This window comes from Calidris pugnax, unplaced genomic scaffold (genome assembly GCF_001431845.1).
Source record: "Calidris pugnax isolate Ruff unplaced genomic scaffold, ASM143184v1 scaffold435, whole genome shotgun sequence".
Lineage (NCBI taxonomy): Eukaryota > Metazoa > Chordata > Aves > Charadriiformes > Scolopacidae > Calidris > Calidris pugnax.
The window spans coordinates 1,996,061-2,062,761 of NW_015091240.1; the positions used below are offsets into that span (position 1 = coordinate 1,996,061).

Consider the following 66,701-nt stretch of genomic DNA (forward strand, 5'->3'; position numbering starts at 1 on the left):
GAGGGATGTTGCATGAATGGGGAGGGGTCCCCAGGTTTCGGGGTGGGTCCTGGGGTTCCGGGGGGGTGTCCTAGGTTCTCAGGGGGGGTCCGAATATGGGGAACGCGATTTTCCGAGGGGGAGAGGGGAGGGAGGCGTGTGGGGAGCCCCAACGCTTCGGGGCGGAGGGGGGGGGGGGGGGGGGGGGGCGGAATTTAAATATTAGTAGAAAAAAAGTAGGAATTTTCTAAAAAATTTCACAGGAAATAGTATATGGAAAAGGAGAAAATTATGAAGTACTGGTCATCCCCTACTGTTTTTTCATCCAGCTGTGTTTATAGCCTTTGTCTCTGCTTTCCTCCCTACCTTCTCTCTCATCCAAAAAGTGCTCAGACCGTGCACCTCTTTCTGGCTATCTGCCTATTCTTTCCCCAGGCATGGACTTATTCCAGACACTTGCAGTTAAAGAATACTCTATGATGTTACGGCGATGCAAGCTGACCATAGCTAAGCTGACTGCAGCAATATGGCATGACTTCGACCACAAAGATTTGACCCAATTACTGTGACCTGACACACTTGCAATCTAGTACATCCTGACGTCCCAAAGCAATAGCCCCCGAAACCACTAGAGACTTATGTGAAAGCTGGAACCAAGCAGAACAAGACTGAACTAAACCCAGGAGAAAGGCACTCCAAAAAAATGCCATTATATTACATAGTTTGTTAATACTTGCTTACTTTGCTTGTTAGAAGACATTGGATGAGATATCCACATGCTTTTTAAGAACACAAGTCTTAACACTCCAGGAGGAAACAAGGGAGTTTACTATATCCTCTTCTGAAACATTCAAAAATTTGAATATATCTGAAATATTGAAACATTAGGGACACAATGCAGTCTGTGTGCCAAATGAACAGTATGTAGCGAAGCTCCACTGCAGAGCAAAGTGGTGGTCAGGCAATGTGCAGTACTTGAGCAGGTCCATGCAGTGTTCTGCAGTTGTGCCTGTAACAGCAAGGGGTTACGCTGCAGTAGCTGGGACAGCTATAGAGGAAGGTAAGGAAACATTTAATGTGCACAGCCTTTGTGCCTAAGAATCACATCTGCAAATCATATGCAGTAGGGTTTTCTCTGGTGATTTTGCAACATTCATAATATAATGAACTCTTGGTTTTGTGGTTTTTTTGTTTTTTTTTTTTTTTTTTTTTTCATTTTTACAGCATCTATAGAGCAGGCTTTAAAATCTTTTTCCTCCCTCCCTTAAAATACCAACGTGACATGTCCTTGCTCCATGAGCACCACTGGGTGGAACACTGCCCTGACATGGAACATTTGCACCTGTACATTACTGCAATCATACTGAAAGTCACAATATTGATTCCTTGGAAATCAAGCAACAGATAGAAGATAAAGCAAGAAAAACTGTCAAAGTATCAAATCTCAGTAAAAACAACCACAAAAACAGAAGTAAGGTACTTGGCATTGCTCATTGGCTTTGTCTCTGAAAGCTCCTGAAAACTGCATGCAGAAACTTAGGAAATCTAATCCCATAATAGTCCAGGATCTCATCCAGTATAGATTCTCAACTCCATATAGGGCTACACTATATTCTTGCATGGATACCATTCAGAATCCTGCATAAGTTTGGGGCTTGTTTTGCCCTTCTGTCAGTACCACTTTTCTGCTTTTGATGCTGGAAGACTTCCTGGCTTGGAATATGAACACAGGGACAGCTGTAAAAGGCCATAACAAATTCCATTTAGCTCTGTATCCCATCACAGACATTGGCCTGCAGGGATGCTGAAGAAGTGGTATAAGAATAGGATGGAAAGGTGAAGTAATACTTAAAATAAGCTGTCACTCTCTCATGTCACAGTTCAGAGACTACTTGACTTTAAAAAAAATTAAAAAAAAAAAAAAGGAAAAAGTAGTGCCGTGTGCTGCTGCCCTGTGCCGTGACAGTTACCAGCTGCCTTCCCCAGTTTCCAGTCTTATAAAAGTTTGTGAACAAAGCTTCTTGCTGCATCTTATCTATTTTTATCTCCTTCATTGTTGTTCACTACCATTGAGAACCAGAATTCCTAAACTGAAAATCAAATTATGTGCTATTCCTGGAAAAAAAGTAATTATCCAAATGCAAGAATATTCCTTACAAATCTCAGCAGCTCAGCATCTTTATTCCAAAAGAGAAGTCATGGATAACCACACAATCAAATTTGGCAAGCTAGAATCTAGAACTAGACTTAAAATTAACCACTCAGGGCTTATCTATGAGGCCAAATTAACCATCAGATTACTTTGAAAATTGCTATCTATTCCAAGTTCATTGCTTGTGTGTAGATATAAATAAATGTGTACTACCTAGAACAGTAATGACTGGTGACTAAACGTACCCTGGAAATTCAGCCCTGAATACTTTTTTCTCATCGAATCCTTTGTTCTGTCAGCACGTTCCAGGAAGTTATTTCTGTACTTCAGAATAGTAAAAATGTATTATGATTCTCTATTACGTTTTTTTTACTAGAATATTGACTTCTATGCATTTAGGAGACAAAGCTGCATCTCCAGTGGAAAAGTGGACTCCAACAAAAAGGTGTGCTTTGCTGTGACTACCATTATTGATAATCTAAAAGAAGTTCTTTTAGATAAGACTCTTAAGTCTATAAAGCAGCAATCTTGGGGGGTAGATGCAGATGTGGGGACTGGCTGTACGTGAAACAAATAATGAGAGGTTTCATAATCACTTTTCAGAGGCAGATCAGTGAAAAAGGCAATTCCAAACAACGTTTTGACAGGAAACATAAAAGAAGAGACGAAAATGCAGAGGCAGCAGTGGTGAAGCTGCCAGGATACAGACTCCCAAGAGACTTCCCAGCTCAAGGGAACAGCTGGAGCCTTGCTCCCTCTACTGGAGCATTCTAATAGACACACAGGAGACTTGCTCGTTCTCTTGACCTAGAAAATAAAGATTAATGCAGGGTTGATTACCATTGCTGGCTTACTATCACAAGGATTTTTTTTAAGGTGTGAATATGTCCTTGAATATGCAGAAGGTGGCAGAGGGGAGAGAGCTATTTCATTGCTTTTTGTTTTGAAAAGAAACAAAATAAGGCTCACAAGTTGAAAAGCGTATTTTTCAAATTAATCTATTTGTATCAGTTGGGTTGAACTGGAACACAGCAAAAGCAAGCAGACCTTTTCAGTGTCTCATGTAATGCAGAAGAACAACTCTTGTTATATGACCTTTGCTCTAGGACAGAGTACTCGCTGTCATTCCTGTAGCCACGTATAGAGAAAACCACCTGCCTTTTTGAACTGTATGTTCTTTTTGAGTACAGCCTGGCCTTAAATACTCTGCCTTATGAATAAATAGCCTTTTCCTACAGCAAACAGCAAGTAAACCTCCCCTAAAGTGTCTTCAGACGACTACAATGCCATCACTTAGTTATTTAGTGTTCATGCTGGATAATATAAGTCATAGTAGCATGATGCATAACAACATCAAGAAATCATGACTCAGTCACTGACACAGCTCTGTTGTTGCTTGCAATAGTGGCTGAGGCTCCTCTTTCTCTTTTGTAGAATTAGGGCCGCCTTTGGGCTCTGAGACACCCCACATGACTTCGCACAAATTGCAGGATCTTGCACCTTGCAACTCAGCTTTCTGTCTGCTAAATAAGAGTCAAGAGCACCTTACTCCTTCATGCCTTTTTACAATTTAAGTTACATAGCTTTGGTGTGGAATCCATCTCCTCCTGTATATAATGTCCACCATTTGGTACAAACACCTCCAATTTTACATTAACTTTATAGGCATAATAGTAAAATATTTGACTAAAAACTCAGCTAGATGCAAACTAATGGATTTTATGGCCTCTCCAGTTTAAATAGCTTCTGTCATCTTCAGTGAACACTTTGGTCCACTGGTGACCACCTTACAAATTCAATGGAGGAAATGGAAGCCAAGTTCTGCAGCAGTGACAAAGAGGAAGCTTTCAAAAGAGAACTACCATACTGCATAGGAGAAATAGACTTCACAGCTTCTGGGAAGAAACGTGGAAAGGTACAGCACTGAGTAGTTTTAACCCTTTAACACTGTTGCTCTTGTTTGGCTGTTACTTCTTAGTATTAGATACAGAGACTGTAACAGTGAGGGTCAATGTGCCAGAGTGTGAGGCACCACATTGTACTCAAAGTAGGGACTATACTTTCCTGAACATGAATGTGATTAAAATAAGGGCCATTAATATACAGAAATCAATCGCTTTACTTGCACTGACCTTCTACAAGATCACTTTTTCCTTTAAAAAAAAAATAGTCATATGCCCATCTTCCTTCATTTTGCATCATTTCCCTCTTTTAACCTCTTTCTGCCAAAAATTAATCACTATGGCAACATTTCAAACATACTTTTGAGCTGTTTCAAGACTCTTCTTAAAGGTCTCTCTCTCTGTTCTGCTGATACACAGAGAAGGATGTACAGGGACAGACCCACCTCCTCACTAGTCCCTTACATACATTAATGTTAAAGCAGAAGGAATTCCTAGGATCAGAAATCTGCCTTAAGATTTTGTTTGATTGTAAAGTCTTAAGCGCAAAACCAAAATATATACAGAAAAGGAAGAGGTGATAAATTCATGTAACGTCCTTGAAAAACAGACATGGAATCAGGCAAATATTTCAGCTAGTGCAGAAACAAGAAGTCTCCAAGAAATTTGTTGGCTTTGCTAGACTGCCATGGAACTGAAGGCAGTTCAAGGGGAATTGCAGCAAAGGAGAGAGAGAGATGTCAGTCTGCAACACAGAATTAACCCATGGAACTGACCCAATTAGCAAGAGTACAATTGTGCAGAAGCCAGCTAAATTAATCCTAATATTTAGTTTTCAGTAGGTCTTGCTCAAAATCTTTTTTCTTAAATAACCAAGCTGAGGATATATTTCCCTCTGCATTCACCATGAACAATATCTCTACTGTATTCTACTGTCCCATTAACTTCTTTTGTTTGTTTGTTTGTTGAAGTTTATTAAGGTCCCAAGTACCATTCACCCTGGAATTATATTTGAAGTTATGCTCAACAAATGGAAGCTACCTGCTCCCAATTTGGTTGTCTCTTTAGTAGGGGAAGAAGAAAATTTCCAGATGAAGCCTTGGCTACGGGACACCTTAAAAAAAGGACTTATAAAGGCAGCTCAAAGCACAGGTCAGTGCTTTATGCTTTAGAGGAGGAATTTATATTCCTAATGGATTCTCACACCTAGCATCCGGTGATCTTTTAATGTCAATGGGACTGCTCACATGGTTATTTTTGGAAGTTCAAGGCTTTGCTGAATGTAACCGACAACCTGTATTGGAAACAGCAAAAATAAGTAATTTCAAAACAAATTACTCTAGGCAACTGTTCCTGAAATGTAAAATTATCTGACACAATTCCCTCAGAGATGGCATCAGAAAGATAGAATGAGATGGGACCAAATACATTGTCGCTCTTCGGTGCTATAGCAAAATAATTCTTAAGACAGCATAGCAATTTGACTTCAACAGGAGTGAATTTCGGTCAAAAATAAGAATTCTTGTTTTCTCTCCCTTTTTAGCTACCATTCAAAATAATGTTATAATAGTTTTTATTTTTTTAAGATTGTTTTCTTCAAATCCTAGAGTTGAACAGATTTTGTAGGTAAAAGATCCTATGATTAGACTCAAGTTTAAACAAAAATACCTTGGCAATACACAACAACAAAATATGTCAGCTCAGTTTCTCCCTGCCAGTTCACATGAATGACAAGAGTAGTGAAAAGCATTTAAAAACAAACCCAAACAAATGCAAACAAATGCATGGAAGTGGCTTTCATTTAAGAGGACATTTTCCCCCATAACTTTATGAAAATACCTGCAAAATGAAGTAAAAATATGTGTAAACGTAAACATTTCACAGCAAGCTATTGGCTTAGCTCCACTGCTCCGGACAAGATTGTAACAGTTTTGCTTTTTGTAATGAAACAGTCTGGTACCAAAGCTCTTCTAGAAACTTCCGTACCACACAGATATTCTCTCTCTCCAGCCACCTTCCATACTTAAGACTGGACAGTGTATGTTATCTATTTGAAAAAAGGTTGGTTAGGTGTTTACCTAGGGTTCTTCAAATTCCTTGTCATCATAACAATGCTGCTGTAAATCCTACTGTCCCGAAGATTTCACTCTCCAACCAAGAACAAGAGAAAGAGCCCCAGATTAAGCAGGTTGTGCCCAAACCCTTCTGCTACCAGGTGATTGCATGGGGCTGTTTAGCCCTCAGTTCAAGCCAACCACTTCCTCCACCCCATTCCTTTGCTCTTCCTCGTGCAACAGTCAGACCTGCTTGGTATAGTGATGTTTCTGCTCATATTTAGGCAGTAAGGGACTCTAGACTGGACACAGCACTCTCGATGGGCGTACTGACATCAGAGTAAGGACGGCAACATTGCATCATGTGATATGTGAAGCACCTTTGCTTGGGCATAGAATTTCTTCTTGTTTTCCTTATTGAAGTCTTACATACTTTATATGTATTTCAATTCTAAAAGTTACAGTCCATCAAGACCTGTCTACAGTTTATCTATCTAAAAACCCCCTTAAATCCAGTACTGCAAGTAACGTTACTTGGCACACAAACATGTTCAATTAAAAAGAAATTATCTAACTATTTTTTAAAAATAATTTCAGGTGCCTGGATTTTTACCAGTGCTTTACGTGTAGGAATAACAAGACATCTAGTGCAAGCAGTCCGAGATCATGCACTGGCTAGCACTTCATCCAAAGTCAGAGTGATTGCCATAGGAATAACTTCACTCAGAAAAATTCAGCACAGAGAAATTCTGGATAACACAAAGGTATTTTTCGCTTATTCTACTTGTGGCACAGGATTGTTCAGAAGTAAGCTGCGCCTTTACTAAAAGCAGAAGTATATAAAAACAAAAGTGGAATTTAAAGTGGACTTTGGGGGAAAACAGAAATAAAGAGCAGGAAGAATTGTTAGACCGTAATGATTTTGTGCAGCAATCCTGTAAATGTCCAGCAGGTGACAGCATTAGACATCAGCTCAACGACCAGAGGTAAGGATGAACGTCGGGTGGGGAGAATTAAAAAAAAAAATAAAATAAAGAATCACACCTCATAAGTTACTTTTAATACTTTTCCCCTTGTCCACTTACTGCAGAAGCACTTACTCCACGCTATTTCATAAATACTGTTTTCTTGGCACATAAGGCATAAATATTTCAAAACCAGATTTTCCTAAGTGGTCACTGAATTGCTGTCTAATATGCAAAAACTTGCTTAACGCAGCACGCCAGAAACGCTGGCCATGCAGGATTACATCTAGTTATTGGGAGCTCTAGGGACTTCACAATTCAGGTCAAAGCAATCAAAGTTCTTGGGGAGAAAAAAACAACCAACAAACCAGAAAATCCCCACAAATTAAAAACCTCATCCAACAAAACTTGCTGAAAGCACCAAGACAAGTTGGGGCTGAACTGATCTGGAGAAAAAAAGAAAAATATGGCATGACCTTCTTGCCAGTGTACATACAGTCTGTCCTAAGGAAACTTTTATAACAATAAAGTAGGTGTGTAATGACAGTTCCTCTGTGCTATTTTCCTTCCCTGCAGAAGCTAAGAAACAAACGACAAACCCAGCCCTTTGAACTCACACCTGGTTCTTCTCTCAGGCAGGCTAGCAAGCACCAGCTAGCAAGTTATTGTCATTGGGCTTCCCCTTTTCCTGTCCTTAGCCAAGGACAGCTACCTGTGTGCTCTACCAGGTGGGACTCCTTAGCTGGAAGACTTTAACCTATTTGTGTAGCTGAACTGGCCCAAAAGGACCTCAGAGGAAAGAATTCGGTTTGTTGTGTTTATGAATTTTGTTCATAGAAGTTGCTTTGGCAAATGTAAAGTAAGTATTTCAACTCCCTCCCAGGCTACGTGGTCAAAATGCATCTGGATCTTTCCCAACCAGCAGCTACAAAACAAGTGCTCTGGCCTTTTTATTGCATTAGATTTTCTCCCCCTTATCTAAGGCCCAAATCCTTTGTCAAGGAATATTTTACATGGAGCGTTCCTGGCCCTGTGACTTTTGGCACCGCTTCCACCCAAAGACGTTCTGGATTTTAGTCAGTAACTTTAAGACAAAGGAACTATAGACAAGGATGTTGATCTAAACCTAGTTCTCTTTAGACTTGGCACTAACACAGGCAGCTTGTTGTATAAAATAGAGCTAACAATCCACACTGGCAAGGAGAAAAACAAGCCCTGAAATCAGTGGATCCCTCCCATCTCTCTTGTGTTAATTGCATGCTTTAAACATTCCACATTTTTAGAGAATAAATACGAAAATCCCTGAGGGACTTTTTCAATTGGTTGTTGTGCCTCCGGGTCCTAATCAAAGGCCAGATCTTTGGCAAGAAGGCTTAATGTTACATGGCAGCAAAATATAGGCACGCCCTCTGTCAAAACAAAATTTGAAGGCAAATTAGTTGTGTCAAGAAGCTTTCCCCAACAAATGAGAGACAGCGAGGAGGTGGTAAAACAAATTAGTGGCACCTGCTGTTGGAAAGTACATGCGAAATTACTGCTTTTTTTTCCTGGAACAGCCTCTGATGTTCCTACACTTCCTGGAGCTGCTGACAGGGAAAGAAGCCACGGCAACATGCCTGATTATAGTCTTTTTCACCTTGTTTTGAAGGATATTTCTCTTCTCCAGTTTGACTGTATGCAACTTCATTTCAGAAAGCCACTTAGGGGCATGCTATGCAGCGCACTCAACTCTTCTATCCACAGCATGAAGGAACTTCTCCTCTGGGTGATTGTCGTGATTTAACCCTAACTGGCAACCAGGACCACGCAGCTGTTCACTCGCTCCCCCCGCCTCCCTGCGGGACAGGGGAGGAGAATTAGAAAAAAAGGAAACCTCCTGGGTTGAGTTAAAGACAGTTTAATAGAACAGTAATGGAAGAGATAATAATAGCAACAATAATGATAAAAGAATATACAAAATAAGATATGCAATACAATTGCTCACCACCAGATGATCGATTGCCCAGCCCATCCCAAGCAGTGGTTGCAGATTCCTGCCTCCCTGGCCACCCCCATGTACACACTGAGCGTGACATCTATCATATGGAATATTGCTTTTGCCAGCTTGTCCTGTCTACGCTCCCTCTCAGTTCCTATAGGCAGCTGAAAGGGTCCTTGATTTAATATAAGCACCACTTAGCAACAACCAAACCAGTATGTGTTATCAACACCATTCTCGTACTAAATACAAAACACAGCAGCTACTAGGAAGAAAATTAACTCTATCTCAGCTGAAACCAGGACAGTTACTTAATTTTTTTATGCACTAGTACTATATTTGGTGCAATATTTTTCAGAGCCCAAGAAGGAAGCTTCAGAGATTTTCAAATAATATATTCAAGTTTCTCAAAGGTGGCGTGCTATATCAAGGAACAGACAACACAAAAATGGAGATGAAGCACATGAAAACATGGGCTGAGTTTTGTAGCAAACACTAACATCTCTCTTCCTGTCTCTAGAATGACTGTCTTGTACGCTACGAATCAGATGATAATATCCAAGGCCCACTGTATTCCCTGGATCACAACCATTCCCATTTTATTTTGGTGGATCACATAACACCAGATGAGCCAGATGGAACCACTAAGCTACGTCTCACCTTGGAAAAGCATATTTCAGAACAGCGTACTGGATATGGTGGTAAGTAGACTTTATATAGGCATGCTAACTTGAATTATACTGATATCAAAGTGATTCCTGTGGGCCCCGGCCTTATCAAAGGCCAGTCCAATTCTCAAATTGTACAATCATCTACAGAGGCAAGATCAAGTAAACACATTTGTCATTATGTAAGAGGCAGAACTAAGGTGACTTCTGAAGTTGAGAAAGCTGCTCTTTGAACAAAAAAATTCTGACTTTTATCACATCTCCTTAAACATAGCTCAAAGCTGATCTTCAAAGCATAGCTCAAATTGCATAAAAACACAACAAATGGAAAATAAATCCAGCTTTAAGTGCCTTAACCAGTGGCTCCAAGAGATGGACGTTCATTGTTGTGTACTTTTATCCTCTCTCACACACAGGGTCTTGAATTGCTCCCACAGTGGAAGAAAAGACTTGTTCCAAAGGCCTCTGAAATATTTGAAGTCATATTTATTTCAGGATAAAATTTTATCCTGGGTAAACAATGTAGCATCTAATGGCCATCTAAGTCTACGTGACCTTTGTTTATAATGAGACCTGAGTATTGGGCAGGCCTCCTATTGCTATTTGAGAAAATAATTCAGTTGTAGTGCTAATACAATTACTTCTACCTTCCCTTTGTTTCTGTAATACCTGCAGTGCTAGCACAGGGGAAACAGAAGGGAGGGCTCACTTATTCGCACTTGTATGCATCAATGGAATATTCAATTACATAGCCTATGGTGTGGTTGCACAGATGTACCTGAGAACATGAATACACCCAAAGAATGCTCATCTGGTGACTTGGATAGGAAAGACCACAGGTGGCCTGTAAGGGTAGTCTGAGGTTGCAGTGCTGAGAATTAGAAAGCAGCCTCTTTCTGCTCACAAACAGAATCTGATTGAACAAATCTCAGTGGAACAGTTTTCCAACAAAAAAAATGTTGATTCATGAAACAAATATTTCACTGGAACACGCTGAATTCAGTGATATCTTCTATAAACAAAGCCAATATCATTAATCTAAGCTCATTTATATTCAAAGCCAGCAAAGCTATGTGACTTTACTGAAGAAAAACACTTTAATAAGGTCATGCAGAATCTCCCTATTTTAAAAAATACCTATAAATTATCCAGAGGAAATTTTTTTATATGCTGAATATTCTTTCCAGTTAAGGACTTCCCACCTTCAAGTCAGAATCACACACACACTCTGCCCCTTCTCCAGCTAAATTTTATCTAAATCCATGGTAAATGAAGAATATTTGAAGCCATAAACATATGTTGTGGAACCTGCAATCACAGAGGTCATTCTTCAAACTAGAGCATCACCTCACAGGGCTATGCTATGTCATTTACTAAAACAAATGAAGTTACTTGCCAATTATGTCCTGGCTACAGCTCAGTTCTACCTTATCTCTGTAGTGATCCCACTACAGATCCAACACATAACAATTGAAGATCTGTACACTGCTCTGGGAGACCTACAAAGGGAAACATCAAAAAATTGTTTGAACCAAATGCCTTTTATCTTCCAACTGGAAGAGGTATTCATCTCATGATGCTAGTGTTTTGAGTGAGCTCCTTTAGGCCAATCTATAGTCACCTTCGGATTACAGAGTTCAGCATTTACAGTATAAACCGTCTACAAATAAGTGGGTGGATGGCTAAGACAGGGAAGCCTACATGATTTCTTCCCTTGCTCCCCATGGCATGTTAAATATTTCATTTAAATTTATTTATTTTAAATTTATAAGATTATGTTATTCATGTTATTAATAATCACCACATTAGACTGTGCTGAATGGAATTTTAAACTGTTTAAGCACAGTAACAAAGAGTATATGGTTTCTATCAATTCATGTCTGACTCATCTCACCTACCTGGTCTACATAGTTAGCCTCTTCCTTTTATCAGGCTTTTCTCTTGGATTCCACTACACTTTCCTGCACATGCTATAGACATGCATAACACCTGGGACAAACTGACAGCTTTTGACTTCTAATGTAGCTTAATATAAATAATGGTAGCTGCCTCTCTGAAAACCTAACAGTCTTGCACCATAGTGCAGCTACATTACTCCACTATCTGATCACTTTGCAGTAAATAAATAGCTTTAAAATTCAACAGTAGTATGACATACAGAAGTGCCAATGTCCTCATTTAGCAGTTGAGGTGTACCGAGGTGAGAACAGACTGGACTGCTTGCTGGGGATCACGCAAGACATCTGAGGCAAAGGTGCCTTTGTCCAGAATCTTAGACTAAGACCCTATCTGCCAGGTCACAGTGTCATTCTCTTCTTTCGCCACTTGCTTCTGCAATTGCCTGCTTTCCACAGGCTGGTAGGTACCAAACCAGCATATAAGAGGAGAAGTATTTTCAAGGCGTCAGTAAAAACACAATAGTTTTGTGAAAGCTGCTACCTTTTTAAAAATTAAACCATCTATTTCACAGGAACGGGTAGCATTGAGATCCCTGTACTTTGCTTACTGGTAAATGGAGGACCAGGCACACTTGAGGTAAGAAGCTGTTTGCAACTTTAGAAAAATTAATTAACTGGTGCTAAGTAATTAATGGAAAATTAATGGAAAATTAATTGCTGGATGGCAAACACAAGTACTGGCACTTTACATGAAGTCAAAATTAATATCTATACAGCATTAAGAACTGAATTCTGTTCATAGCAAATTTGCCAGTATTTGTTTGGGAGAAATATTTCCTTTTGGATAGGCACCAGCTGATCATTAAAGCTTCCATTGCCAGCTCATACAGTGAGAAGAAGGAATCCAAAACCAAAACAAATCCGCAGAAGCCAGCTCCAGTTCTAGCAAAGTAGAAATACTCTGCTATTACTCAAGATCACATACAAAAAAAAGATGAATCATTCAGCGCTGTCTAGAAACACTGAGACGACTGTCTCTGTCACAGAGCTCAGAGGAAGTACAAGATCAGGCTTGCTAGATATGCCATTTAAAACTACTGTGTCCCAGTTCCACTGAGCAAAAATACATTAGAGGATAGAAGGCTGGGTAGTTGTCTGCTAACAATCCCATACCTTCTTCAGCAAAGGATGTTTTGATTTTTTCCTGAGTAGTTCTACAACTTGAAGAACCTGTTAACTAGGAAATAGGTTTTGATTTCTGTTTTAGTTTTACTGGTATTTTATTTTGCTACTTTGTATGTCCACACAGCATTTTTTTAATAATACTCCCAGAAGAAGAGGAATACTCTACAGTATCTTTAGGAAGACATTTAACCATAATTTAAAGTTTCCAAGTGATGAGACTCTGTGACACAAGCTGGCAACCTCTTTCAGAACAATGACTCATTTCTAGTGATGTTTTCTAGTCTTGTCATATCTTTGTCAGCTGGTATAAAACACACACTACTATCAGAAATCTCACTGTTTAAACCAGGATTATGTCACCTCTTGAGCTTTCCTTCTAGAAGCTAAATATGGCAGTTTTCTCTATATCCTGGGTGCTGAAAAATCACATATCACAATGTATAAATCCTCTTTTCAAAGTTCTAGAGAACAAAGAGACTCGGAAAGCAAAGGTGACTGTTTGGAGCTGCCCTAAATTTACACATGCTGGGAATGAATAGCCAATTGTGCTTTTTTAGAATATAAATTTCTTAGATACAAATTGGATAACACATACCAAGGATTACAACAGTTGTTAAAAAAAAATAATGAAAAAACTAAACTAAAAAAACCCACCCTTATACAACAGAGAATCAATAGTTGGATTCTTAGAAACTCATTAGCTTCTTGCATACATCTAGAGTAAGAAGTAGATGGGCAGCAAATAGTCATTGTCGCAATTATGATGCTTTTGTCTCTCAACAACCTGCCTGACTCATTCTAATTGCATAAGTAACAGAAGTACCAGCCTTTAACTCTTGTAGTTGCCACACTTCAGTAGTTTTTTCCTGTGGTCCAAAGTTTATTCCCAGAGGCAAATTCCTGATTTACAGAATGTATCACCAGGTTTAGCAGCCAGAAGAGCCTGCTAGGAATTTCTGTATAGTGCTCCTCTTGTACTTGATTGTGCTGAAATACAAACTGCAGGGAGTTGGGTGGAAATGAGGGACAAAGAAACTTTATGCATTGTTTGTCAAAATCAGGTTCCTTAGCTACTCAGTCAGGAGCCTGTACATGGACAGCCCACCACAGAACCAGAAAAATTCTAATAGCTTACAAGAGTCTGGACTGACTCCACAGTGAATCTGGTTTAGGTACACATTTATTACTAGTCTGCCAGAAATCCTTCTTTTGAATAACACTTTCCTTCCATATATGAATTCTAAAATGTACTTTTTAAACTACAGAAAATTTGCAGCGGCTTGGAAAATTCTGCTCCCTGGCTTATCTTAGCAGGGTCTGGGGGCACAGCCGACATCTTGGCTGCATTCATGAATGACCCGCAGCTTATCACGCCAGAAGCTGTTGAAAAGCAACTTAAGGAGAAATTCCCAGCAGAAACCTTCTTGGGGAAGGACATTCTCCGATGGACAGCAACAGTGAGCTCACATGTTTGATAGTTACGTGCATGATATTCACAAGCTTTCTCCTACCATTTCTAGCTTCTGTGGTCCATTCAGTACAGGTTTGACAAGAAGCTGCCCAGAAGTTTTGGGTACTCCAGTGGTCTGGCACTAATGTCATAGAATACCTCTCTAACATTGAAATCAAGTGCTCAGTTGATCATACAAACTGCTTTGTCCTAGTGATTCAGCTGAACACTTAGAGCTCTGTCCTTCCTCCATTATTTCTTCAAGTAACAGCCAGCACCCGGGAACCCCACAGTCGTTCTGGAGGACACGAAGCATTATTTATACTCCACAGCTGTGGATCTTGTGCAGCTGTGAGAGAAGAGACCTAATTCATGATCTTACAGCTGTTAAATGGAAGCCTAGTTGTGGATAAGCATGAATAAATCAAAAAGAATAAAGGGTGTTCAGAAATTATCCTGTCTATTGTCAGTTATGTGCATTCTTAAAAAGGAAAGACAAAATAGATTAATAGATTTTCCTCACTCTTTGTCTTGAGGCATACTTACTAGATTTAAACTGCTATGCGTCAGTTTTAAAGAACAAAAAACCACTCTGACATTGTCTTTAGGTGAAGACTGAAGAGCGCTGCGTGCCTCTGAGATAAACCAAGTCCACTTGACCTGACCCATTACTTACTCTTTGCAGTCCCTGCCATAATCCTTAGCTTTAAAAGTTCCACTTATAATTCCATTCGGGAGAACTTTGCCAGATCACTAACACAAGGGGATGGAAGGGCATCTAGAAGCAATATTGCCAGATGCTCACAAAGTCTCGCTGCAGCTGCACTGCGGGAAAGAAAACTCAATAAATAGAGAAGCAGAAGGAAAGAGAAGAGTACTGTGTATATCAATATTTGATGACTTTTACTCAAAGAAGGTTTAAAGACTATGCTTTTAAATAAACAACTCCGAGAGCAAAACTTAAATGTCAAAAGAGGAAAAGGTAAAACAAAACTAGTGGTATGCTTCCAAAGCAGGACTATGAGTCAAATAAGAATGTGAGTTAAGGAAGGATCTTTTAATTAAAGCACTGCTCTGGTTCTCAGGATGTCCAAGTTCTGCTCCTCCTTGTCTGCTAGATGACTTTGGAGAATGCAGTAACTCCCTCCTTGCCTTAGGAGACTTATTTGTATATGGAAAACTAACAGTGTTTGTCTTCTTGCCAAACCTCAGCTTTTCAATTAGAACGTAAGTTTTGGGGAAATATTGTATGGGTGAATCTCACTGGGCTCGTAGGCATTAATATATAGCAGTAGAACAATGCATAAATGATTTTTGTTTCACCTCCCAATAGATTCGGAACATTATTTCACACCCACATCTTCTAACTCTGCACAACTTTGAGCAAGACAATTCAGAAGAACTAGACACAGTCATTTTGAAAGCTTTAGTAAAAGGTAAGAAATACAAGTGCAGCACAGTGTCATATCTGTCTTATTTGATGACTTCTATGTCATAAATGTATTTAATTCTTGTCCAGAGCAAGCTCAGTTGGCTGTTGGATCAGATTTCATTTCTGATGCTGAGTTTTTCTATTTGTTTATGGACAGACCAACTGTGGCAGTTACTATCTCTCTTGTAACCTTGCTTTAAAATAGTGTTTGGTTTTTAATCTTATGCTATTGTATAGCACTATTTTAATCACTCCTTTATTTCACTACTTGCTTTTCTTAGTAGTAGAGGTTGTAGAAAAACTGATATATACTGGAGCAGTAATTCCAATTATATGCCATTTAAGAAAAAAAATAAAATACAACAAACACAAGAAATGCAAGTAGACCTGAACTGCCTTAGTTCAGAAACAATCCATTTTCCCTATAAGAAATCTTCAGTGTATCTTCTGAAAGAAGAAATTACTTGCTCTGCCACCCATTTCAGTTTGTGTTAATTTTTTGTGCTAGCCAAAATTTAGCATAGAAAAAAAAAAAAAAGACCTTCTACTCCTAATGTGTTAATTGAAACAAGACAAAAACAATAGCCCCCCTCTGCTTTCTGAAGGCCAGGGTTCCTTTTTAAAATCCTACAGACATTTAAACTTGACATTTCAATAGAGAAGTCAGTTAGCAATAATTAAGATTGTTTAATATTAATATTTCTTAAGTTAGGAAAAAAAATGTTATGAAGGGTTCCTAGTTAAGCAACCCACAGACCTGTGATAGCTGAAGGAAAGTTTGTATTACTAATCTAATTACCAATACTATATTAAATTAAACATAACAAGCGTGAAGTACTGAATTTATTTGCATTTTCTATTTTTGCCAGCCTGTAAAAGTCTCAGTCAGGACGCCCAGGAATATCTGGATGAACTGAAGCTGGCAGTGGCCTGGAATCGAGTGGACATAGCTAAAAGTGAAATATTCAATGGTGACGTGGAGTGGAAGGTACCAAGTTTTATTGCCTTAGAGGACAATTGATGTATAATCCAATGTGTACAGGACACTGAAAGATCTGATAGAAGACTTCAGTTTTTAACACTACCTGCATTCTCCACTACTATTTTAGGCAGTGGCAGTATGCTTCCTTAGGCTGTCTGTCTCTCTGGTCCCCTATATGATAATGGCTAAAGATAGAGGAATAATTCAGTGATCAGTCTCTTCTTGAGCACTTTGGGGGTGAGAATCTTTCCCCCCTCGTCTGTACAGACCTTTAAAGCAAAGGTACCCGAGCTTACAAAGCAAAAGCAGCATGTGGATATTACTGTTAGAAGACAGTAGGAAGAATATTTCCAACTGTTGTATAAATACCCAGTGTGGTGGGTACCTAACATCACCACGACTCCTACAGCATGCTATTTGTGTTGATGTTTTTGCATTAATGCTTACATAGACATTCTGTCATAGATGAATGAAGAGAGTTCTACCTCTCTTTCTCGTACCCGCTGTTGACCTGGTAGAAAACAATACATGCATGTCCTTATGTTAAATCTTACTCCCTCCTCATCCATCCATTATTACCTCAAAAAAATTCTTTTTTTTTTCCTCCGTTCATCAATCTAGTCCTGTGACCTGGAAGAAGTGATGATGGATGCTTTGGTCAATGACAAGCCAGAATTCGTAAAATTATTTGTTGACAATGGAGCTAACATATCTGAATTCCTGACATATAGTCGTCTGCAAAGACTCTACTGTTCCATTTCTCAGAAGTGTCTCCTCTATGAACTTCTACTGAAGAAACATGAAGAAAGCAAGCTGACCTTGGCAGGGCAACAGCATAAGGGGCAGAAGACGACCTGCCCACTTTTCACTCTCAATGAGGTCTCTAGAGTTCTCAAGGATCTTCTCCATGACACATGCAAAGATTTCTATCAAGAACTCAGACATGGAGGCAAGAAGAAATATGTGAGTTACAACTTTCCATCATAGTCCTGCTCCCTTCCAATTTAGAATTTGAGAAATTTTAACTATGTCTAGCCTTTGGGGGTGGGGCAGGGAAGGAAAGATGAGAGAAACAGTCACTTCAGTTTCTCATTTGCTTTTCTCAGCTCATTATTACTACACCTAAAATGTTCTAATCTTTTTGATTTAAAAATTAAAAAGGAAAATAAATGAATTTCTGAGATAGGTTGTGTTTCCTCTTTCTTCCCCTCTGCACGTGGAGTTTTATGCAAGGTTTTACTGTACCTTGAACTAGTGCTAAGATATGGCATCTGTTTCAGGATCTGCAGAGGCCCCTGTATCTCTCTCTTTCTCCTAGCACAACTTCCACAGACCATTCCTCATTCTAGCACCTTTCACATGGACTATAGTTTGTTGATCTTCTTAGCCTCACACATGTAAGAGCAGATTCGATGAAAGATATATGGGGAATATGAAGAGATAGATTTACGTTTACTAAGGAGTAATTAGACATAAAAATAGCAGTCAGCATTTCTCATACAGAACTTCAAGCAGAAATACTTGAAAGACAATATTTGGTAGGACAAAGACAAGCAGGCGATGGCCATTTTCAATCCCAGGTCTGAAAATTATTATATTTTATACTGTGTAGCAGTAGACTGGATATTCAATAACGTGCAGTACATTGTATTTGACTTTAGATCATTATAGTCTTGTTAGTGAGTGACATAACACACAGCAAGAAATAAGAACGACTGTGTGAAGTGGCCCTGGCAAGCATCCTGGCCAACATGTGACAAGGAAAACATGTGATGGCTACCACCATGGAACATCTAGAGTGCACTGTTCACAATTATGCAATAGATAGATCATAATTTTTGCATTTTGACAGTATATTTAACATTGAAACTCATAGGTATGCCAAAGTTCTTGCAAGAGCATTGGAAATAAGTTTGGATGCATGATTTCAAGACAGAGGGGTACAGAGAAATTTCATTAAGATCATAAAGCCGAGTTAAATTAATTAGTAGTATGAAAAACTAAGTTTTAACCTAGTCAGGATTTTTCTGTTCACGAGGACAATCAATTTGGGGTAATATCTTTGAAGTCATGAAGCAGACTCCAGACTTAAAAATTTTACAGAAATAAGTGAGATTGCCCCTGAAACCTCACTTACCTTTGTGGGGTTTGGCAGTAAGTGAGCTAAAGCCTCGTGCTGTGAACAAGGCCCAATTCAGATACCAGATCACACTGTCTACTGGCTTTTTTCCTTTAAAAGTTTCTTCCCAGGGATGTCACCAGTGGCTCAATCCCATTATCATTGGCAACAGAAAGAGCATCACTGTACTGGGGAACCAGTGTCACTGCTGCTAAATTGTGAGTCTTATTTCAGGTTAGTGGTTACAAAGAGGATATTTTTGTCTCCTGCAGGGTTTTCAATGGAATTCAGTTGATTAAATAGCTCACTACAATCTGAAGAAAAAGACAAATACCAACACACCCAAAAAATGCCATTAAAATAACTTTGAACAGAATTGTATAGTTTAAGTGATTAAAAAATATATCCTCACAAAAAAACTTGTTTTATTTAAAAAAAAAATACATTGCTCTGGCTGCTTCTAATTAACACAACAGATATAAAGGCAGGTTTTGAATATACTTAAAACTCAGAACTTGACCTAAGTTGCCATACTTCCTCTGGGGAGATTTTTATCAAATGCCAGTGGAATAAGCAGTGTTCTACTTAAAATACTCCCTGCATGAGAGAGAGGTTTCTCAAAGGAAAGACTAGAAAGAGTGTATTGACGTACTCTATTCTTGTCCTGTACAGGGCCTTGGCGAGATTTTTTTCTGCTGAAATAAAATGCCTTTTGTTCCCTTCTATCTGAAACCATGTCCTCTGTGGCAGTTGAGCAGAATCCAATATAACTGAAGGCAAGCTCAGATTAGTTAATCACAGGTTTGCCTTGTATGATATTACACACCAATGGTGAAACCCTGGCCTTAATAAACTCAATGAGAGCTTTACCATTGACTTCAATGGAGTCACGGTTTCATCCAGAACGTTCTCACACATATTGAGTTATATCTGGGACACAAGGGTCCTTTGATTCAGTACAGGATGAACTAATTACTTCTTATTCCTACAGAAAAGAAAAAGAAGAATAAAAAGAATATGAAGTAGCTGGCAAGGCCAAGCGCAGTTTAGATCATGTCATTTGCATGGAATGAGACTGAAAAGCAGTTTTTAATTTATACAAACCATATTTCAGGATAAAATGAATACAAAGCAAGTACCTGGCCCCTTGGATATGAACCAGAAAACTGAAAATCCTTGGAGGGATTTGTTTGTATGGGCAGTACTTCAAAACCGGCACAAGATGGCAAACTACTTCTGGGCTATGGTAAGCTTTGAGCTGTAGATGCTTCCAGTGAAATACTGGCATATTTCAAGTATACAAGATGGTTTTTTTTAATCAGCCTTGCAGCTCAGATGACAGATAGGCTTGTTTCTAAAATACAAGATGTGGCATTTATTGGGCTTTTCATCTCCGCGTGGCTCATGCCAGCAGGGGCCAGAGAGCTTGACAAGAGAGGAAGGGCAGAGCAAGCAGCAGGTGTAAATAAACCAGCACAGCCTGGATCACTGCTGATTGAGTTCAGCTGCAGAACTGGCCCTCCTCTTCCTTGCTGCTGATGACTCACTGCTCTCAGTCTCAGGTTTTGTTCCTTCCACAATACCTCAATTGTTTGGGTTCTAGGGAAGTGGAGAGGGAAGAGGGTGCAATCGAGCATCCTTAGCTTACGTGCTGTACGCACAGGGAATCAGCATCACACTCTCAAAGGCTGAGCTTCAAGCTGGCATAATTGGCTCCTGTTTTATGATCCTCCACAACTGAGGCCCTGTCTCCTGCATCTGGAGCGCAATGCCGTAGCTTCCCTCCCCGCCACCCAGCCAGACACAGCTACCAGGCTCCATCCCAGAGCTTCCAGGATGCTGTATCCACAACAGGGATGGACACACCGCAGCACAGCTCTTCAGCCAGCGAGCAGGTGTGCCTGCAGACACATCTGCACCTTGCAGGGCCTTGTGTTTGTGGAGCCCTAATATCAGAAGGCACGTTTCTCTGCTCTTTGCCACTGTTGTGCCTCTGCCAGCTGGGCTCCCTCCTTTCCCATACGTCCTTACACATGGTCTCAGCACAGCTACGTTCGAGGTATCTTGGCACTGTGAGACCATTTTGCTCTATTTCCATAACACATTCTTATCCTTTCAGTCTTTGACTGCCACCCCAAATCAGGCCTCTCTAAGGTCAATCAAACACAGAAGTTTCCAGCCTCATAAGGCACAAGAATGACCACTATGTGGTTTTCAATTCTCAAATATCACCCAAACTGTCATTTCAATTGACATTTTGGACTTGAACGTCTGTATTTGAGGGAAGATCCTTTGAAGGGCAGACATGAATGAAATTTTTTTATATTTTTTTTTTGTTAGATGTGTTCCTTAGTGAAGTCTCCCCAGTTCAGAAATGCCCCTCAGTGTATGGTAACAGCAGCACCCCTTTCAATTCTACAGGGTCAGGAAGGTGTAGCTTCAGCTCTGGCTGCCTGCAAGATCCTTAAAGAGATGTCCCGCCTGGAGACGGAGACCGAAGTAGCACGTATAACAAAAGAGGCCAAGTATGAGCAGCTTGCTGTTGGTAAGTAATGGCACCTTTATAACAGCATCTAAAATTTAAGAAGTAACTGCCATTGGGAGGCAAGCAAATGAAAAAGATACCATTTCAGTTGTAAAAGGTCAACCGTCATGAATAATTTAACAGCCGTGCAGCACAGGCAGTCCCAAACATTCAAATACCACAGAAGAAGACTTAAAATCCAATCATTTTGGAAAAATCAATGTTCCAAGACTGGCCCCTGGGATGCATGGAATAAATTATTCTCCTGCTGCGCGCTAGTATTTTAAGTGTCTGATCTTAGTATAAGGTGTGTTATATTGATGGGCAAGATAGAATAACCCAAACACGTCCAAGCTCACAGCAGCCTGGTTTTCCTGCAATATCGAGCTTGCTCTGTAAGGGCCACTAGAGCAACAAGTTTTAAGTCTTCTCTTCGCTGCTAAAAATAATTTGAGATTACCTCACCCAGAAGAGGGCTAACTGCACTGCAAAACTGCGGCGCGGCTCCGACGGGTTTCACAGCACACAAACCCCCCTCCCTGCAGCGGCATCTGCAGTGCCGAACGCCAGGCTCTCTCCCCTCCGCCCGGGTTAAGAACAGATGCAGGCCAGCTTCTCTGCTGATCTGACTCCAGTTCAATCCATACCTGAAGGTACCACTGCTGTGAACAGAGGGCTTTAAAGTACACCACGCTTGGAGATGCGGAGGCTTTTTCTTTCCCCTTAGAGCTGGTACACCAAGCAGCTGAAGGCTCAAGCGTACATTGCTACGTTATTTATACACAGATCACATTTTCCCCTCTTCTCACGGGGCCGTTATTATTTACAAAAAATAAAAGTCAGGTTCCCATATAATCACTGGGCTCAAGTAATTTAGTCATGGAATTACAGGGCCTAATCCAATACACAGAAGTCTGTTCCTTGGCTTTGGTAAGTATTAGATCAGATCCTCAGTTTTAATTTCTGGCCTGGATAACACTGTCGATATTAAGTAGAGAAAACATTCTTCAAGAATGATAAATACCACATCAACTGCAAAATACGTCTGTATATCAGCTCATTTTAAGTGAACTTGATCCTTTCCCCAGCCCTCAGTGTAACAAGAAAGCGTAGGCTGGCCTAGGAAAGGAACTAAGATAATCAAGCAAATCAGCAAAATAAAACAGACGCAAGAAGTCTGATCTTGTCTAATGAGAAAAACTTGACTTTTTGGACCGTTTATCCTAGTCTCTGAGCTCCAGAACCAGCTTATCTGGAAACAGAACTGTACCACAACACTCTACCAAGTCTAATATTATTTTATGTCTAATAGCTATGTCTTAAACCCAAGGATTTGTTGGCTAGAAGCCAAAGCAGAGCAGCTCCCTTTGTTCAATCCCTCCAGGAGAGTGGGGACAACGTGGCAACTCATCCTTCAAAGTGTAAGAGGATCACCCAAGACATCAAGTTTTGCTTGATATTGCCTAAAGCTCCACATGAGGCAGTTAGAGATGAGGGACTATAACAAATACTGACATGTCGCCAAGAAGTTTCTTATGCTATCTGTAAAACCGAGAAAGAAAAATTTGTCCTCAGATCAAACAACAATAGGGAAAAGAAACTTCCCAAAACAGTCAGAGACCCCAGGCTGAGAACAGAACATGCAGATAGAAAGAGGCGAGAGGGCAGTACTGAGATATTTACTCCATAGCTTTCTTCAAATAGCGGGAATTTTAAAGTTACAGTGATTTTTATTTTTTTTTTACCAAGGCAAATCTATTTCGTTTGCCCTCTGCCCCAAGGAATATACACACATGCACAAAGTCACAGTGAGTTATTCTTGTGTCCAGTATCATTCTTCTCTCCCTCCTACCTTTCTCAGGCTCTTTTCAACTATTTCAGCCTTGCAGAAGTCTCTGGTACAGCAAGGAGTATCTGGCAGCGCTCAGGCTTTGCTGCCACCACGCTGCACCCTACACACATCACTCACTTGCCTTACATTCATATTTTTTATTATAAATTAGAAGAACCATTTATTTATGTTTCCTTCATTTGGCAGAACTGTTTAGTGAATGCTACCACAACAGCGAGGAGAGAGCGTTTGCTTTGTTGGTGAGGAAAAATCAGTACTGGAGCAAAACCACCTGCCTTCAGCTGGCTACAGAAGCGGATGCAAAGTCTTTCTTTGCACATGACGGTGTCCAGGTAAGTTTTACAGACCCTTCCTTCATCACCGCTACCCCCAGGGCCTTTAAGCATGGTGTTGAACATAGAAAAGGATAGCACAGCAACTGAACAACTACACAAAATGTATTCCTGTAAGAGATATTCATGAGAGAGGACTCTTCCCTTTCACGAGCACCATACATAGAGGACTTTGTACTGCAACACAGTTCCCCCTTTGCCCCTCCTTTCATCCATTTAGCACTGAGGAGAAGGTTTAGCCCTTATTCCATCTTGTGCTTTTTCTTCCTTCCTTGCCCACAGAGAAGTATCAGGAAAGCACTTTAAATCTGCCTGAGGCATAATGAAGCTGCTCCAAGGTGTGAGGTAACTCCTTGTTCAGATTCAGGGAAGGGCGCACTGATAAAAATTAAATCAAATTACTATTCAGCTTTGCCCTTACAACCTGAGTTCTCCCCACATACACAAAGCTAAATTAAGAGCGATGGTGCTTTTAGCTCCCAGTACCTGACTTGCACTTTCTTAGTACTACAGATGTTGCTTAATTCCACTTGACTTGCTGTTATTTCTACTGTCCTCTTGGTAACTCTTTGCATACTCAACAGTATCTGCAGAAGGACACGCAGAGTGCCCGTTTGCTCTGAAGTTGCACCTGTTCTTTCAGAAGAGCATTCACTGTCTTAGGAGCCATAGAATATAGGTACACTGCATTTGCACATATGTTTTTGAGATGTTAAAACTTTCTTTTCTTTTCCTGACTTTTAGGCCTTCCTGACAAAAATATGGTGGGGAGACATGTCTACAAGCACACAGATCCTGAAGTTAATCTGTGGATTCTGGTGTCCTTTCCTAATCTACACAAATTTAATAGCATTCAGGTACAAACATAACCATTTGAGTGCAAGAGACAAGTAAGGGATGAAAAATAAGCCATAAAAAAATACCTATTCTCAAAATTTCTCACCTGAGTTATAAAACCAGTAATATCACTTGAGAGTGTCAACAAGGCTGCACCACTATTAAACAAATCGGTTTTCTATGAGACAGAGTGATTTGTGTCTCCTGTGCTAGTGCCTGTTCTTAATACTTAAAAGATCAGTGCCACATTTTCACATAGACCACTTCTATTTTGCACAGTCCACAGAAAAGCCTGCTGGGATTCTGTCAGCTCCAGGTTCTACACAGTAATATGTAGATCTCCATCTGTTTCTAGATTTGGAGATGCCTGGTTCAAGGCTCCATATCTTATCTAGAAAAACAGCCATCATCAAGCAGTATTATCAGCCACAAGCCTTGTATCTTATCAAGGGAAACAGCCATCACAAAGCAGTATTATCAGCCACAAGCCTTGATAGCTGTAAATCAAGCTTAAAAACATAGAACTGATATGAAAACAATTAAGAACTTCAAATTCAACATCTTATGAGTTCTCTTTGTTAGTCTTCTCCAGACATAGCTTTGGAGTTCATTGTTTTCACCTTGAACTATGAAAACTGAAAAAACTTTGCAAAAACCTCCTAATATTTTGAGAATCATATACAAATCATCAGAATTAGCATTATGGAATGACACGCTGTTATGAAACACATGTTTCTTAGCTGTTAAACTACTTAAAAGGCAAGAATAAAATTTGTTTGGCACTACTGACTTAAGACTTTCTTTCTGCCAGTATCACTAAAGGTGATCTTGTTGTCGTAGTGGCTGCCAGATTCATAAATTCAAGTATTTTAATGTGAAATTTTGGCAAACTTTTAATGGAAAGGTTTAAATTATGATTCATAATTGAAGTAAGCCTTTCCAAATTTGTTCTGTTGAGGACATTTTTTGCCTCCTTTCCCTGAAAATGCAAGAGTTGGGACCATGTTCCCTGCTGCTTTTGTCATTTCCTCTCTTAATTGCTACTAAGAGTAACCAGGAATAGAACATTGGGGCATTGTCTTCTAGAACTGACTGAGGGGTTTATTTCTGCTCAAATCCTAAGTAATTTGAGGAAACTGAGCATCCTGTTCCATTTTTGTGAAACATACCAATTATCACTTCTTTGAATCGCGTGGGTGACTTCGGCCTTCTCCTTACAAATAAACAGAATTTGCAGACTTAAGGATTATGCATAATTTGATAACTTCTTAGTGGAGCAAGTCCAAGATAAGTAAATGCTGGAAGTTCTGTATAAATGCCAATTCAGTAGTGAAAAATTCTAACCATCATCTTTAAACTAATGAGTTGATTTCCTTACAGTGAGGAAAAACAACCAAAGAATGAGCCAGAGACATTTAGAGAGCTGGACAGTTTAGATACAGAGAAGACTCTGTTTTTTTCCAAGGAAGATGATAGGTAAGTTTAAAACCGTTACTTAATATAACTTCTATGACAACAATCAAAGAACAGGACACTTCTTGTATGCTAGTCATCAGCTAATGATCTAAGGAGCAGCTGAACTACCAAGAAAGTCTTTACTCCTCAGAAAGTGTTCTGCCTTCTGCTGCTGTTGTTGCTCTCTAAAAGGAATACAGAAAATAAACAGGGATATATCACTGGTTTAAGGAGATACAACTTTACTTGTTCTGAGCAGCTGATTTCTACAGAACAAGGAATCTGCTTAATACCTGGGGAATCAGAAAGCATTTTCTGAGATTCCATTCAGCTCACGATGACTAATATATACTGGATTTAGGAACTAAGCCCCTTTCAGATTACTGAGCTGAACAGAAAGAAGGTTCTCAGCAAAACCTTCCATTATTTGAGTGCATCACTACATGCTTTCCTACAAAGACAGTAACAGAAGTATGTACAAACACCAGTACCTGGGAATTTTATATTGAGTCAGCTTCCCACCATACTAATGCTCTTCGATTATATTCTAAAAGATGAGCCCTGAGGAACCTGAAGTATAACAATGAACTTAGGATTTAGAGGGAGCATTACACAAACGGGTAACTGAGCACAAAGATTTTGTCAGTTGCTCCTGGTCATTCATAGATCTGTGATTCAGAACTTTTGAATCCCACCCTATCCCTCTACCACACACTCATCACCAAAACCTGGGAGGCCACAATGACTTAAGTCAGGATAGCAAGATTTTGATTAGCACAAAGTCCCCTTAATGGCTGAATAGTGCTAAATAGCCACATGTATTAAGCATGTGCTTTCAGTGCTTTACAGAGAACTTTATGTGAACAACAGTAGCAAGGAAGCATCATCTGCAGTATGAAGTGCTGGACCAAGTCAGAATTATTACATTCTATTTTTACGTCCAGCATTTAACTGCTGCTACATTGGAGAAAATCATTAGTTGTTCTCTTTCCCTCCCTAACCTATAAAATAGGTGTAAAAGCATCTGACTCTTGGGAACTATTTGTAAGCAATGTCATAAAGCACTTCCATATCCTGAGTGAAGTATGGTTTGGTCATTACATTGTGCATTGCAATTACTATTATCTTAGCAATTTATTTTAACAAAGAGGCTCTCTCCCTCCCAGATCTATTTCAGCATCTTACAGTAAAGCTGCAATTATCTGTTTGTGATATTAGCCTGTCACAATGGGAATGTATCTTATGATGTCATAAATTGAGAGGTAGTACAGAATCAGGCTCATAGAAAAGACTGGCTGTGAGGAGAAACTTTCCCTTGTAACAAATGTATTTAATAATTGGAAAGAATGCCAGGGGAAATTAAAAACCAGTGAAAAGCTATTGTTTATTTTTTGTGAGGTGGAATTGAAAACATACCCTAGTGTGCACATCCTTTGGTAGAGATCACACCTCTCAGAGTCAGAATCACAAAATTAAATAACATCCCTAGCTTACACAGGAGAGCAATTTATGTGGAAACAAAACCTCACACTAAGATCAGATTGCTATCAAATACAGGGAACTTGCATCTTCTGCACAGGATAATTTCCACTGCCAATAGATAGCATTTCATGTTCCAAAACACAGCAAAAACAACTGTAGATGGTCAGGTCAATTTCCCTTCAGTTATCAAAATAATTGCATAATTCCACAATAGTCAAAGACTGCCTTAATAAATAATTTATAAGGTCAACCTTTTCTTTTTTTTTTTTTTTGCTAAAAGGCTTCTATATTACTTTTTCTGCATTTACCCTAATTTAATCATATAGGACAAGATGCCAGCACTTACAATTGTACAATTGTGTAAAGGACTAAAGTGTTCCTTCAGTAGCTCTCTCAGACAGGATAGCAAGGATAGTCAAGAAATATGTGTAGTATGATCTAGCACTTTTGAGACTGGGCCAGAAAGAGGAATTGTTTAAAGTCACAGCACAAGAACTGCATGCAAACACTGCAAGAGATTTTTAGAGCCAAAATAATTAAGAACTGACTTGCAAACTACATTGGCCATTTGCTTTTCTTTCCTATCATTTAGAATGATGAAGAGCAATTAGCCTACTTCACCCTCTCGCGGTTGTACTGTAAGCAGGAACACAATGAAGTTACAAATCAACACAACAAAACTGAAATGAAAAGAATACGCATTTAAGTCTGATGTAACTCGGTTTCTCAAAACCTCCTTTTTAACTTGAAATATTTCTGCTATGGTAATATGATTGTGAGTTCTGCAGCCTTTGTGCTTACCACCCCAGCCTCTGCCTGTTACTGTCTTACAAAAAACTTTACATAGAATAATACTGAGCCTGTTCCCATAAACTAAATTTAGGAAATTGTAACCAAGCTTATATTCTTTGTGTTTTGCAGGGGAAGTACTAAATTGGAGAAGCAGAACCCTTCTGAAAACATAGCGTGGGCGACATTCATGTTTACTCGGTGGAAAAAATTCTGGAGTGCCCCTGTAACTGTATTTATGGGGAATGTTATAATGTACTTTGCTTTTCTCTTTCTATTTACTTATGTCCTTTTACTGGACTTCAGACCACCTCCACCTGAGGGTCCATCTGCTACAGAAATTATACTTTACTTCTGGGTTTTTACCCTGGTCTTGGAAGAAATCCGACAGGTCAGTAACTTACACCACCTAACCACAGAATCACACAGTTTAGTAACACAGTAAAACTTAAATGATATTTTAAATAGATTTATAATCTGTATAACTGTACAAGCGTGAAGATTTCAAGCATCAGGCGCAGTTTTGCCCAGAAAAGCAATACAGAACTTACGTTATCCAAAACACTCCACTTCTATCTCCCAGAGCAAGCTCTTCCTCCAGCAGTAGCTCCATCTACTTCTCTATGCTGCTCCAGCTGTAGCCAAGTCAAGTGTGCTGCTGAGATTCAGGTGTCCTTTACTTTGCAAAGTATCTCTCTGATTTCAATCCCCACAACTAGGTCCTCTCACCACAAATAATGGAAACTGGGAGTTATATTCTACACCTGGAAACACAGCAAGCAACAAGAGATTCTTCCCCTCTGGGGACTGTTTAAAAAGTCAAGTAAATGAATTCAGATTGCTTGTGCTTTTCCTAAGAAAATTCTCAACTCAAAATATTAGCAAATCTTTTTTTGGTTTGCTTTTCTTAGAAAGAAAAAAAAACAACACAAAAAACCACAAAACCACACCAAACCCAAAAACCAACCCCAAACTTCTCCATTACCCTCCCAAGTTATTGGTTTTGGAATGTCCCCAGCTCAACACCTCAAATAATTTGTGAACAATAGTGCTAGTGTGTTGCCAACTGTGGGTGCGTAAAGCTGTCCTCTTTAGACATGAAAAAGCAGTCATAAATATTGACCCTGGAAGAAGAAATAGGTGTTCATTATTTAAGCAATAGGGACAGTGAAGCGGATCCCAGTGTGTTACAGTTTATTTGAAATTTTGCAGCAAGGACATAACCAGAGAAGAACATGGAAAATAGTTGGGTCAAAGAACGTTTCATTATAAACCTGTAAAACATGAAGAGTGCCAGGCTAAAACCCAATTAAGAAACACAACTCTTTGCCTAGGTAATCAAATGTGTACTCACAGACAATCCCAGTACACAAACGCCGTATCTGTTCACGCTGTTTAGATAGTAATGTCTAGAAATTGAACTTTGCCTGGAAGTTGTCGTATTGTTTAACAGCCCGAATACTGACAGGATCTTAAATCAAGCCTCAAAAATTATTGAGGCTAATATCACAAGAATAAGAAGATTTTTTTTTCCTTTTTCATCCAACTTTTGTGTTTTAAGACAGTAAACTGAGCTTATGTTTTCAAGCTTTTTTTCCCTATTATACTAGGAATTTGGTTTTGCTCTCTACAATGAAAGAGAATTAGGAAACAGATATTATGTGAAAACTCACAATGAAATAGTGAAACTGGAAACAGATGAACACTGATGATTATTTCCCTTTTTCAGAGTTTCTATACAGACGAAGACAAAAATTTAAGGAAAAAATTTAAACTGTATGTGGAGGATAACTGGAATAAATGTGATATGGTGACCATCTTTCTCTTCATAATTGGGGTAACCTGCAGGTATATATCTGTTATATCTGTTCCACGTGATGTGGTCAGCAGTGGTAGCAAGAGCTATGTATGTCAACTGACAGGGCAGTCTCTCATGCACATGACAGGCTCTGACGTTTACTTTTACAAGCTTTGAGACGTTTCTGCATTAAAAGCCACTAAAATTCTGTGGAATCACAGAAGAGATGACTCAGAGATGGTTCAGAGACCACAAAAAGACATACTGGGATATTCAAACAAATGTACAGAAAAGCTCTGCTGCTTTTTTTGTTTTGTTTGTTGATGTATAATACCTTTTTTATAAAAAAAAATAAATCTCATTGAAGCCAAGACAGAGAATACAGTGTCCCTCTGTCTTTTGGCTACTTTTTATCAATGTACAGACATTATGTTACATTCCTCATGCAAGCACAGCCCTGATGTTTTTGCCTTTTCCTAATTAAGCTATGCCCAGAAACTAAGTGTAATGTTTGAGAAAATACTTCTCAGCAGTACTTGCTAAGATCTGACATTTCATTTTCTGTGTTCTGCAGGATGCTGAACTCAACTTTTCAAGCTGGCCGTACAATACTCGCCATTGATTTTATGGTGTTTACACTTAGACTTATACATATTTTTGCCATTCACAAACAACTTGGACCAAAGATCATAATTGTGGAAAAGATGGTAAGTGCGCAGTCTCTCTCAGATCAATTCTTGTGCTTTTGAAAAAATGGAGAGTAGGAAATCTTCTCTTTACAAAGGAAATCAGTTTACGATCTATCTTTATTTTTTTATTTTTAAGGCTTGTCATTTTCCATATAATCCCTTATTTATAATGAGCAGTAGAGGCAGTAAGTTTGAAATAGATCCTTCCAAAGAGCTCTGTAGTGCAATAAATTGGTCCCAGTTTACTAATCCTTGTACTTTACCTAATAATTTATTCTCAGATCTGGCAAATGATGAGTAGAGTGACAGACTTATTGCTATTCTTCCTGCTTCAAAAGCTGTGTGCATTCAGAGCAAAGACCTGGGAGACGACAGGTTATTTACAGAAGGGCAAGGCATTTACTGAATGACTCTGCTCCACTTGGGGAAAAAGATTATGTTATTTGCAATAAATGTGAAAAAAATTTGTGAAAAAGTGCAGTTGCTAGTTTCCCACAGGAATTATTTTTACTTGAACTCTGTAGCTCCAAGTTACAGTGAAAACATTAGTACTTTGTGAGCGTATGTTGGAAGATGTTGATAGAAGATTTTTATTTATTACCACTCTCCTGCAGGAAATGAGACATTAGGACTACAGTTACTGTGCTTGGGTATGCATTGGTATGTTGAAGTAGCTTTTTATTTAGGCATGTTAATCCTCTAGGCCAATTAGTTCATGGTAACTGATTAATAGGAGTTCATCTAATTGTAAATGCTATCACAGAATCTACAAATATTTGATTTGTGACTCACAGCAGAACTCAGTAAAAGCCCTGCAGTTTAAACAAGCCTATACATTGAATAAACATAACTACCAAGCTATTTGGATTTGTCTACAAATGCAGTAACTAAAACTCTAACATGACATTTTCCTGGAGTAGCAAAAGGGTAAATGGCAAATAAATATTTGTTCTTGAACATTATCTAGCTTACAGCATTAGCAAACTTCTATTGTAAGAGAACAAGTCAGATCTACAGCTCCTGACCCCTCCTTGCTGCGTACCAAGCTAAACCGGGGCCTTGAACACATACAGTGATGTGTCTACTATATTGGCATCTGAAGTCATACGAGACAACACACAGATTAAGAAGATGCAAACAAGAGCATGAACAGCAGCCTAGACAAAACCATAAAATGGGACCTTTCAACTTTGCCCCATCCAAGCCAACACAACACCTGAGCTTTGGTAATTCAGTGCCGAACCTTACATCAAATGAAAGAACAGTGAAAGTTACTTCAGTAAATGATACCTTTTTGAACGGTTTGTCAAGTGGTTTCAAGCAAGATCATTTCCCTTACTTAAAGAGAGAAGCAATCCAAAATTGTCTGCTATTGTCTTTCTCCCTTTTAACCTTTGCTACAGAACTGCTGAAACAAGTCCGGTAGCTGCTAAAACGGCATTTCAATGCCAGCACAACGCCCCTTCACAGAGGGGCTGCAGACTGGAAACAAATATTTCCAGATTTGTCACTCCTCTCTCTTAACCATGAAATCATTACAGTCCTGCAGCGCTGATAAATTTTAAATCATCCAGAAAACATAACAGACTGGTGAAAGTCAGAGAGACATCGAATATGCCTTGCCTGGCTTGGATGCTGTGTTTCTTGGTAGAACTCAAAGTAACCTCCCCGAGGTCTGAAATGCCTATCCTTGTGGATAACTGCACAATCCAATAATCTAATTGAAATGAATCTAAAGTCCCTAATGAACTCTGTCAGGTTAGATGAGAAGAGGATGAAGTGTTCCTTTTCCACCAGGGAAAAATTATTACACTCGAAATACATATTAGATTATTATTTTTTTTTAAGTAAGTGTTTTAGGATTCAATTACTTGTGCTTCTGTAGAGAAACACAGTGTTTAAAAGCATGAAGACCTGAAAACAATCCCTCAGATGCATTACTTAGCTTGCAAACCTAAGACAGCAGCTACCTGATCCTTGCAGCCTTCAGTGTCTGCTGTATCAGTGGTTCAGCATTCATCAATGAGCATCTCTGAGCCATCAAATGGCTCTTACCAGGATTCACTGCTGCAGCAGAACTCGTGCACTTCATAGTAAAGCAGTTGGCAGTACTGAGATCTCACAGAAAATCTGTACTTAAAAGGTACAATAAGATTTGCTTAAAGAATAAAATGTGCTTAATTTTTAAATGTTAGATGATAGAGAAGCAAAGTTTTAATTTAAAACATGCCTTTATCTAAATGAGCTATTTAATTTAAAACATGCCTTTATCTTAATGGCTGGCTTCAAGCCAAGAACAATATGATAACAGCAAGGTCAAGAGAGGAGTTCTCTGCATGGAACTGTATCCTATTCCACCTCCTTTAACTAAAATGAGCTTGTAAATAAACAAAATTATTTGAGCCATTCTCATGTAGAAATGTTCAAAATCAAAATTTTCATATACCATTTTTTGACTATGCTATTACAGTCACCTCTCCTCCTTTTCTCCCCTCCCCCTCTCTGTTTTAGATGAAGGATGTTTTCTTCTTTCTATTTTTCTTGAGTGTGTGGCTCATTGCCTACGGTGTGACAACTCAAGCTCTACTTCATCCCGACGACAGCCGAGCAGAATGGATATTCAGGAGGGTGCTTTATCGTCCTTACCTTCAGATATTTGGCCAGATTCCACTGGATGAAATAGACAGTGAGGAAATTTCTTTCCACCTAATTTGGCCATTTTTGAATGCACACTTCTGATTAGAGCATGGAATTCCTTCCCAGTATTGTCTTTTTTTTTATGGGTGTGTGTGTGTGTGTGTTAATCTTTGTCCTGCAAGCCAAAGCTTTCACATTACTACGATACAAATAGTGTATTTGCAAAGAGATAATATGCACTGTGGAATTCCGTTAGAGCATAAGGGTTGGCCCTATTGAGACAAGCTGTCTGAAATGTTCGTACAAGGATTTGCAGTTTTCAAGACTGGCATATCTTCTTCCACTTCAGTCCATTTCCGTTCAGTTTAACCTAAACCCAGATAACCCTGGGTAAACTGAAATAATAGCACCTCCATACATTTTGGCAGGAGTTTAATGTGACAGTACTAAAGCAGTACAGCTCTGCCCATAAGCAAACAATTATGTTTTAGAATAAATATTGCTCCAGAGCATTTATAGACTCTGGAGGCAAAGCTGCCCAAATCAAATAAAGCTAGGAATTGCATATGTGCATATTTCAAACAAAACAACATAAAAATAACCACAAGACACAGAAAGACTTGACAATAAAAGTTCAAAGGCAACATTTCTGATAGGCAAGCAGGTAAAATACAGAATAGGTAATCTCCCAAAGGTGGCTGAAGTGATGCCACAGCATTTAAGCAGAATAACCGTGATTAATGTCAGTGGCAATGTTGAAATAGGATTCAAACTTGAGGTAATATAGATGGAACTGAAAAAAATCTCATCAACAGAAGCAAACCAGTAAGTGTTCTTTCATGTTCACTCTGCTTAATAAGAAAAAGCATCTGTGTTAGAAAAGCCAAAGAAGTCTGCATGAGACAAGAGAGCAGGGGTATGATTCATCTCACTTAACTTTAAATGCCTAAGGTGTAAGTGTGCACAGCACAACCAGTCCCTCTTATTTCCATTAAAGCAATTGGAGAGAAACAAATATTTCTGGAATAGGATTAATCTCATTTGGAAATAGGTCAGATGTACCATTCTCCAGAAATGTGTGTTTCTCTCCAAAGGTGTCTTCACCTGAAGAAATAACTAAATAAACGACAGAGAAAAAAAGAATTAATTACACAGGCAGCTTCCAGAAGGGAGTCATTTGTCCTGGGACTCTGTGGGGCTTATTGTGTTTAACATCTTTATGAAACACGTAGAAAAGGAGATGGGTAATGAGGAGGACAAAATCTGCTGACAAAACTACATTACTGGGTAGTAAAGACTAAAGCTGACACCTTAGAGTTGCAGAGGACTCTCATGAGTGCTAAATCATCAAATGAAATTCAATGTAGATAAATATAAGGTAATGCACTTTGGTGAAAGCAGTCCCAGCTGCGGCAAGCTTTGATATAACTGAACAGTCCAAGAAATATGATTGTGGAGTTATCCATAGCAGTGGGGAAAAGAATTATTAGTGAAAAAACAGGGAACAAAAAAGCAAATATCACTATGCTACGCTACATTTGTGGATTTAATTCATAGCTGGAGATAGAATACAGGGCTAAACCTCTAGTCTGATGCAGTAGAACCATTGTTACTAACCTTGACTGCAAGCTCAGATGTACAAAGTAGTGTACATTTAGAATGAGGAACATCACTCCCAGCTTTTACTTAGTTTTCTTCTCTAAGGTGCCCACCAGCATGAGGACTGCAAAGACACAAGTATGTGGGGGAACACAACTGCTAAATACTCAAAGGTGGTTTGAGTTTTGGAACTCAAAACTAGTCTAAAAATTGATACAGCCTTTTCAATACAATCCCCCTTTGCTGAACCTTACTAAAAAGCCAGCTGTGGCAGCCACCTTGCTACTGAACGGGCGGCGAAATTCTGGAGATCTGCATCGTTCTAGGGTTGCAAACCTCTTGCACATTAAAGCAATGTTCTTCACATACACAACACAATCATATTTTCACAAAATTAAAGACTTTGGATATTAGTTCACATAAATGATCTTTCAACTGCAAGAATTAGCTCAGTAGTTGAAGAAGTCAAAGAACTGACCTTGTAGGGTTAAGAGAGTCTCATATTTACAGTCCTGCTAGTAGTCAACAAGGGTAGTCCAAAAATACTACCACAATATTGGGTTTAAGCTTTTAACGACTGTAAAATATTTAGAACAAAATTATGCTGCTTATATACAGCCAAGATTTAATCTCACTTTAGTAATCACTGTCATTGTCCTCTATTTGTGTCTTAACTGTAAGGGTACTAAATATATGCTTCCACCCATGTCACCAGTTCTTAAAAAAATACAGGTTTAGAGATATTAATTCAGTTTTTATTTGCATTGAAATAGCTATGAAATGCATTACTTCAAACCTCAGGAACAATTGGTCATTCTTGCCATTCTTTGTTGAAAGTCAGAGATTTTGCTCACCAAAATGCAAAGCTTTTGTCTCCACTGTAAGAAATACATGTGGCAGTAGGATTTGTCAAAACTATTCTTTTATTTCTCTTTCTTTGCAGCATCTCGAATGTATCCCAGGAACTGTACATTTAATCCACTGCAGATTCTGCAGGAGAACGCCCCATCTTGTCCTAACAGCTATGCCAACTGGCTTGTCATACTTCTGTTGGTCATCTTCCTGCTAGTCACAAATGTTCTCCTTATGAATCTCCTGATTGCTATGTTCAGGTAAGAGCGATTTTAAAGCATCAAGACAGAGGCTGCAAAGGTTTAACTAAATGCCCACATTCCCTACATTGCTGTTGGCTATTCATTTTGGCATACACTAGTAATTTTCCTAATGAATACTATTTGGGGATTTATAGGTAGACTTCTGAGATAATATAGTTCTTAAGTTCTCATCATCATTATTCTAGTCACATTAAAGACAAGAAGAAAAGAAGCCTGTTTTACTGCTAAAAATTCCATTAAACATGCATAGAAGGGTCTGGATCCCTGGCTGTGCTGCAGTACAAATCTGCAGGTGCAAAGCAGCCGTAAATTTGGCAGGCTTAACAGTGGATAATCTGCATGTAGGGGAAATGCTTGATGTCAACACAGCTAATAATGATTCATTTGGTTGAAGAACTGACGTGGCATGCTTGCTGATCTTGCCTAAGTGAAGTGAAATTACCCTTCTTTAAAAAAAAACCAACACCCTAATGTATTTTTTAACATTTGAAGATTGCAATTATTTTAATATCTAAGAATTTGCACAAACTTCAGATCAAATTAACCCTACTTGCTGAGCTTGCCGTTCCCTTTCTAAAGCAAATTAGGGACTAAATTTCGTAATAACAAGCATTACCTTGTTGCGGTAAAAAGAGTTATAATACTTTTTTTTTTTCCCTCCAATTACAGTTACACTTTTCAAGTTGTTCAGGGCAATGCGGACATCTACTGGAAAATTCAGCGCTACAACCTGATTGTTGAATATCATGGCCGACCTGCCCTAGCACCACCATTTATCATTATTAACCACATAACTCTGGTTCTCAGAAGAATCTTCAACAAAATGGAACATAAAAATGAACATCTGGGTGAGTTGTTAGCAAACATCTTGCAACTGGAGACCTTTACGCTCTCCTAGGACACGCTGCATAGGCAAAACAGAAGAGCAATTAAGATTTCCTTAAGCCAAGAGTCACAATTTATTTTTAACAAAGAGTGCCAGGAGAGTACTAATGAAAAATTAAGTCTTATAATGTATCCTCTGCTATAAACAGTTTCCCACTATGCATTTCTTTATGCACCACACTTACTACAACAAAGGTGTCAATGTAAAACTGGTTAAAAGGATTTGATTTCTGAAGAGATAAGGATGGACACGTTTAGTGAATAGTTATTTCACTGGCTTCTGAATTCTAGTAATTATTAAGTACAGACAATCCTAAAAACACACACCAAATCTAAAAATCTACTAGGATCAGTGGCATTTCCCAATACAGGGACTCAGAGAGAGAGTGAGCATGCTTAGAGAAATAATGGTCTCTTAAAAGTTATAATTAAAAAGGCAGATGAAGTTCAGCTAATTACAGAAGGCATTTGGGGGCTTTTTATAGTGATGGCAAACTTGGCCCATCTAGTTTAATAGTGTCTGATAATAAGCCTATTTACTTCTCACGCGCAAGCAGATAATGGGCTTTGGAGCAGAACTGATGTCAGACTCAACCAATTCAGAGCCCTTTGACTAAGCTCCCTTTCAGATACGCTACTCCTGAAGTTTCTTCAAAACCTAATAAAATTCTTTTTTCCCCTAATAAAGCAAGTACCTGACTGCTCAGGTTATAGAGTTAGTAGTGTCTGGGGCATGCAGTAAGTGTGCTCTTTTGCCAATCTTTAGGAAGATATAAAACTAGCATGTTACTTTCAAAATATGTCTGAAATTGAGGTCTGTTGTTGGCTGGGACACTTGACAACAGTAACAGGCTTCATACTTCAAGGCGGTGAGATTTATGCACAGTTTGTCCTTCCTATTTGTAACTGTTCTAATAAAGAAGCTTAGATGATAAAGCTCTGCTCATTAAATAATTTGGGACTAAAATATGTCAGAAGTCCAGTAAGCTTGTAAATAAGCCTAAATGGAACCACAGAAATTGGTCCATGCTGTTCTTCAGAAAACTCAGGAGTTATATCCAACCACAAAAAGATCTGTTGCCCTCCATCTCAAGAAAAAAAAAAACAAGCAGGAAATACTTATGTTACACTGCATTTTCATAACATGACACTCCTGCAATGGCAAGACTTCATTTTCCTTTAGCATAGCAGCCTTCCATTACTAGTATAAGAGAATAGAGAGTGAAATATTATTCTTAATTTATATTTTTTTCCTACAGAAAGAGATCTTCCAGTTGGCCTAGATCAAAAAATCATAACGTGGGAGCTGGTGCAAAAAGAGAATTATCTTGTAAACCTTGAACAACAAAGGAAAGAAACCGATGAAGAAAGACTGAAGGCCACATCTAATAAGTATGTTATTCTGACTCACAATTAGTGTTCCTTGCAAGTCTTCATCTTTGAATGAAATAAACATTCAGGTGCTTGTAAAGTTTATATGATGAATCCAACTAGAATGCAGTTACAAAATATGCAGTCCATTAAAAACCGTGAGAGGCCAGCAGCACTACTACATCAGAAGAGTTTTTGGCACTCTTGAAGCACGTCCAATTAAGCTCTAGCTCCAACTGTAGGCTCCAGCCAAATCTGCAGTCAAACTCAATGAAAATCATATTAATGAGGAAACGGTGGAACAAGAGTTCCTTTGCTATACTGTAGTGCATGTACTTCCACCTCCTTTTGAATGGCTTAGGCTTTTGAATGGAAGTTTAAGATATCTTGAATTAATCCCAGCCCACAGATGCGGAAGAACAACTATTTATGACCTTATGGCATGAGACTACAATTTTCCACAAGAAATTAATGATATTGGCTCTGAAATTGTATTTAATTAACTGAGTCTCCATTTAAATACTTCTCTAAAATATCTTCCCACTAGGAGCATCACTTAAATTGGTCGAATAATCTAAAGAAAGAGGTACATTATTATTCAGAGGTTTACACTGAATGAGTAAATGTTTATTTTGTGTCTTTATGTGAGACACAAAGAAGTTATGTGCAGGGAAAACACAAACATCTAAGGCACTACAGAAAGCCAGACAGCAAAGCCTTCTTTAAAGAAGCTTTTAACACCTGTTTCAGCTATTTTCTCTTACGATAAAACTGACTTCAAATAGAGGCACAATGGGTGTGAAAGTTATCATAATAAGATCTTGTGCTGTCTGTGTTCTTTCTGTGCTGTCTTTCCAAACAAACCTTGGTCTGTCTAACTCACAGATTAGCTGGAGCCCAGAACAGCGTACTTGAGTAGGTTTCTGGAAAATACTCTTCTCCCTCTGATCTACACAGACTCTTAATTCATCATAATTTAGAATCATTATGTTGGTTTAAAGTTTATTCTCACAAGCAGATCACTGACAAACCCCAGGAGATCAAGCAATAAAAATGTGTGCAATTTCTTCCAAACAAAGGGCACAATTATATTCGTTCTATCTTTAAAGCTAGAAAGCTTTTTCAGATGGTACATTGTAGACAAAGTTACTGCTTGGAGGGGAAAAGTAAGAATCAGACCGGCTTCACAGGATTTCAGGTGTAGCAGAGCCACAAGGAGACTGGAAAAAGGTGCAGATGAACACCACTAAACCAGTGGCTTTTCATCTTCGCTCTTAGGTGGCAGCAGTGTGTATTTGAAAGGTTATGAAACCTTCAGAAAGTGATTCTTTGAACTTTGCATTGACCCAATCCCAAAATGCATTAGACCCATCCAGCAGCAGCTTTTCCACATAGACCTGAATGGAACGTAACCTGCCAGAGGGAAACTTTGAAATGGTAGTTAGGACAAGGGAGAGAGGGATTTGAGGAGCCTGTGGGGAATCAGATGCTAAGGTTAAGGAACTGATGGGAAGAGAGGGATACAGAAAGCATGTGGATAATACAATGATTTGGAGGCACTATATGGAAGTCCTCTACACAATCCCTTTGGACTGCATGGGAAGAGGGATTTAAATGTCAAGCCATTTCCAAAAAACGAAACCTTGTATGAATTTTAAATGGTTCATCTCCCTCGTGTTGATGGTAAATGTGGCCTCTGCTGTCACACCAGGATGAGTTTACATTTGGTACAGGTGGGATTAAGTGGTTGGAGAGGCAGAGCTGGCCCTAAGTCTCCTTTCTGCTGTCCTGGATTTCCACATCAGCTGGGCCCAAGTGGTCCCAGCCAGAAGCTGAACGGCTGCTGTGATCTCTGTGTTTATGAGTGAGAGTGTTCCAGAAATGCCGCTCTGTTCAACAAATACTTGCAGGAACACCTCAAAATGACAAAATTTTTAAGGGCATCTGGGATGTCTCAGCAGCACAGTTACCAGTGAGGGGTCATGGCTCTAGTAAGTTACACGGGGTTTATGTTTTAGGATTTACTTTGAGGCTTCCCTTTTTTGCTCAGCGTGTCTGCTTTGTTTCCACAGGGTAGATAATTTGTCTAAATATTTTAGTGGATTGAAAGAACAAGAAAAGCGGTTTAAAGCTATGGAAGCCCAGGTAAGTAATATTTTTATGGGCATTTGTATCAGCTTTAGGGTTTCATCACGTGTCTCTCATTTAGTGGTGGTTTGGCAGACCCTATTTAGGGATAAAGGGAAGGAGAAACTGATCTGTGTTATGATTTCGCTATAGTTACTGTTTTTTCTCTGGTGATACACATATGTAAAGAAACATTTCTGACCTCTAGTAGAAAGGAGAATAGAGCATTTCTTGCTCTCTTTGCTAGGCTACTTGAGAAGTGTTTTTTTCCTTCATTACGGGTGCTTCTGGAAGGAAATGCTTCATCTTCCCCACTCCATTCTTCTTCTTTGCCCAACCTTTTCTTTCTTTAAAACCGGCTACTTTGAAAATACCCGTATTCTTTTGACCTGAGCCAGACTAATCTTCTTGGACATCAGTTTTTCTAATTTTCTTAGATATCAGATACCAGCGTCTCAAAGGGAAGTGTCTAACATACAAATGTGAAACATCAATAATAGAAGGAAACCCTATCTTGAGCTTTTGATTATAAACCCTTGAAATATAAACAAACATTTCTTAAACAATCTGAAAATACGCAGCATTACCATGGGCTACGTAGCACAACTGCTATTGTTTTCTTTGTCCCTAGAACTCTCCAGTGTAATTTTGGCTTCGCTGAAAGTTCCTTATCTTAATACTCCCATCAGAGCTTCCCTCCCTTTCTTATCCATTTTATGGCTTCCTGAAAAGTCATGAAAAAAATGAACAATGTTGACACCAAATACAGGTCCACAGGAACACACAAGAAATGCTTTAATAAGATTGTGCCAGTTTGTGATAATGCAATATACTCACAAAAAAAAGGGAAGGTATTTAATACAAATCTTACGCTAAGACAGTTCAACTATGTCTTAAAAATAAAATTAAATTAAAAAGAGGTATCTGTGACACTGCTGCAGTCTGCTGCCTAGATTATCTTTCCTGTAAATTTAAGAATGGATAAAGTACTACAAAAATTAGCTGATGTAGAAATCTCTACCTATTTTGCAGATTTGCTACTGTACAGCTGTTATCTCCTCAATGGCAGAGCTTTTAACCAACCTCTTGTGCAACCAACCAGCTCCAAACTATACATGTAAGTATTGAAAACAATCATGGAAAAGCTAATTAATAGAGCTGAAAAATTTAGTTAAAAAAATGCAAGGAAAAAAAAAAAAAAGATTGGAAAGAACCACCTAATGATGTGCAAAGGAATATACATAGAGGTAACGGGAATATAAACAAGGAAGAGAATATTCATATTTCAGAATGAAAAAATTACCTTTTCAGAAAGGGACTATCACTTAGTGTGAGTTAGAATGATCCCACCCAACTTTGAGCGTGTAAATAAGCATCTATTTGCCACAGGGTTTCTTGAGAGGATTGTATCTTGGAGGCTCATTGAGTCAATGAGATAGTACTACCAAAGTATTACCAAAAGCATTTAACATGGATAACAATAGTCTTGGGGAAAAAAAAAAGAAAAAGACAAAGAAAAGAAGAGCAAGCCTCCTACTTTGTTCTAATCAACTCAGCTCATCTGCCTTCAGAGCTGCAACTGTTTCTGTCCCCTGTGGCCCAGGGGTAGCTAATATACAAAAATCTCTCCAAAAACATAAACCGAACACTAATACACGATATGGTAAAAAGAAGTAGCTGGAAACTCAGAAAAGTCATGACATGACAAGATCTCACATTACTCAGACTCGAACTAAGCTCAAACTTAATTCTGTTAGAAACTTATAAAACACCAATGTAAATTCCTTCATTATCAACATTCCAGTAAGAAAACCCCTCATGTAGCATAGCCATTTTAATGCTTTAAACTGCATAAACTTTAACTGCATAAATATCAGAAACTTAAATAGCTGAAAAATAAAGAAAAAACCTGTTTTTATCATTTACTGAGCTAATGCAAAGTAATAGAATCCACAGTATCTTTTTATCATGGATTATTTTCAACATTTTAAAGTTTCTTAAGCAATTACTATTATGTGCCCCTTGTCTTAAGGCTTTTAAACAAGCACATGGCTTTTACAATCCTATTAGGTGTGATGAATGCCAACACAGAAGTGCCTTTGCCAGAAAGAAGTGAAAGAGAAGAGCGTGCAGATCAGTCCGAGACTGACATCACATACATCGATAATTAAATTTTACTTATTTTGTCCTACTGAACTACTGTAGAAGTAAAATAATAATCTCATTAAGGCCTAAGGCCCAGCTTGCAGTGTCTTTATGCCAAGCACTGTCAATGTTTGACACTACTGAGGATTTCTTATTCTTCCTCCTTCAATTACTTGGGCTTTCTTCCCTCCTGCTCCTATAATGCTTGGTTCTTTCTCCAAAACTCCATTCCACAAATCACATTAAAAAACTTTCTTCTCCAGGATGACTCCACCACCTTACTTCCTAAATACAATCTGCCTTCTGTTCTCCAGATACCATACCCTCAATCCAACGTCACCATTGCTCATTTACACATTTCTCTGTTCAAGGGAGTCTCCCTTTTGAAGGGTGATCATTTATGCACTAAAAACCAAGCCACTTCCTTGGCAAAGAAAGCAAGCTCCTACCTCTAAGTTGCTTAGAAAGGAAATCAAGCAATAGCTTCCACAGGAAAGGGCCTGGAATACTGAACTATTACAACCCTGGAGTTCTTACAATCCTCATACTGCACTCACCGTCTTCTCTTCCCATGCTGGCTTCTGCGAGGTATTCTTTGCCGGTGTTCCTGACTGAGGGCTCCTCACTCATTCCCAGAAGCTGGAATCTCGCTGCGCGGTCCTCAAAGGTGGGGTGGCTTGCAGTCGCTTTCCAAACACAAATGGGATGGCCCTCCCGCAGTCGGATCCCCAAGCCTCTGCTGCTCCTGTTTTTATTGTAATGCCAGCCCGTAGCTGCTGTCAGCTTGCTGCTGCTATTAAAGGAGACTCTGCCTTTGTGTACCATGGACCACTGCATCTACACCTAAGCGGTTTCCTGATTTCATTTTACTCTTCTCTCTCAAAGGTCAAGGGGAAAAAAAAATAAAAAATTAGAGACTTTAAAGCAAGAATGTGTAGCAAAAATTTTCCTACAAACTAGGAATTTGGACTGTGTGATTTTTTTTCATTACTTAAACCGGCGTGTACGATTTTAGCATACAAAATTTGGCTGGCTTTATTAGAAATTTCTATGAAAAGATACACCAATAAAATGAATATTACTACCATCCTTTAAGGGGAAATTTCTTTACGGCATCAGAAGGGGGAAGTAGTGGGTTGTGGTCTTTCTTAGATAAGCTTCAACTGAACTTAATTTCCTCATACACGTAACACTGCTTCTATGCAACATAAGTGTAGGTTGCACAAAAGCTTTCTGTTATTAGAGGCTGACAAAAAAATAAATCTGAGATCTGATAAAAATACCTTTCTGACAAGAGTCGTTTATTCATAGATACTCGACTTGTTATGATGTCTTCATAAAATAGGCATCTGTCCAGTTTATTCAGCTGTGCTGCAGACCTCAGCAATCCCATTTGGAATTTTGGTACTGTCTTACCGGTTCTGCACCCTAGGCAAGCAGAAGTTATAAAACCAGTAAGTTTGTATTAAGCTACATTTTCTGCTAGGAAATAATGCATATCTTACAACCAGCAAGCACTGATCTGGCAGCAACTTCCATTCTGAAACAGCTACTATTTCAATTGTGTCCAGCACATTAACTATCTGCTGGAAACCAAAACCTATCTATGTGGAAATGTTGTCATGTTCCATTCACATGCACTGGAAAAACTGAAGTATTTAGCAGTGACCCATTAATTACTGCAAATCATTAAACCATACACTCATGAGAAAATACATTCTGCTTTTAAAATTAAAAGGTGGATTTCAAAAGATGGAGCAATATTACTCATTTTACATTGTTTCCTGTTTCTGCTGCCAAATGACTCATCGGTTCAAACACAAAGACCCACATGATTTGGGCCTATCAGTCCATTATCATAAGATGCCAATACCCCCCGCAGAGAAAGTAACCTCCTCAAATATCCTTCAGAGTCTGAGCAAACACAGTCTAGCAAGAAAGATCACAAACTCTAAAGAAGTAATCTTTCACTACATGGTTATAAATACTAACATTGGGGTTGGCTATTTAGAACACTGGAAAAAAAAGTCAGTCCAAACTAACGTGAACTAATTTGAGTTTCAAATCATATAGCCTTTCAAAGAATTTAGTATTTCAACCTTATTTATAAAATTTATTAGCATTCTGTGTGGAAAAACTACTATAGTTGACATTCATTACAATGTAATTCATTGTATGAGTTGATTCTATATATTGCAAGATTGAAAATGTTAGAAATGTGTTAACCTCATAATAGGGCAAGCTTAGAGTAACATCCCACAAGACTTTTGAGACAATTCTCAAATCAATTAAACTGAGCATTTGTTAAAACTCCTATAGCTGCATTAATCAGCATGGGTCAAAGAGATGAAGAAATCAAGCTGCAACTAAAAGTTTATTGAATCCCAAAGAACATAAAAATATCCAGTTCTGGTACAAATTCCTCATTCCCACCGAATTCATACACGGAATCAATGTGGAAGCAGTGCCATCTGGAACGGACATACAAATCACATCATAACATACCAGTAAGAGGAAAAGCTGCTGCCCAACTTAAAAGAGACTTGCAAATTGTGATCTAGAGTCAACATGGGAAGACTTTGCTGAAGCCATCCTGAGCGCGTCGTCACCAGGATGCACCCAGAGTTGTACCTCTCTGGAGGAAACATTGTGTTTAAAAATCTCTCTCATGTAACACTCAATAAGGTAAATATTAAGCCAAACTTAGTATTTGGGCTCTCCAAACTCATGATTGGCTTCCATTGTGCTTTCACTCTCAACAGTAATGAGGAGGTGTTAAAGAAGAAAAAGGTTTCCTTGCTGGGACAGGGTCAGGAGAAATCACATCTAGTGGAAGACTAGGTTTTATTTTCATTGTTTAAAATTCTCTACACAGTGAGCTCATCATCTTTGTTCCAGGATTTGACAACAGCTCTAAATTTGGGGGTTAGTAAGAAGCCTTGCATCTTTTTAGCTAACATATCTTTTTCTTTGGTGCTCAGGGCTACTTCAAACTTCAGAGCAAGCCCCAGGGAGCTGCTCAAGCAAACAAAGCACACTGTATTCTCTCCTAGTAGGGTGCAACTATCCTGTGCCCACAGACTTCTCACAGACCAAAAGCATGGAGAGTATTTTAGGTAGCTTAATTTCTAACAATATAAAATGTTCTTGCTGGCTACAATGCAAACCGTTAGACAAAAAGCTATCACGTGGTTTCCAGACCAGAAAAAAATAAGTCAGAGAAAAACAAACAAACAAACATATATATCCAAAGACAACACAAGTCCTTGGATGTCGCAAGTGTGCTCCACTCTTCAGGACTCTTCTCCATCCCCTTCATCATCTACTTTAGGTCGGAAATTTTTCCTATTCTTCTTCTTACTGCAATGGAATCCAACTGTTTCAACTGATGGCTCTTCACCTGCACCACTAAACCTGGCACTAACCTTGCCTTCTGTACTCAGGTCCCCCGCCATCGTGCATTCCTCCTCCTCTGTTGCCTTTCCACTTCCACTATTTAAGTGCCCCAGCTCTACCTTATCCTCCTCCTTTAAGTCATCAGTCATCTTAAGAGACTTTCCTTTCAGATCTGTTTTCACATGTTTCTTATCACCCTCCCCTGTTGATGTTTTCTTTTCCAGTCCATCAACACCCCTTTTCATTGGTTTGGTGAAGACAATCCTTCCAGTTCCACAGCTGGAAGGGTTCTGGTTGAAGTATGGGGTGTAGCTATCTTGGGTAGCTGAGCTTTGTTCCTCCCCTCTTTTCTTCAAACCCTCTAGAAATTCCATGGCCACTGCCCTGTTAGTCTTGTCAGTCGACTCTGAAACTCCCTCTAGGCTGTATTTGGTCCAGCGCTCTGGGTGTGCCACATAGTCAGGCACTGCAGGAGAGGTTTTGGGAGCCTGCACTGGTTTGGCTTGCTTTCCCAGGCTTTCTAGAACCATGTTACTTGAAACCGTGGCTGGAGGCAGTGGGCGCTTAAACCTCCCATCAACAACATTATCTTCAGGCATTGAGGGCACAGACAACTTGGCCGCCTCTTCCAGGCAATCAAAGATGCTCTGGCTACGGAGAGAGAATGTAGAACTCATGCCCCTCAGGTGGAACGGCTGGACAGGAGATCTGTGACTGCTGTTTGAAGAGTCGGGGGTCTCCCCTGATCTGTAATCCCTGTCATCTACAGACGGCTCCTCAGGAGATATTGTGTCAACTTCCGCTTCATCCGCTAACCCCAAATCATCGGAATCAGAATCGCTGAGCGACACTGTGTCTGAGGGCAAAACTCCTTCATAGTCTGTGCCACCACCAGCCACTATCCCCAGAAAGGGTTCACCTCCATCCTGATCTCCCATCTTCAAGCTATCGCTCCACTGAGGTCTTTGATGTAGGCCCAGGAACAGCTGCAAATACGGTTTCCCAAATGCCCAGCAAATTTAGTGCCTAGAATACAAAGGAGCATAAAAATTCAACTGTGCAATGACAATCAAGTATGAGATTATCATTCTGTGCTGTGCAAAATAATTATTACTGCAATATCACAGGCAGCTGTACTTCAGAGATTCCTAAGCAATTTTGCTTGAAATAAAAAGATTATTTAGGGAGTGAAAGCACATTAAAATTAAAGATTTATACGAGACTCAATACAAGAATATGAAGTAATTAAAAATAGCATTGCACAACAAATTTCATTAAAGGCTATGGCAGGTGCAATTACTAAAAATTGAGCAAATCTGAATACCCCATAACTGTCTTGCACACATTCCAAGAGAAGGCAATCACCTTTCCAATCTACACCCTGCATCTATCATATGTCCAGAAAACCACACCCTAATCTCTCACACTTTCCTTTGGCCATTATGATCCTTTACTGCAGTAGCTACTTTATCTCCTGTCCCAAAAATCATCACATTCTGCATATTATAAAGGACACTATCACTGACAGAGGTCAGTGGCAGAGAAGCCACAAAAACATCAGGGCTGCAGCTTCAGGATTGCTTTAAAGTAGCATGAAGTACAAGCTCAACTCCTTCCTTGGCTCTAAGCTCTCATGTCATTAGTAGGTTCCTGGAATCACAAAACAGGCCAGGTCAAGAAATCAATCCCACTGGATTAAGAAAACTAATTGCACATGCCATGCTTGTGTATGGAAACAAGGTGGGGGTGCAACCAAGGGTCTGGAAGAGCTGGCCCTTCAGTCAGTAAAAGACAGTGTGATCTGAGACCTGAATTCCAGTGGCTGGAATACCCGATTCACTCTGCCACCTGCTTGAAGGGAACCTTGCAGAACTGAGGCAGCTGATGAACATGCTACTGCTTGCCAGGAATCAGAGACCGAGCTGGAAAACACGCGCCTAAGTTCAGCTCACAAAATCGTGAACTATAAAAACAGTTCTAATATATTATTAGAATAAGCTCAACTACCTAATTATAGGTTCTTTCTGAAATGATGCAGTAAACAGACATGGAAAGTCTGTAGTCACTCACTTTCTCTTGAGACTGAGTCAGCTTCCCCTCCTGAGGGTCAGTTAAAGCCACCAAAGATCTCAGCACTTCCACCCTAGAAAACAAACATTTCCATCAAGATACTGGAAATGTAGTTTTGAAATGAGTTTTAAAAATAATTCCTTCCCCCTGAATCATCCAAAACTGCAGATCAGAGTTCTAAATCTGACACAAACTCATGCTAGTATAAAAGTCTGAAGATATTCCTGGATTTTTGGCAAAAGAACAACGTGCAGCCTAATAAGGCAGGCACCACTATATTTACTCAGTCTCCACATTCACACCACCAACCTTATTCTGTAGAACAGAAAAGAGCATTTGGAAAAATAAAACTGTATCTTTTATGTGCAGTACACCATTACTAAATGAACAGTATTAAATGCAGCTAAGAAAGTATAAAAATGATAGTTACACATTGCAAGTATTAAATGCTGTAAAAAAGTGACCATGGATACCAGAGTTGTGTTTTCAGAGAAAGGTCATATTCACAGTTAGGGCCAGGTTTTCATGAAGCATTAAAACATAGAAAAACTTCTGAAGAATTCAACAGACTGACTGCTGTGTTCCACGTAAAGTCATTTAACAAAAATGATCTGACGACTGCTTTTGAAAACATTGCACTCAGTGTAACCTTAATTAATTAATGGAGAATAATAATCTGAAAATCATACATCCTTCTGCTTAGTTTTATAACACATGAAAGTAATGACTACAACCCAAAAGAGACACTAAAACACATAACTGACTACTTAAACTGCTGTTTTCAGATGGCAGTGTAAGCATCCATCACAGGCTGTGAATCAGGGTGTCTCTTGCCTGAGGGCAGTTACATAGAAAGTGAACAATTTGCTACTGAAGAGATGTTTTAGCCTTAGAAGCCAAACATGCTGACCCTTACAGCACACCAGACAGACTCACAGGTTTGTTATGGTGACATGATCACAACACAACTGGGATAGGATGGTGTCTCTCTGGAAGGGAAGGCCCTCATTGGACTCTTCCATCCTGGTCTTACTCAGGCTCCGTGTGTCCTCCTGCAGTCTGTGAGGAAAAACAGAGACCCCAGTCACTCCAAACCACAGCCAAGACCCCACTCTGGTCGCAGAGACAGCAGTGCAAGCAAGCCTGCTGGCAATCACCTACCAGCCCTAGCACAGGATGGTGCCCACAGAGCCCGACAGGCCAAGGAAGAGGGCGGCAGCCTCCGGCCCCAGCTCACACCTCCAGTGGCCACCCCACCCCGGAGAGGGGGCAACAACAGAGCCCAGGGCCTTGCCCAACATAATGAGTGCAACCCCCAGCCTCAGCCGCTCTGCCTGCCCGCCCGCCCAGGGCCCGACTCCCTTCCCCGGGCCGCGACCCTGTTGGATATAACCTCCCTACTCGCCTCGCAGGCCTCCGCACCCCCGAGGGCTGCCGGCCCCCTCCAGCCCCCACGCCCTTCTGCTCATAACACCGGGGCGCCCCTCCCGCCCAGCGCCCCGCCACCTCCGGACAGACAGCAGGAACAGCGGGGAAGGAAGGGGTGAAGCGCCCCGTACCCCGACACGGCACAGGCCCGACGCCTTCTCACAGCGGCCGTCCGCCTTTCCCGCCTCTCCCCGCCGCTGACGGCCTCGGCGCGGGGTCCGCTGGGACACCGAGTCCCTACCAGCCGCCACGGGGCTGTGGGGCGCGGCGGCGAAACTACAGCTCCCTGCAGGCAAAGCGGTGCGGAGGGCGTGGGAAGGGGCGGAAGCCGACCCTCCCATTCCGCCTCTCACCTTTTTGTCCTGGGAGTTGTAGTCCTCCGCCTTTCCCTCGGCGGGGGACATTTTGATAGCCATGGAGCGGGGCCGCGGCGGCGGAGGGACTACAGCTCCCGGGGTGCACCGTGCCGGCCGCCATTTTGCAGCCAGTGAGGAGGCGGGGAGGCCTCGCCGTGGCGTGGCTGAGGCAGGGCGGCGGGGTCTCGGGCTGCCCGGCGCCGAGAGGGGGGCGGCGTGGCGGTCGCCGCCTTACAGAGCCTGGGAAATAAACATGCCAGAGTTTTTTTTTCCTCATAAGAAAAGCAGGGTTTAGTCACAATGAAACCTCAGGCGGAAGTGTCTGGGGTTTTGTTTTGTTCTTTTTTTTTTATTTTTTTAAATTTGTATGTATTTGTTTTCTAACCAGAAAACCCCAAGTCACTTGGGGCGTAAAACCATGATCCGTTCAAAAAAACAAAAAATAAAAATTTTCCATTTTCTCTCCCAGGCAAACATTCTTTGTGTGCGTGTTGAGAAGTGGAATTCTATCTGAAACTCTTTTATTAGTCTTGGCCAAAGATGCCTTTTTTTTTTTTCCTGCTTTCAACAAAAAGTTTTAAATTTTCGGAGTAAATATATTTCCCAGGCGGCTTCAATATTTAGCTTGTTTACCCTGTGTTAAGGAAAAAAGAAGAGGTAGGGCCCAACAGTTTGCGGGGCGCATCTCCACCCTTTCCTCAGGTGTGGCCCTGGGTCTTCATCATTAAATTAAATTAAGTTAAATTACTGCTTGCAAAGAGCCTGAGCCTCTAAAGGTCCCACCTTCACCTCACCCCTCTCTGAGGGGCTTGCTGTAGGCCTTGAGTGTAAGCAAAGCTCACCTATGCCATGTTTTGCAATGGAAGAAGGAAATAGCCCCACTTTATCCATGTCAGTGGTGCTTTGATTTCCCCCTGTGGCATCCTGGCCCCGCTGTGACACGGGTGGCTTTGCCCATGGGTGTGCTGGAGGGGAGGCCGCTGAGGAGGCGAGGCCTCTCTGAGTCGCACCTTAACACAGACTGCAGCCACTTCATTCGCATTGTCAGTTTTCAAATCCATCCTTTTGCCTGCTGGAGTGTTGCTAACGAGGGTAATTTATGAGGCGAGGGCTGGGTTTGGAATACATTTGGCAGCGATGACGAGGCTAGCGCAAAATGTCTTCTGTCGGGCTGGAGTCGTGCTGTAGTTGTAAAACAACAGCTCTAGAGGTGGTTCCCTGTTTGGTGATCCTGTTTTTTTTTAACATATACACATATGGTAGCACAGCCCCAGGCATTCAAAGGGGTTCCCGGCTGGAGGAAGAGAGGAAAACAGGAGTCCCTTAGTAAGCGAGTGGGAAGGGACAGGAGGAGTGTAGTAAACAGGGAAAGGGAGCCAAGAGTAACCCACAGGTGAAGGCTGCCAGTGCCATGTCACACTGTCGAGGGTGCCGGGGACACAGCTGGTGTGAGCCTCTGGGGCTACTAAGAAGAAGGCAAGGAGTAGCAGGGCAGTAGCAGGGCAGTAGCGTGCCCTGTTTCTGTAAGGCTGGAGGCAAGCAGGGTACGTACGCCATGGACCACTGCAAATGATGGCGGTCTTTTGTTTTGAATAGTGGTTTTAATGGGTCAGAGGGGCAGAAGAGGGCTATGCCACCTCCACCATCTCCATCACCTGCGGATGTGGGTGCCTTCAGAGGCAAGCCCCACTCCTCCATTTCCACAGGTTTTCAGTTTTTGCCTGGATGCTGTGTATCTTCATGACCAAGGTCACCTTCAGAAGCTGACTGTACCCTTTTCCTCCTTCCTGTCTTTTTGCAGAAGATTTAGTGTCGCACACTGCAGATGAGCTGCTTTTTCTCTGGTGGCTGAGGACAAGACAGCTTGCAGCGGTGGATATGCTGGTGTGTTGGGATTTTCGCTATTGCTTGGCGACAGCTGAAATAAAAATAATGAGTCAGACTCTGAAGATGAACAGATGGTAAAGCGTTTTCCCCTCGCCGGCATGAACTAAGGTGGCTTGCAGAGGGGTGGGGGGCTGGAAGGAGGATCTGAGCTGCAGCGTGGGACATCATCCAAATGAGTGGGCTGCATCCTGTCCTGTGCGTGGGCGCCGAGGGGCCGGCTCCTCTGCAGAGGTGGCCCCACATGTCTGCAGGGATCCAGAGCATCTCCACATATGGGGGTGGTGTGTGCAAACGCATACCAGTCTCAGCCCCGTTACTGGGTGCCTCGTGCTCCATTCTTGCAAATAAATCTGTCGTTTGGCCCCCATCCGGTAACTGTTTCCGCTGCTCGCTGGCAGGCTCCTGCTGCTTCTGCGCTCAGAGCCTGGGGTAGGCGCCTGGCAGGGACCACTGGCCCCTCTCCTCGCTGCTGTAGGAAGGTGGGAGGCGATTCCCTAGCAGCCGCCCAGATCCTGCAAGCCAGACAGAGCCATTGGATGCATTTGCACCATCTCCTTCATCTGGAAGGAGTAAGGAAATTAGGCTGGTAATAGCCAACGCAGCTGATGCTGGAGCTCCTGGGGGGAGGTGGGGAGGGAAAGGAGTGTTTTCCTGCAGGCAAAAGCACAGCCGTGACCACCACATCCTGCTCTGCTGTGGGAAGGCTTGTCACACCAAGCCAGAGTGGGTACAGGGTGAGGGAAATAATTCAAGTTGCCTTCTCCTATTTGCAGGAAGGCAAGGCTACAAATGGCCTTGAAATCGCCATGTGGTAAGTTTCCAGGATTCAGTGCTTGAGATGGCCTCTCTTCTACACCCAGCTTCACTTGTTTTACTTTGTATTTTCATTTGGTCCTGGCTCACCTGCAAGCAGGTTTGACTTATTCCCCTGCTCTTTACCCATGTTGGTGCTTTTTCCCCCTAAGGTAACTACATAAAACTAGCTCTTGTGGAGTGAGCTTTAATGCAGGAGAACTATGAAAGTCTTTATAAACATCATTCTTCACAGTAACAATGTTATCGCCGGCCTGGAGAGGACCTGCAGGGAGAACCTGCAACCCCTTTTCTGTTAAGAGACACTGCATGTGTGGGAGGGAACTGAAGTAACTTAAGAGGAAAATTGATACTCTCTGCAATTATTTGAAACTTTTAAAAGAAACAAAAACAGTGGGGGGGGCCTTTGGTTATTTCGATTGAGCTACAGAATATTTGTACTAAAAAAACCTCTTATAATTCTTGCTGCTTTTTCTCTCTTTCCTATCATTGGCCCCAGCATGCTCGATACTAACAGCTAAGGGCTGAAAGAGGTCATTGGAACCAGCTGAGGTCCTTGAAGGTAACATCAGGAAAAAAAGCCCCAAAACCACAAACACCTAAAAATCCCCAGACCTTTTCTTAGAACATGACCTGTAGAAGCTTTAGGAACCAACACAGGGCTTTGCATTTAACAGCAATAACCCTTGCCAGAGGAGATCTTACCAGTTTACTGGCAACGGGCAGGCAGGGTGTTCTTCCTGCGTCATCTCACCTGGCCTAACACCAACACCTCTTCAGTACTCAGCAAAGCTCTGTTTCAACATGAGTGAATGCCCTAGCAAAGCAGCACCAAGAAACACTTTTTTTTTTTTAAGAAAAAGGTGTGATTAAATGCTAATTAGAAATGTTACTTGCAACCACTGGCGCTTGAGCTGGGTCATCTAAACCCAGTGAGAACACCTAGTGGTCCACTCTAGCATGCCTGGCTGCAAAGTTTATGTATCCTCTGATGTATCTGCAAGTGTGAAAACAAGGGGGCTTCCAGTTATGCAGCAGTTCTAGCTGTTGGGATGTGTTTTCCCTTTGCTCCAGGTCCCTGGGCTCTGAAGTGAAAGTGTCAGGCTGCCTGCCTCAGACAAGCTGCCAGAGGTTGGCTGAGGAGCTCGCACCGGAACAGCGCTTCTGTCACCTCCTGCTTAGGTTGTGTCCCATGCAAGGGTAGCTGATGCTTCCCAGGCTGAAACTGAGAGGGGCAGTCAGACAAAAACACACAGATTAACACTGTGCCTCTAGTTCAACTGCAGAGCGTGGTACATGTGGGATTTTGGGGTTCTATCCTGTGTCTTTATCACTTCATCAAGAGCTGGTGAGGTAGTTGTTTCCCTCTCCCCTTCAGCACTCACTGATGGCAGATGGTCCCTCACTCGGGGCTGTATTTCCACTCCTGTCTCCTCTCTGGTACAGCCACTGCTTCCCAGTCCTACCCTGCCAGTAAATGAGATTGTTAAAATAATCACCTTTTTTTTTCTTTTCAAAAGTCTTCTCCTCTGTTGCCAGCAGCTTGCCCTGGAGCTGAAACTCCCTCCTTTCCCCTAACTGGAAGGGCCACGCTGCCATGCCCAGTAAAGGAAACGTCGGTTCAGAGGAGGAATGTGAGCACAGGCACTATCTAACACATCCTTCATCACTGAACTTGCAAGCAGAGCTGGCAGGCAGAGAGAAGCTGTGGCTGGGATCCAGCAGCGAGGGTGCTTTCCTCTACAGAAACCTCCGCCATCAACAGCTCTTGTATAGGAGAGCTGGCTGCTTTTTTCCCCTCCTGTGGAAATATTGCAAATCTTGGTTAGAGCTTAGACAGCCTCTTATTAGGGAGTGGACATAAGCAATTTATACATGTTAGTCCCAGCTGTTTTAGTAGGAATCAATTAGGTATGTTGCTACTTACAACATAAACAGCCCAGAAGAGGCTTACAAAAAATACCTCCAGAACTTCTCAGTAGAAACTGTCTAGAGTTGGTTGTGTTTTTTTAAAAAACAAAAACCAACACAGTTTGGGAGGGGATGGAAAAGAATTCCACTGGAAGAAATCCCAACTTGCTCTGGCTTAAAAAAATTCACTCTTGTATTTTTATTTTATGAAAATTGTTTCACAAAAAAGATTCCACAGTCACATTCCTAGGAATTGGCAACTCCACAGTAAGGTCTCCAGTGACTTTCCAAGTCCTTCATACCTCTGGAGAAAAATGTTTAAGAGAAGCAAATGTTTAAGAGGGCTGTTGGTGCAATATGAGAACAAGTGGGTCACAAGCGTTCCACCCACCCCTTCCCCTCACAGTGGTTTATCCCTGTGGCCTCACATGCTCCTACACAGCAGGACTGCTGTTTTCCAAGACTAACCCGTGTCTTCACGTATCAGCACCTTAAAGGGGCCTGGTTTGCCCCGTCCTCTCCCTGCATCTCAGCTCAGGCATCACGTACAACTTGATCTGTTCCCAGCGCATCCGTGTTAATGCTCAGACCTGAGATGCAAAGAGAGGGGCCCAGGTCTGGCCAAGGAAGGTTTAAGGTCCCAGCTCTGCTCCCAGGCTGAGGTCCCAAGGCACACGCTCTGGATGCCAAACACTCCCCGTGCTTTGCCAGTTTGTTTCCACTATCGTTTCTCCCCCTCTGGAACACCAGCCTGAGTCTGACGGTGACTCACATCAGCTTAATCCTAGCTCCAGAGAGGCAGGAATAATTTTATCCCCATCTGGAGCAACAACACAGCACCACAATCCAAATGTTTTAAGGCATGAAACAAAGAGCATCGCGTTCATGGGAAACCACCTAGAGGGTCAGCTAAGGACTGCATTCCCTGCAGCCTGAATTTTGCTTGAACACAAGAACAAGACAACCCTGTTCCCTTGGAAGACATGGCAGAAATCTGTACGTGATGGAAAGAAACGAGATCTGACAACACATCATTAAAAATCCACTAACAAGGAGGTTTGCTTTCTTTTCTTTATTGTTTTTAAATATAACTTTTTTTTTTATTCTTTCCAGAAGTCATTATGTCCGACTCCATTAACATTCAGGTAAACAAGTGAAAGAACAACAGATGGGCATGATCTTGTAGCACGGGCACAGCCGCCGGGAGCAGGGCTGGCCTTTGCAGGAGCTGAACATGGCTCTCCCTCGCCCAGCATTCCCTCCCTCGCCCAGCATTCCCTCCCTCTCCGTGTCGGCACGGGCAACGGCTGGCAGCCACCACAGGACCCCCCTGCTTCAAAACCAGCAAGGAGGCCGAGGGAGGGCAGAGAAAGGCAGGCAGCCATGGGATCACAGCACTTGGCCTCCCCCCTCACTCTCCCCTGATGGTGCGGAGGGGGTAGGTGATGGAAACAGCAGTGGCATCACCAGACCAGCTGCAAAAATCAGACCAGCCCCAGGCCAGATGGCAGCAGAGGGCATTTCAGGCCATTTTCGGCCTGATTTAGGAGAAGCCCCTCGAGCGTGCATGGTACTGCCACCCCAGCCCCCTGAATTTCAGCACAGGGAAAATCTCCCTATTTTGCAATTCACATTGGCTCCCCCACAGCCGTGCCCGCCCTTCCCTTGAGGGGGGACACAATTGCAGCCACCGTTGCTGCCGGCAAGCAGCCCCCTTGCCTTCCCTCAGCACCATTCTGGATGCGTCCCCAGCCTGCCCGCAGGCCCCCCTCCCGGGGGCTGGAAAAACCCATGCTGTTGAAGCCTGGTTCACAAAGCATCCTGGTGTTAAGGTTAACTGGTTGTAAAACTGCAGCAGTTCATCACACTATGCACACTATGAGAAATGTTTATTAAATTGATTTTTGTTTCATTTCTTTTTAAAAAAAAAAAAAAGGCAGAAAGAAGTTAAACACACTGCTTTGTGGCATGCTCCACAGTATGAAAAAAATCCCAAGCATTCAGTTAAGCTGTCAGGGGCTCTGTTTGACCTTTCCATGTGGTCTTTGAACTTAGACCTGGACAGTTGACTCTCCTCATCCTCACCAGCCTCCCTCCTCCTCCCTGCCCCAGCTGATAACTGTTTTCTCAGCTGTCAGTTGCTCCAGGAGGATACTTCATCCTTGGTTTGGTTTTTGGGGGTGTGGAGGGGAGCAAGATGGGGCCCCATGTTGCACACACAAGTGTGCAGGTATGCAGGAGAGGGTCTGAGGCAGGGCAGGGGTCCTACCTAATGGGTTTTCTTCCCCTTCACCTCAACTGAGCACCTGGTAGAAGAGCCCTGTTGCTTTTGGATCCTAAGTGCCTACAGCAGGGCGAGTCCCCTCTGCCCTTCACAGCTCCCTCTCCAGTTTGTTTTAACTCAGGTTAAACTCCTCTTTCACAGGAGGCCAGACTAGACAAGACCCAAGTGGGTAGTTTTTTCTGTGAGGGTTTCTTAGCTATTTCATCATTCTTAAGAGTGACAGCTCCTCTCTTCTCCCAGGACTGACCCCTCCTGATGACAACACGGGGACCCTCAGCTGGTAACTCTAAAAAATGCATTAACTTCTCACTGCAGAACCCCTTCTGCCCCCTTCCATGACCTTCCCAGCTGATGGCCCTTCCCCTCCTGCAGCACCTTTCCTGCAGCAGCTGCAGGGGTGGGTGGCAGCTCAGAAAGCTGCCTTCGGAGCTCCCCACGGTGACAAGCCACCTCTGAAATGAGCCAGAGAGCAAACGGCAGCCCATGCAGGACACGGTCTGCACAGATGTCCTGCCCTTCTTCCTCCCACAGCTCAGACTCCCTCTCCATATACCACTTTCTCCCAATTGTTCCTGCCTGGGACAACCCAGACCCCTAAAGATACAATGCCCAAGGACACACCTGACCTGCATCGACACCCAGCCTGTCTTCAAACAGAGCTCCAGCGACATACACAGCATCAACTGAATACTGAACAATATCAAAAATACGGTATAAGGAAAGAAAACAGAACTGAAATGCTTAATGGCATATTTATACACATTTATCAACAGTCAACAAAAAAGGCGGCAAGTTACACATCCATTCTGTATGCTAACAATCCCGATGCACATATATGTAAACACACATGCTTGGTTGATGCATATACATAAAGCCACATAACAGAGTAGATGACCTGAAGGAGCTACGCTGGGAGCAGGGGAAGGGGTTACCCACTGCAAAACCTCCTCTCGTTCTCCATGTGCACAACGTGGACATTCAGGGCAGTGTTGCTTTAAGGCTATTTCTAAGGCTGAATCTTTTCTTGTCCAACCCTCACTACGAAGTTCTGTTGAAGCACTTCCTCCTCTTACCCAGCACAACTTGATATATATATATATATTTATGTATATACTTTTTAAAGGCCCTATATACTAGAAGGCAGGAAGAGGAAAGGGGGGGAGTGGAAAGGGGGAAAAGCCTCCAAATGGATCAGTTTGCCCCAGTGCAGGAATTTCCTATCCCGTGGTGGCAAAGGCCATGGCAGCCACACGCAGTGGACAAGGTACTATTTTAAAATGATCACAGGTCTCCCTCTCTATCCGATCTGAAGCTCTTTGTTGCAATGAACGGGGAGTGTAATACTTTAAGAAACAGAAACATTCCTGAAGTGGGGAAGGTGATCGCTAGTTTCAACTCCTCCCCTTACCTGCTTCCAGGTGGCAAAGAGCTGAGAGACTATCATTTCCAGCTCAAGTGCCCATACGGCTAAGGAAAAGGCTTTGCTTAAAAATATATATCTATAGAACTATACATATAGATCATCTTTTTAGAGACACTCTGATTTTATTACATAGCTCCTGGGTCACTCTCCCCCTCTATCTACATAGTAACACAGTGGCACACAACAGAAGCCACACATCAAATTAGGAATCAAAGCTTACCAGGTCACAAGAAAGTGTTTCAACTGGTGTGATCTAAAAACCTGAATTCCTTTGCTTTAATAAGCTGATCTCCTGCCGTTGATGTAACTGGAAATGGAAGGTCTTAAAAATAAACTTTTTTTTTTCAAAATCAGGTTATGAAAATTTCCCAGCAGTGTTACAGTGCATGACAATATGCTAAAAGTAAGGAAAATTTCATTGAACAAGAGAGTGATGCAACAATGAAATTTTAAGCATGTATGCATATGGCTGGGAACCCCCAAGCATCATCCTGCAATACATAAATGCAGGATTTCTATGGTTAAGAACTCTTTTTTTTTTTTTAAGTTTTATTCTTTTTTCCAACATCATTTGTATGCAAGCATTAGCTTAACAGTGGAAACTTAGCACAGAACTAGACTCTCCCAAAAACATGTCTATAAAGAAACACTGAAGGAGGTTTAAAAAGTGACTTAATTTTCAGGTTGTTACACTTGAAAAACTGGAACTAAAATTCACGCCCTTAACGTAACCAATCGAGGGAAACAAGCCAATTTATAGTTACAGCCCCAAGAAAAAAACCCCTCAAAAACAAAAAGCCAAAAACATCTCCACTCTTCAGAGTGTAAAATAAGTCTAAGCGTGACTCCTACTGAGGATTGACCTATCGATGCAAACAGGTCAGAGAGGAACAACGTGCTGGCGTTGCCCCAAGGACACATCGCGCCCAGGCAATGGGGGTTGTTTCCTCTTCCCCAGGCTTCAGGCAGTCTGCCAGGCTTCCCTACAGACAGCTTGGAAAAGCCAGGGAGTCGGGGTTATGGTAGGAAAAGATGAGTACAAATGAACAAAAATGCTAAATCCTGCTTCAGCATCCAAATACGTATATAAAAAAGGTTGGTGTTCAAAAAAGAGAGTAAAAACCAAGGCAAAGTTTTCTGCTAAAAGGCTGCAGCCTTCTCCTCTGTACATCTTCCACCAATGTTATTTCTGAGTTACGGGGGGTGGGGAAGGGGGAGGAAGGACTCGATTTCCTGCTACAGCAGCTTTCCCCATCACACAAAACTGATGTGTAACTAACTCAGCCACAAGGATAACGGGAAAGTTTTATTTATTAAAAAAAAAAAAGTACTTCAAAATAAAAATGATAAGTACTGTATGGTAATATTGGAAGTATTTATATACATAGTTTTCTTTGTCTTTTGTTGAAATGTCTCCTGGTCACTTGGTGGCACTTGGGGCACTCTAGCGCCGTCTGCCCTGCTCCCCCCTTCCCCTCCCCAGCTCTCACGGCTCAGTAGACGGAGCTGTTCCTTATGCCACAGCACAGCACCATGCTCAGGATCATTTCGAAGATCTGTTGGGAGACACAGCGGCACCAGTGAGGCACTGACCAGTATGATGTGGGAGCCCATCCCGTCCTGAGGTCCTCCACCCCACATAAACACTCTCGCATCTGAGATAAGGGCAGAGATGCTGTGGTTTTGCTGCTATTTTCATTCAAATGTGGCCGATTTCAGATAAAATTATATTCTCCCCTCTCTTGCTGGCAGCAGTGATGATCCATCGAAAGCCCTGTGGCTGCCAGCTACGCAGCAAACACTTTGAGATCCCTCTGGCATTACACCCTCTGCTCACCGGGAAGCAGACACACCATGGCAAAGCAAGTTAATCCCTTCCCACTGCAGATCCCATTGACAAAACAAAACACAGTGGCCTGAGAAACAAGCGTTTTTGGAGGCAGTGAGGAGGCTCGACTGTGCTCTGCCCTTCTGGATGGGGCTGTAGGTGCCCCTGCTCTACCGCGCTTGCCAGGCACTGCCCTAACTTCCTGACCCCCTGGGGAACAGTGAAGCCCACGGTCTCACCACATAAGCCACAAGGGCATCCGGAGGAAAGGGACAGATCCATCCCAGGTGGAACAGAACCAGGGCACCCTGAGGTGACTTCTCCCCTTCCCACAACAGCAGGGCACCTTGCAGTCACACTTACCATGATCACAGCGACCACGATGGCAGCGATACCGATCAGGTACAGCTTTCCGGAGAACAGCTCATCAATTTTTTTGTGGCAGCTGGAGGCCTGAAGCAGAGAAGCATGCTGGTCAGAGAGCCTGCTATCCCCTTGCCCCCCCCCGACACCCAGAAAGGCAGCTCTGCTTCCCCCGTTGCACTCATGTTCCTGGGGCCTGCTTGTAGAACTTCACACCAGCCTTCGCCCCTCCATGCCTGCCAGCCCCTTAAGCAGGGACAGAGAAGGAAACACTGATAGAACCTCTAGTACCCCTCAGTACCACCCCAAATAAATGAAATCTCTATCTTATCTAATTCCAAATAAATCCCCAAATTACCCTGGAAGCCCCGCGTTTCCCCGTGAGAGCTATGCAGAGCAGAAAGCAGACATGCCTACCTCGAAAACAGTTTTCAGCAAGGAGTCCTTCTTCGGGCAGAGGTCCTCTCTCCACAGAGGAGTGACAGCTGCTATTGCATTATCGGGACCACAGCAGTCCAGCTACATGGAAAGAGGGGAAAAAAAAAAAATCCAACAACACAACAAAAACCCAGTGTCAGCAGACAGCAAACACGTGCAATGCTCTCCCCACCATTAAACACCCTTGAAACAACCCGAGATCGAGGAGGCATCTTGGAGGGGGAAACAAGGGAGGGGAAATAACTCTCCAAATTAGATTTTTTTCTTTCCACACAATGCAGCTGCTTCCTACAATAATCCCAGGCAGGTCTGGCATTGGTATCCTGAAGGGGACTGAACCCAACTCACTCTAGAGATTTTTTTTCCTGCTGAGCAGAGGAAGTACTAGGATTAGTTCCTCAGAGCAACATTTTCCTTCCATTGAGTTTTACTTAATCAGGAGTGCTGAGTTAAATGAAAAGCAACTTAATTAGAGCTGGGGCAGGACTTCCCAGCACAGTGCAAAGGATAAAATATTGAAGAGGGTGCAACTCTGTGACATATAAGAACATCAAACTTGACAGCCTAAGATCTGAATGTAGCATTATCTGCTTTACAGCCTACTTTTTCCATTCATTTTCCTGACCCGCATTCTCATTTCCTTTGGCTGCAAGAAGCTCCTATGTAAAGGAGATTTCTACATACAGCTTGGCAAGCAGGCAGCAAAATCCCAGTACTGAGAACACATTTGATCCAGCTCGCTCCTAAGCATCAAAAAACCCAGCGTTGCCTTCATTCCCTGCCAGAGGACTTGTAGTTCAACGTCCTGCCTCTGCCTCGGTGGGGAGATCAGTCTGCGCAGTGACAGTCGTTCCTCCCCACTTACCCACTCACAAACCACAGGTAGAAGTTGGGTGCAACTCACAGCACGCAGGATCCTACCCGCCAAGGGGTTGTTTTGGCCAACTGCACGTAGCCTAAGCAGAGCGTGCAGCAAGACCAGGAACATCTTACCGTTTCATGGAAGGTCTTCACTACAGCTCTCCCGTTGTTCGTCTCTGACTCCGCCATGAGCGCTTGTTGAAACGCTTGATCATAGAACTGCTTCACATCTTTGGCTATCTAGGAAAGAGGGGAAAAACTCCCTTTCAGCTAGAGGAGAAGGAAGCCCACCAAGCAGACGTGCCTGAAGGGGACAGGTTCCCTCTAACTGCACTCACAGGTAGGTGAGCAGTTTTTAAATAGATTTGGAGCCTGTTTATTTGCACAGGTGCATGAAAAAAGGTTTGCATTTCATAGGGCTCAAGACCCTCCAGCCATAGTGTGTCAAGAGTAGCAAATACTAAGAACCTCATCTACCAGCAAGCAGGTTCCAGCCAATGCTATCTAAGTGCTCTACTAGCTCTCTCTAGCAGGCCGACACCCAAGCCCCAGAAGGTGAACCCCAAGTTCTGAGGTAGCCTTCAGCCTGTGTGGATTTGGCTCTTGGGCTCAGGAATGCAGATATGGCTTGTCCTGAACCACCTGACCCATGGAGACAAAGCAAGCAGGCAACATGTTTCCCACCAAGGCTGCAGAGGTGGGACATGCTGGGCAAGTCAGGAGAAGGTGGGATGCACAAGCAGGGCCATCTGCAGGTACGCGCACTGCGGCTTACTGTTGGGCTTGGGGTGGGGGAGCAGGAATTTGGGAAAGATTACACACTAAAGCCTAGTGAGGGGGCTCTTTTGGGTCAGGAAGCTTTGGTGCCTTTAGATGGATGTCAGACTCTGGCAGGGTCTCTCCCTGGAGCTAGGCACCCCAGTCCTGTAAATGGTTATATGAGAAGTCTCACCCGTACTCTAGCCCTGCTATCTGGACTGGTAAACTGCAGCCACCAATGGGGAGTCTGCTCCACAATGCAAAAAAACCCTCATTTTCAGGGAAACTGGCCTTGTGGCTTCTCCTCAATAATTTGGGAGAGACAAATGAAAGGAGGACACACAAGAAAAGGAAAAGAAAAAAAATACGAGCAAGTATGAAAGGGAAGACACTTTCTAGACTGCCTGCTCTTGGCTGTGCAGGCTGGATTAGCACACAAGAAACTACAGCAAAAAGGAGCCTGATCTCAATCAATTATCCCAGCGTCTCTCTGTCGCTGTTTAAAAAACAAGTGTGCTATGGAGGGTGATGTTCTCTGATCAAACCGTTTGATTCTGGTATGCAGAAAAAAAAAAAAATAAAAATCCGACCTCTTGCCATCCTATATCTAAAGCATCTCCAAGAAGGCAGGCTGAGGGAGAGACTGCCTCCAGCTACGTGCAACAGCATCCTGTGCCTGCTTCATAGGAGATGACTGTCCCCCCAAGGGGCTGCAAACCCAGGTGGAATGGTGTCCCCACCATGAGTGGCTCTCCGTGGCTGGGATCATTCAGCGCTCTCCTCCCAGCCTGCATCACCCCTGAGATGCCCCCCACAGAGGCAAGGAGAAGCAAGCTGCCTGCCTTGGGGGTGGGGATTTCCAAACAGCCCATTCATCACTAAGTCTGCAAGAGCAACTGAGGCCAACAGGCTGCCACCGTTCATTTTAAACTGCAAAATTAATTTTAAGTGGCTAAGGTCATCGCTCTTGTATTAGCAAATCCTTAACTTTATGCTTTATGCTCTAATGGCCAAGAGCATGGAGAGCAACAGCCTTCTCTCCTTACTCAGGCTTCACTTCTTTTGGTGTCAGTTCAGTCGCACATCTTGCACTCTTCAGGATTCACAAACTAACATCTGCAAGAGGCACAGCTCCTCCACAAAGGTTAATTAGCTCACCGAAGTTGCTAGGAAACAGCACCCTGCCTGCATAATAATATGTTTAGCCACGGAAGAGTTTGTTCCGATGAAGTCATGCTCTCTCCAATGAATGACTACAAGGGTGTTCCCATTCACGGCCGAGCTGGTCATCTGTGGCCTACATGCATGTGAAAGCTGAGCAGGCCACCACCTACTTACGCAGCTGGCTTACACCTCTTAGTAAACACATGTCCTACACTGCCAGAGAGTCTAACCTTGGCTTTGAGCACAAGCGGTCCCCTTCTCTCCTCCAAACACTCAATGGTGGAGTGATGGACACTCAGCCCTCTGCTTGCTGTGCCATGGCTGTGGTTCCCATGCAGTGACAGTTTTGCTCTTTGACACCAAACTTTGCGTGCGTGCGAGCACGTGTGACCATAACGAAGGGAAGGTGAGCAAGAAAGGGAAGGTGAAAAGCTGCAATTTTCAGTCCTACCCTTTATCTATCCCCCTCCAGCTATAGGACCTCAACTGAGCAGTCCCCAGCATGGTGCCTGGGACAGAGAGATGGCTTCTACCCCTTGCGTGCACAGCATATTGATCAGCAGCAGGGTCAGTCCTGGCAGACGAACAGCCCGAAGTGAGTTATATGATACTGGCAAAGAGCAGGAAGCATTAAGCAATCCCGTCAACGCAGGCTCTCCCCGTACGGTATTCCCTCCCCTCAGGGCTGCGTGGCTGGGTTTGCTCTTTGGCACCTAGGATGTGCAGATGGCTTCCCTTCACGACTTCATCTATGAATGAGGTCACACAGTGACTGACTGTGGCAGCAAGAGGACACCCAAGTGAGACAGAGCTATTTTTATTCCAGATCTTGCACTATATACCGTATGGGGCAGCTGTTACCATTAAGTGCTCACATTTATAGTTCATCAGCCTGGCCAAAAGGAGTTAGGTGACCTGCCCGGATCACACCACTAATCCAAGCCCCCACGACTCAGTCTGGGAGCAGCTCACAAGCAAAACACCTCATGCCGGGATCTGCTGTGGTTCTACCCCAGCCTCTCAGTCCCACAAGTGCAGGTTTGGGAGTCATCTTACTTGGTCTTTGTTGACAAATCCCCAAATTCCAGCCGCAACTTCACAGGCGAACAGGATCACCAGGCAAGTGAAGAACTGCAAAGACAAATCAAGAGAGGGACAATTAACATACCTGACTACAAGCAAAACCAGCAATTAAGCGGGCAGAGGTGTGGAGCAGCACTTCTACTGATGGAGGAGATCAGAGCAAGGCTTCACCTGGCTGCAGTTTATCTCTCATACACACACTTAGCCCAAACACATTTTCCTATAACTCACTGGATGCTACCCCATGTCCAGACCTCCCGCTGGGATGGTGGAGCCGGGATCAGCACAGCCTTTCCCACAGAGGGACTGGTAGGAACGAGGATGCCCTGTACACCACAAGACGCATTGCTCCTCTTCATGTGGCTGCAGGACTATCCAGATGAGCTTCTTGCTCTACCACAGATGCTCCAAAGATGGGAATTGCCAGTTCAGGGTTAAAAGCACATTTCAGCTGCTGAGGAGCTGCAGGGCGTCAGGGTGTGATTTATGGCCAGCTCTCTTGGCATCCACAGCCCTGCAAGGCTACTGCAGTTTTTTGCATAAATATTAACACTGATGTTTTCCCACAGTCCCACCCTCTTTGTGCAATTCCAGCACTCCTCCCTGCCATCCCCCCAAAGCCTCCCTCCATCCTTTTGTTTAGATCTTGGGAACGCATTGTGACAGTTGATCCGTTAGACTGGGAATGGGAAGCTGTAAAGCTCATACATCAGAGTCAAGTGAGAGGGCACGTACAGCCAACTTTACCTCCATGACAACATCACCCTCAGTGACTTCTTCCTGGGAAAAGCCCGAGATCGGGAGAGTTGCCATGGAAGTAAAGAAGCAAGAGAGGCGAATGCAGTCAGGGGAAGACAAAATCACAGTATGGGGTGGGACAACAGCCCCTGGATTCTGGGCAATCTCTGTTCCAGACACATTCAGGACATTTTCTTCAACAACAGAGGAAATGAGAATTTCCAGAATGACCTGACTTTCATGTGGGAGAGCAAAGAGTTATCAGCAAAATGCAAACAGGACTATTGACTTGACAGCAGGAAAGGACTTCCAACATCCTTGTCTAATTCCCAAACAACCAACTTCTGTTTAAACACCTGTCCAGTTCCCAAACAACCAACTCCTATTCAAACACCTATCTATTCCTTTGGGGACTGGGTCCCACATATCCCCCAGGATCCTTAAATTGTGGGTGTGATGCCACTGTAATTCTCTAATTAAGCACTAGGGCTCACTCTTGCAGTGGTTACCTTCCAGTGAAGGATGGCTCATTTATCCCAGATTTGGAGGTAGAACTTCCCACAGACTCGGTTCTCTGAGCTGGCTACAAAACACCAGAGATGCAGCTGGATGCTATGGGAACACCGTGATGTTCCTGGCTGGGTGGTTGGATGTGCCCCAGTCCCTTCCCAGGGAGCAGAGCCCTCTCCATGCCGAGCGGCTCCATACTGCTTTCTTCAGGTCTCACCACCCAGCTTCCCTGCTGCCTTCAGCACGAGATTTTGATAGTGTGGAAGTTCCTGGTACTTTCCCCTCTTACAATAAACTTACAGGAACTCCATCAGCTGGCTGCAGGAGAGGGGAGAGCAGCTGCTTCCCTGCAACACCCTAAGGATGTTGCCTGGAAATGTCCTTGGAGCACGGTGGGAGCCTTGGCCAGCAGAAAGAGTCATCGCGAGGTGCCCCGAGCCTTCTCTTGGCAAGCCAAGGTGCGAGCAAACCCAGGCAGCACACAGCAGCTAGAGTTGCTAATTTCAGCCAAAGCAGCCGGTTTCACTGTCGGGCCTCAGGTACTTTGTACCATCTGCCCTTCTAATCCTCTTTCCAACTTCAAGAGGGAGTGAGGGGTAATTCAGGTTCTGTAATCACTCGTGTTAACAAAAAAAAATAATCCAAAGCTGCCAGACCTTGCTACAAGAACCCCTGTCAGATTTGTGCACCGGCTCCTCCTTTTCTCAGCAGCAGTGGTAATGCCTGCAAACTCCTGCAGTAGCTCTCATCCACCGACGTTCAGAAGGGTGAACGAGAAAGGCTTTCTTTATAAAAGCTGGGGAGAATCACCCCCTTCTTATTGGGAAACAGAAGTAACAAGAAGTGAAGCCATCTCTGAGAGTGAGGGAAAGCAGCTCCATTTCCTTCTGTCCCAGTTGAATCCACATCTATGGGTCACTACACCACCAAGAATCTTCCAGCCCAACAAAGCCAAGTGCTGGAAAGCCCTTCCAAGTTTTTTTTTTTTA

The 66,701-nt window shown here is 42.0% G+C and overlaps 3 protein-coding genes across 4 annotated transcripts in view; 1 reads left to right on the top strand and 2 right to left on the bottom strand.

The window, feature by feature from the left end:
* The first annotated feature begins 3,929 nt into the window (after positions 1 to 3,929).
* On the top strand, positions 3,930 to 43,237 carry TRPM5 (transient receptor potential cation channel, subfamily M, member 5). The gene is made up of 24 exons (XM_014959940.1): positions 3,930 to 4,046; positions 5,004 to 5,184; positions 6,684 to 6,850; positions 9,550 to 9,730; positions 12,168 to 12,232; positions 14,046 to 14,237; positions 15,564 to 15,666; positions 16,532 to 16,650; positions 17,266 to 17,607; positions 19,878 to 20,009; positions 21,185 to 21,308; positions 23,326 to 23,471; positions 24,216 to 24,328; positions 25,689 to 25,784; positions 28,167 to 28,425; positions 29,764 to 29,882; positions 30,407 to 30,539; positions 33,033 to 33,207; positions 35,701 to 35,869; positions 36,542 to 36,720; positions 38,017 to 38,149; positions 40,201 to 40,273; positions 41,288 to 41,372; positions 42,326 to 43,237. The coding sequence occupies exons 1-24, from the start codon at positions 3,930 to 3,932 to the stop codon at positions 42,424 to 42,426; spliced, it is 3,504 nt and encodes a 1,167-aa protein (XP_014815426.1). The 3' UTR covers positions 42,427 to 43,237.
* Positions 43,238 to 44,755: 1,518 nt separating this feature from the next.
* On the bottom strand, positions 44,756 to 49,515 carry TSSC4 (tumor suppressing subtransferable candidate 4). Of its 2 annotated transcripts, XM_014960084.1 has the most exons (4): positions 49,426 to 49,515; positions 48,803 to 48,925; positions 47,867 to 47,939; positions 44,756 to 46,822 (listed from the first exon to the last, which is right to left on the bottom strand). In XM_014960084.1, exon 4 carries the CDS (start codon positions 46,732 to 46,734, stop codon positions 45,694 to 45,696), a length of 1,041 nt encoding a protein of 346 aa, XP_014815570.1. In that variant the 5' UTR covers positions 46,735 to 46,822; positions 47,867 to 47,939; positions 48,803 to 48,925; positions 49,426 to 49,515; the 3' UTR covers positions 44,756 to 45,693. The 2 variants fall into 2 exon arrangements, with proteins under 2 accessions (XP_014815570.1, XP_014815569.1); XM_014960083.1 differs by lacking the exon at positions 47,867 to 47,939.
* Positions 49,516 to 55,318: 5,803 nt separating this feature from the next.
* CD81 (CD81 molecule) overlaps positions 55,319 to 66,701 on the bottom strand; it is a 30,212-nt gene continuing 18,829 nt past the window's right edge. Inside the window, exons 4-8 of the mRNA XM_014959932.1 lie at positions 64,438 to 64,512; positions 61,591 to 61,698; positions 60,577 to 60,678; positions 60,160 to 60,249; positions 55,319 to 59,524 (exon numbers count right to left, since the gene is read on the bottom strand). Coding sequence (XP_014815418.1) covers positions 59,462 to 59,524; positions 60,160 to 60,249; positions 60,577 to 60,678; positions 61,591 to 61,698; positions 64,438 to 64,512 — 438 coding nt within the window. The 3' untranslated portion in view covers positions 55,319 to 59,461. The remainder of the gene's footprint in view (positions 59,525 to 60,159; positions 60,250 to 60,576; positions 60,679 to 61,590; positions 61,699 to 64,437; positions 64,513 to 66,701) is intronic.

Coding starts and splice junctions, on each gene's coding strand:
- TRPM5 (XM_014959940.1), top strand. CDS start 3,930: ATGGAGGAAATGGAAGCCAAGTTCTGCAGCAGTGACAAAGAGGAAGCT. Junction 17,608..19,877: donor ATGGAGGCAAGAAGAAATAT/GTGAGTTACAAC, acceptor ACCATATTTCAG/GATAAAATGAATACAAAGCA. Junction 23,472..24,215: donor TTGCACATGACGGTGTCCAG/GTAAGTTTTACA, acceptor CCTGACTTTTAG/GCCTTCCTGACAAAAATATG.
- TSSC4 (XM_014960083.1), bottom strand. CDS start 46,734: ATGGGAGATCAGGATGGAGGTGAACCCTTTCTGGGGATAGTGGCTGGT.